General features: G+C 35.6%; 2 protein-coding genes across 2 annotated transcripts; one reads left to right on the top strand and one right to left on the bottom strand.

The window, feature by feature from the left end:
- Positions 1-20509: 20509 nt before the first annotated feature.
- On the top strand, positions 20510-29857 carry LOC145132171 (caffeoylshikimate esterase-like). Its single transcript, XM_079066867.1, has 8 exons — positions 20510-20653; positions 21204-21294; positions 22014-22046; positions 26402-26548; positions 26990-27120; positions 27706-27843; positions 27920-28018; positions 29317-29857. The coding sequence occupies exons 1-8, from the start codon at positions 20633-20635 to the stop codon at positions 29710-29712; spliced, it is 1056 nt and encodes a 351-aa protein (XP_078922993.1). The 5' UTR covers positions 20510-20632; the 3' UTR covers positions 29713-29857.
- Positions 29858-58636: 28779 nt separating this feature from the next.
- On the bottom strand, positions 58637-60046 carry LOC145128323 (Small nuclear ribonucleoprotein family protein). Its single transcript, XM_079063128.1, has 7 exons — positions 59973-60046; positions 59766-59810; positions 59608-59632; positions 59386-59460; positions 59196-59300; positions 59003-59122; positions 58637-58870 (listed from the first exon to the last, which is right to left on the bottom strand). Exons 2-6 carry the CDS (start codon positions 59768-59770, stop codon positions 59006-59008), a joined length of 327 nt encoding a protein of 108 aa, XP_078919254.1. The 5' UTR covers positions 59771-59810; positions 59973-60046; the 3' UTR covers positions 58637-58870; positions 59003-59005.
- Positions 60047-72089: the final 12043 nt, after the last annotated feature.

Raw genomic sequence — 72089 nt, 5'->3', positions numbered from 1 at the left:
TTGGATTTGAGGCAGGGGACCAATTCAGTGACGGATATCACTAAGATGTTTATAGAGAAAGATATGTTTCGCCCTGTGTTTGCTGCTTCTGAGCAAGCTCTGACGACCCGGTACTTGAGCATGCTCAAGACGGACATCTGTCAGTTTTTGTGTACTCGGCATTATGGTTCACTAGTGGAGTTGCAGGAGGCCGCTAGACGGTGGGGGTTGAGATAAAGCTCCAAACGAGGGAGCAGAGGCAGGCCCCGGCGCAGTCGTAGTCGCAGCCTGCGCCAAAGTGGTTCAAGGTCGCTGATGTTAGATCTGGGAGTCAGATGGGTCGTACTTGTGGGAAGTGCAACAAGGTTCATGATGGTGCCTGCCGATCTTCTTCTGTATGCCAAAAATGTGGCAGGCGGGGCCACATTACGAGGGATTGCCATCAGCAAACTCAGTACTCAGCACCAGGATTTGCTATCAATGCGACTAGGTTGTCCATGTGAAGGCCAACTGTCCCTTGCTTGCTGCTAGGCCGGCGCATGCTCCAGTACCGACTACTCTAAGGATCACGGATGGGAGCCAGGGTAGGGCAGAGTGCCTGAGGGCTCGATTTCATGCTTTTCAGCTAGCGACGGAGGAGGCCAGGGCGGCACCAAACGTCGTGACGGGTATGTTTCTATTTATTGCTCTGTTGATTATTTTCTGGTATGCTTATATTTATGATTCTGTTAGGTACCTTCCTAGTGAATTCTTTGCCTACTCTTGTGCTTTTTGACTCGGGTGTGAGTAAGCCTGTTGTATCCCAGACGTTCAGTAGGGAGTTTGTTATGCCCATTAGGGAGTTAGAGTGTCCATTTCGGATTTCTATCGCCAACGAACACAGGTTTTCTGCATCCAGTGTATATTAGGGTTGTGTCTTGGAGATCTACAGGATGCCTTACCTGATTAATTTGATCCCTATTCCCAAGAGGGAGGTATGCGTGATAGTGGGGATGGATTGGCTGAGTAGTTTTAGTGTCATGATAGATTGCATGGGCCAACGAGTAGTAGTTCGAACCCCAAGTGTAGGAGAACCGGTTATCTATGGAGAGGATACCACGAGTGGTTCAGGGTTTTGTTCTGCAGCCAGGGCTCGACAGTATATTCAGCATGTGTGTGCTAGTTATCTTGCTTATGTGCTTGATACTCGTGTAACATCCCAAAATTCAAGGCCAAAAATTTTGTTTTAATTAGGTTATTACATAAAACCATCAGTGTAAAAACATTCATAATAACGTCTTATGTCAAAACCAAAGTGTCAATAATCAAAGCATGTTATCATCAATTAATATCAGAGTGTAATCCAAAAGATCTCATGTGCGGAAAACATAGTGTGATGCGCTGCGACCAAGCCGGCTCCTTTCCTTTGAAACGAAATACCTGAAACCAAAACTGTAAACCATAAGCATGAAGCTTAGTGAGTTCCCCCATCATACCACATACCATACAACATACGTACTGCCGGGCAATTCTGGGGTACCCGACCTACCCATATCAAGCCCTTCTTGGGTGCTGACCTACCCATGTCAAGCCATTCTGGGGTGCTGACCTACCCATGTCAAGCCATTCTGGGGTGCTGACCAACCCTCTGGTCTATCTCAATCGGCAACGGGGACTATTTCACCCCCTACCACTACAACATGGTAATTATCGTGTACATACTACTAAGCACACATGGGTACTAGCTACCCCCCTCGGTATCTTTCAACTGGTATCCGAGGACTATTTCACCCCCTACTACTACTAACACATGACGTCATATCATGCTAACACATAAACATATCAGGTAGTAACAAACCTAGATGATTATCACAAAGACAATCATCTACCAAACAACTCTACTAGTGGGCCGGAATTGTGGCCTTAGACCCACTTCTACTGGAAGGTAACTCACCTCACACTGCTGATGTCACACCCCGCTAAAGCGGAAACGCAAGGTATGACAGCGACAAAGGTTTCATTGCAAAAGATAAAGATACATCACCATAGCAATATTTAAAAGTTTACAACCCATAGTTTAAACAAAACAAAGTACAAGTTTTTCCAAAATGACATTGTTCAAAACATAACTTCATAAAATAACTTCCACACGATGCAGTATGCTCTATGATGATGAATCTTTATATCCACTTACTAATTATTTCCTGAAAAAGCATGTAAAACGAGCGTCAACTATGAAAATAGTTGGTGAGTTCACAGGTTTATAAAATCAAGATTTGGTATAAGACTTTTCATAAATACAAGTACATTGCTTTAATGAGAACAAAGTTCATTGCTATAATGAGAAACAAAGTTGATTGCTAAAATTGATAAACGAGTTTATTGCCATAATAAATACAAGTTTATTGCTATAATGAGTAACGAGTTTATTGCATAATAAATAACAAGTTTATTGCTATAACGAGAAACGAGTTTGTATGTGTATGAGCAAACAATGAGTCTCAACCAAACCTATGACTGAAGCCCTATCAAGATCTATGCTTATCGTTCCATAGATGAATATGGTATCATGCACTCCAGCAATAGGGCGAGTGAGGAGTTGTCAATTCCTAATAGCGCTATCCATAATGACCATTGGCTCAAAGAGTTAATGGTTAGAGATAAGGGAAGGGCCTTAGTACGATAAGTTCTCATGTTCCGTGTTGCATAGACATACATAGAGAGACATAGCAATAAAATAGCAATCATGTTTGATACAAATCAATTTAAATACAACATTCAAATAATAGTTTTTCGGGACATGCTTTTCCACCCCAAAACATAAAAACTGAAAATAGGGGAGTGCGTGAATACTCACAATGTTTCGAGTAGGTACAAGTGGTGCCTCGGAATACACCAACGTCTTACTACCGGGATCCTACGACATCAAACACACACTAGTGAGTTTCCATGTCGAAATCTAATGCTAATATACTAAACTCTACATATAGAGAAATGCCAAATTTATGTTCTAATATCGGTTTTATATTAATTGGTTACGATTTTTCTGAAATGGTGAAATTCTATAAGTCATGTGATTAAGAAAATTTTGGATATTAATTTTCCAGATTTAGTAATATAATTTGAGGGTATTTCAACACATTTAAAGGTGTTTTAAATTCCTAAAAACGCAAAATATTATCAAATAGTTTCCAAAAATTGTCAAACCTTGTATTTTCATTCTAAATACAATAGAGGTTTTCCAGAAAATTTCCCTTGAATTTTTTATATGGTTAACTATTTTTCCAAGTTTTTAAGCCTTCATAACCAAATAAATTCACTAAAAATAGCATTCAAAGGATGAAAATTCTCAAACTTTTTATTTTACTGTTATTACACATTACTAAGCTAGGAAAAATATAAAAATGGATTTCCAAACTGTTTAATTATATTTTATGATTTTTGAGCATTTATTCTAATAAAAATTGGAATAAATAGAAAACAGTTTCCAAAATTACTCAAACTTTTTATTTAACTGTTATTATACATAACTAGGCTGGGAAAAATATAAAAGATATTTTTCAGTGGTTATTTCTATTTTTCCTTGTTTTATCCCCTTAAATAACCATTAATTGAAGAATAAATAACAAACAGTTAAAATAAATTACCAAAAATTTTTGTAACATCATTTACAGTGTAAGTAATCTGGGAAAAATAACAAAAGTGGTTTTCATAATGTATAATCCGGTTTTGGGTATTTATGTGTATTTAAGTGTATTTAAGTGTATTTAACCTTAAAAAATAGGAGAAAAATAGTATACAGTAGAGGAAAATCATCAAAATTTTTATGTATCCTCCTAATGTACAACATTATGTTCTGGTAAATTTTCATGAATTTTGGATAATCAGAACTATTTTTCCTATTTTTAGGCCATTATAACTACCAAAAATTGGGAAAAATAGAAAGGCATGATGAAAAATTCTGAAATTATTTTTCTGAGTCTCCCACCACAGGTAAGAGCTGCGAAAATTGTTAGATACAATTTTCACACTCTTTAAAGTGGTTTTGTGATTTATTGCACCCAAACAAAAAGAAAATCGAAAATCATACTAAACAGCAACATAAATCGATGAAATTTAATGAGAGGTCATTATTCACCATAGGGGTCATCCACGAATTTATTCCGGATTTATAGACCTCTGGAAGTATTTTATTTGATTTATGCCCTTGTTTTCTTGCAACAATTTTAATAAATCAAGGAAACGATAAAAACTCTTGGGATTTTCCAGATATTCATATTACCTTAATGGGAATCTGGAAAAATTTTGATTTGAACAGAAAAGAACTTTTAGATATTTTTCTAGACAAAATCATTTACATGCACTATTAACAATGTACTTTGATCATCAAGCTCTTTAGCTTGGTGTTCTTCACATGCATCACAGTTTGAAGACCATGCATGGACATATGTTTGTTATAGTGATGTTTTTAAAGGAAATACTTGAATGCATAAGGTGTATGAGCCTTTAAAACTTGTAAAAATCCGAACCTTAGTGTTTGACATAGGTTTTGGTCCTTGGATTTCACCATTAAACAACATGCATGTTGTTCTTGGGTGAAACCCTACCACCATCATCATCAAACACGACATTCATGAACATGTTCATGAATGTTCATAAAGAATGGTGTAGGAGGAGAAGTACAAGAAAACCCTTTAAAAACAAGAAGGAAAAGTAAGGAAAATGAAGGATTTTCGTGAATACCTTGAAGAACAACCTTAGAAGATGAAGATTTGAGTGTGGAGAGGTGTTCTTGGCTGATGATTTTCGTGGGTTTGGAGAGAGAGGAGGAGAGTTTGAGAGCTGAAAGGGTGGAGTGTGAGAGAGAGTGAAGAGAGAAGTGGAAGAGTGGGGATTGTGTTTTAATGATTGAAGTTTTGGGAAGAGAGAGGGCATGGGGGAGAGGATGCATGAATTTTATGAGTGAGAGAGGCTCCCTCTCTCCTAAAATTCAAATTATATAATTCTCCCTTTAATTTTTATAAAACCTAAATTTTTATAAAAATGTTTCTTTAAGCAATTTTTGATTTATTTAAAAATCTTGTTTTTAACTAATAAATTATGATTAATGTATGATAATTTAAATTTCTATTTCATTGATTATAATCTATAATTTGATTAATAAAAAATTTTATATTAGGAAGTTTATAGCAAATTTTATAAAGTTTTTAAGCTTTAAAGTTTATAAATTTGGATTTTTGGGCTCTTTAGAGTTTTTGGAACATTGTTTGATATTCACCATCATATTGGGATGAAATTAGAATATTTTAATTTATTTTTAGGGTTTTATACCCTTTTTCAATTGTAACAAAGTTTGAAGTTTTATTCTAATTCGGGTATTGGCATTTCCTATTGTAGTTAAACAACTTACTAGAATCGTAAGAGTCAAGTATATTAGTCCTAGATTTTAGTTGGATCCTAGTTCATGCAAGATTTTGACCTAATTTATACTAATAGGCCATGGCATGTTGTGCATGTCTGGTTTTTATAAAAAAGATGCATGAGTCCGAGAATGACCTGAATTGACAGTTGTCACAGCTGAAGTCCCGCAGACTCAACCCCACACTGCTGAAGTCCCGCAGACTCAACCCCAACTGCTGGATGACAGATTCTTGAACTGTCAATACCAAAACATCACCCAATTAATAATTGGGTTCCAACACATAACCATAAATACATACTTGGGGGTAAATAATACTTTACCCCTAACTTAGCTTTATTCAAGCCCAAGGCCCAATCCAAAGGCCCAAAAGTCAACTATGAATCAAAGCCCAACATATGGCCCAATTTTCCAAATTGGGCCCAAACCTTTACAAGGTCTTACCATAAGGCCCAACCATTTAGTCCAGTCCAACATTCAACATTCTAATGGCCTAATATCACATAATCATAAAGGCCCAAACTATAGCCCATCTATGGCCCAATTTTCCAAATTGGACCCAACTCCTCATATGGGCCTTACCTCAAAGCCCATTAATTATTCTAGTCCATTTGCTTGATCTTGGATGTCCCATTAATAACCCAAGTGAAATTACGGTTTCACATGAAATGACAATTAGGGTTAAGTGTTTCTCACTTAACCCATTAAGGACTTAATCCATTAAGTCCATCACTCTTCTAAATAAGTCATATGGTGCGATTGGGCTTAATACACAATTCCATTCCAATGGCCCAAATGTGGGTCCCGATAAGTCCAAGCCCATAAATCCAATATTAGGGTTTCCTAAACCCTAATTAGGGTTTCCAATCCCATCTTAGCCTAATAGGCCCAAAACCAAGTCCTTAAGCCTATTAGGGTTTTCCATAGGTCAATTAGGGTTTATTACACCCATTAGTCACATGTTTGGGCTTTTGGGTCCATTAGGGCTTCATTGGGCCCATTAGGGTTTTAGTCCTTTGTCCAAACATCCAACAAGCAATCCCAACACAACTAAGCACACCGCCACCCGACACGGCGCCTGGTGGAGGCAGGAGGCGGCATCCACCACCTCACGGTAGTGGTTTTCAATTTCTTTCCATTATTCCATTTTTACAATTTACAATGAAAATACCAAAATAAACGCGCACACACGCTACACTAAAATAAATACACACACGCAACCACCCTCGTGGTGGCCGGCGGTGGCACGTAGCGGCAGCCACCACCCTATGGTGGTGGTGATGCCTTTTCCGAGAATTCCAGCCATACACACACACTCACCAACTGCAACACGCCCATCTTCACATCTTTTGCTCGGAAAAGGAAACCAACCACCCGCCTGGCGGCATATGGCGGCGGCAGCAACAACTCTTGCGATAATAGCCACCACCTCACGGTGGTGGCGGCGGTTCTGTTCATTCCCAGCCAAGAAACACGCCCATAACACCAAAAACTTGCACATCCATCTCCGAATACGCACCAGCCCCGGCCACCCCTGCGGTGGCATGAAGCAAACGAACGGAAAATGACGGAATATTCATCGGGACCCTACAGTGTCGCAGCACCGGGCAGAAGCGGAGAAGGAGAGGAAGAATATGGCAAGGAGGTGGCAAATATCCGTCATCTGGAACCGCAGCAACGGGCCATGCTATCACAACCCTCCACTGCCCACGGCTGGATATCGGCGGTCGGTTGCCTTCGACGGAAACATGCAACGGCGGAGCAGCAGCGCTACAGCGGCGGCAAACGGAACAGCAGCAGCGACGATCCACAGCAGCCTCCTAACGGCCTTGCTTGCTTCCGACGTAGAGGTTGGCTCCGGCGACTTGGCTTCAGTGGTGGCGAAGAAGAAGGCAGACGCGGCGGCTGGAGATCTCTCGATGATGGCGGCTTGGTGGTCGGAGGAGCAAGGGTGGCCGGTGGTGGGAGGCATAAGGGGGAAGGGGGTGACGGCTATACATGGTCCTTAGGGTTAGGGTTTGCTTAAACCTTTATACCTGACTCCACTCAAGAGTTTGCCATAATGGCAATAACAGTCCCTTCATGCCCCTTTTTATTCAAATGTAATCCAATATTTACTCTTTCAACCCTGGCTTTGGAATTCTTCTTCAAATTAAATCCGATAATTACCATTTAAACCCTCAGCATCAAAATCCTTTACACCTTAGGTACAAAATTGACTATACACCCCCTAATATCTTTATTATGACATAATCAGCCCTTCCACCTCATTTCCTTTTAAATTAAATCTAAATAATTACCACGGAGCCCCCTGTCTTCATAGATAATTATAACTGAGTCTGGAACTTACACTTTTAATCCTCAACTTCTAAATTATGCCAATTAGCTCTTCGAGACCACCCTTTGATACATAATTATTTATTTTAGGCCTACGATTCATTCATTAATTTATTTATTTATTTATTAAATAAACGGGGTGTTACAACTCGGGTAGTGGAGCAGGTCTCGGTTTCAAATGTGCCATTTGTTAGGGAGTAAATCAATGTGCTCCCGGAGGAGTTGTCGGGTGTGCCTCCCGAGAGGCAGGTTGAGTTCAGGATTGACCTAGTGTTAGTTGCGGCTCTGATTGCCAAGGCATCATACCGCTTGGTACCACCCAAGATGCAGGAGTTGTCCTCTCAGCTTCAAGAGCTATTATACAAGCAGTTCATCAGACCGAGCAGTTCGTCATGGGGAGCGTCGATACTGTTCGTCAAGAAGAAGGATGGTTCACACCGGATGTGCATTGATTATCGGGAGTTGAACAAGTTAACGGTGAAGAACCGTTATCCCCTTCCACGTATTGATGACCTCTTTGATCAGTTGCAGGGTGCCTTTGGTTCTCCAAGATCGATTTGAGGTCCGGATATCATCACGTGAGAATGAGATAGGAGGACGTGGTGAAGACCGCGTTCCGGACTCGTTATGGGCATTACGAGTTCGTGGTGATGTCATTTGGGCTCACCAATGCACCTGCAGTGTTTATGGATTTGATGAATCGAGTGTGCATGCCGATGCTCGACTGATCTATTATTTTGTTTATTGATGATATCTTGGTGTATTCCAAGACCAGAGAGCAGCACGAGGAGCACCTTCGAGAGCTTCTGGGAGTATTGAGGCGGGAACGGTTGTATGCCAAGTTCTCGAAGTGTGAGTTTTGCTTACGAGAGGTCCAGTTCCTAGGACATCTCGTTAACCAAGATGGGATTTTTGTCAATCCGGCCAAAATCGAGGCTATGATGTAGTGGGAGGTTCTGAAATCTCCCTCGGAGATCAAGAGTTTCTTGGGTTTGGCGGGATACTACCGGAGATTTATTTAGGACTTCTCCAAGATCGCAGTATCCCTCACTCGTCAGACGAGGAAGGGAGTGGATTTACGATGGGGTCGTGAGCAGCAGGTTGATTTTGAGATGCTACCACGGAGGTTATGTGAGGCCCGGGTGTTGACCCTTCCAGAGGGTATCGATGATTTTGTGGTATTTGGTGATGCATCCATCACTGGGTTGGGGGGGTCCTTATGCAAAGGGGATGAGTGATTGCTTATGCTTTGCGGCAGCTGAAGCCGCATGAGGCGCGATATCCTACTCATGACCTGCATTTGGGGGAAGTGGTGTTTTCCCTCAATATTTAGAGGCATTATCTTTATGGGGTTCATTTTACTGTTTACACGGATCACAAGAGTTTGCGATATCATGTGGACCAGCCGAACGTGAACATGAGGCAGCGCAGGTGGCTGGACGTGGTCAAGGATTATGATTGCGAGATCTTTTACCATCCGGGTAAAGCGAATGTGGTAGTGGATGCCTTGAGTCGCAAGGCGGATGGATCTTCATTTGGAGAGATGTGTATGAGGATATCCGTCAATTCTCCGCTTTTGGGTTTGATCAGAGAGGCACATGTCGAGGGGGTTCAGAAGGATAACTAGAACTAGGAGAGGATCAGGTTCGAGATCGACAGGTTTTTCCCCGATAGTCGGGGGTTGTTGACCCAGTGCGATCAGGTTTGGGTTCCAGTTTCTGGTGGAATCAGGCAGATAATGTTAGAGGAGGCTCATAAGTCTTGCTTTTCTATACACCCAGGAGCCACCAAGATGTATTAGTATTTGAGATTGAGTTATTGGTGGTCGTGTATGAAGAAGTTGTTAGCTTGGTACATCGAGAGGTGCTTGACCTGTAGGATGGTAAAAGTCGAGCACCAGAGGCCACATGGCAAACTACAGCCTTTGGTGGATCCCATGTGTAAGTGGGAATAGATCACCATGGATTTAATCACTAAATTGCCAAAGACTGTCAAGGTTTTTGATGCTATATGGGTCATCGTGGATTGATTGACCAAGAGTGCTAACTTTTTGGACATCCGGGAGAGCTCTTCGGCCGAAAAGTTGGTTGATGTGTATGTTCGGGAGATTGTTGCTCGTCATGGGGTTCTGGTCTTCATTGTTTCAGACCGATATGTTTGGTTCACTTCCCGATTCTGGTAGAAGTTCCACGAGGCTACATTTCAGCACGACTTATCATCCGCGGACCGGCGGTCAGAGTGAGAGGACCATCCAGACTCTTGAGGATATGTTGCGAGCTTGTATCATAGATTTTGGTGGGAGTTGGGATTCCTACCTACCTCTTGCGGAGTTTGCCTACAACAACAGCTATCACTCTAGCATTGGTGCCTCGACTTTTGAGCTCTTATATGGTCGGAGATGTCGTAGCCAGGTATTTTGGGGAGATGTTGGTCATAGGGTCATGGGAAGGACCGAAGTAGTCCTTCAGACCATGGAGCTTATTCAGCAGATCAGGCAGAGACTGCAGACAGCTCAGAGTCGGCAGAAGAGTTATGTTGACCGGCGCCGATCAGAGTTGAAATTCCAGGTCGATGATATGGTATTACTGAAGGTCTCACCCTGGAAGGGTGTGATACGCTTCAGGAAGAAGGGGAAATTAGATCCCTGGTATATTGGATCATTTCGTGTGACAGCAAGGGTAGGCAGGGTAGCCTACCAATTGGATTTGTCGAGTGATCTCGGTTAGATCCACAACACTTTCCATGTCTCTCAGTTGCGGAAGTGTGTGTTGGACGGTGAGGCAGTGGTCCATTTGGATGATATTCAGGTCGATGAGCACCTGAATTATATTGAGAGGCCGGTGGCTATATTGGAGAGAAAGATGAAGGTCCTGCGCAACGAGGAGATACCTTTGGTAAAGGTTCAGTGGCAACATCTGAGAGGCTCCGAGTGGACCTGGGAGCTGGAGACTAAGATGCGGGAGCATTATCCTAAGTTATTCTCCACAGCCAACTTCGAGGACGAAGTCTAGCTCAATTGGGGGAAAATTGTAACATCTTGTTTTGAGGTACTTTCATTTTTGACCCTTATATTGAGATTTATTGCATTATGGTCCTTATTATGTAAGACTTGTAGATGGGAGGGGCTATTATGGCCACTTCTGAAGATGTGGGGCGGAGCCACGTATGCTGGGCGTACATTTGTGTGTGCTAGGTGTACGAGGTGGAGTACCAAACCCTAATATTTAGGGTTTGGAACCTATTTATTCATCATTATTTCTCAAACTTGGTTCCCCTCATCAGCCTCCATCCTCTCAAAACATTTTTGCAACCCTAATCTACCTTGTGAGCATTTTTGAGCTTGAGTGTCTGTGTTTTGTGCATTTGAAGAAGAATGAAGGAAGTAGAGATCATCTTGGAGGAGTGAAGCACCTTAGATCCAGAAACACACCATTATTTGGCATCTCTTAGATGTATAAAGTTCTAAACTTGGTGAAGTTTTACTTAGATCTTATTTTGGGCTTGATTTTAGGTTTTTTTGTCCCAAATGTGGTGATTCTTGAGCATAGCATGTTTTTGACCCAATAAGTCATCCTTTCAAACCATGGTAGGGGTCTTAAGTCATAAAAATGGGGTCTTGAGGGTTAGTTTCGCTCCATGCATGATATAGAGGGTCTTAATGCATTAAGATATTGACTTTTTGTGTTTTAAGCACTTAATGGACATGCAAAGTCATAAAGTTGGAAACTTTATGACTGTTGAGGTTATTTTGGCCCTGGATCTGTAATTGGAAGCATTAAGTCGAAGAAATAATGGGTGAATAGGTTAAGAAGTGGGCAGTTGCGTACGCTAGGTGTACCGCATTATATGTTGCGCGTACGCAGATATGGCTCCGATTCCTCAGACGCTTGTACGCCTCGCGTACCTCCGAAGTATGCCCCGCATTAGAGGACTGAGTTGTGTTGACTCGTTGAGCTTGACCAAGTTTGACCTAGGGGTATTTTGGGTATTTTGAATTGTGTTTGAGGGTTAGTTTTGCTCCATGCATGATATAGAAGGTCTTAATTCATTAAGATGTTGATTTTTTGTGTTTTAAGAACTTAATGGACATGCAAAGTCATAAAGTTGCAAACTTTATGACTCTTCAGGTTATTTGGCCCTGGATATGTAATTCGAAGCATTAAGTCGAAGAAATAAGGGATGAATATTTAGAAGTGGGCAAATGTGTACGTTGGGCGTACCGTAGTGTTCGTTGCGTGTACACATATATGGCCCCGATGCCTCGGACGCTTGTACGCCCCTCATACGAGGACTGAGTCAACTCGGCTGTGTTTACTCGTTGACTTTGACCAAGTTTGACTTAGGGGTATTTTTGGTATTTTGAATTGTGTTTGAGAATTGGTCAATTGGATGGATAGGTGACAGTTAGAGCTGAGATTCGGAGTCGAGATCTCATCAGCTATTATCCAGACTGTGAGGTGAGTTTCCCTCACTGTACTTACGGGTCGAAGGCACCAAGGCCGACACATTGGGTTGATATCCTGTTATGAATTGATTTATGATATGCTAAGTATGGGATAGCCTGTAGGGTTATATGATAGTTACTGATATGCGTACACTGGTAGATCTGTAGGACTACATGTGATTTCTGACAACATGTTTATCTGTCTGTTGATCTTGTTTGTTATCTATTATATGTAGACATATTGTGTTGGGTTGAGATTGTACTACTTTGTGTTGTAACCAACAAACCCAGGAGCATTCCATGTATGAGTTGAGGGCCGGTTGGCATGCCAAACTCATACTGAGGGCTCGGGAGCATTCCATATATGAGTTGAGTGCCGGTTGGTATGCCATACTCGTACTGAGGGCCCGAGGGTGTTCCAATCCGATGATTGAGTAGACCCGTTGTATATTGGCATTCCAGTCCGATGACTGATTGGGCCATGGGTAATCTAGACCGATGGTTGTGGACCCGGGGGTATTCCAGTCCGATGACTGATTGGACCCAACATGCTTGTTCGTTTATGTTAGGTATTTTGTATGGTGGTACTTTAGGGGAACTCACTAAGCTTTGGCTTATAGTTTTAGTTATTGTTTCAGGTACTTCTGATAACCGTGGGAAGGCGAATGCATGACCGTACACATCCTCGTGTTTTATGGCTTTATGACTTTGGGATACTCTGATATTGATAAACACTTTGGAAACAATGATTTTGTAAGCATTTTATGATTATGGGTTGTTTTAAAAAGTTTAAAATTGTTGTGATTTTTGAGATGTTACACTTTTCCTCTTTTCCATCAGAAAGCGACTCCACCACCATTACCGACGAAGATCGACGGGCACCTGCGACAGCCCCCAGTCATTCGAGCACCACCGTCGCATCTCTATGAAACACTAATGCATACTCCATTGACGCCATCAACGACTACAACCTCTGAAGCCTGCAAAATTCCATTCATCGAAGCCCTGCTTCGGTATTTCTCATGTGAATCCCCATGCCTGCACAACTTCACTTCAAGGTTTGAGCTCTATTGGTCGATATCAGTCTTTATGATTTTTGGTGTATCATTATATCAATATTTTGCTTCTATATCAGTATTTGATTTACACATGAAAATGTAATTTGTGATTATATCATTATAATGTGTACCTATGATACCAAATGTAAAAGGGCTAGTTTTACCAATTACATATGCCATATACATAGAGTTAATTACATGTGGCATAACAACAAAAGAATCACCTATATTTTCCTGGTATGAATGTCATCATCTTTGGTTGTCATGGGTGACATTCCTTATGCACTCCAACTGTTTGTCTAAATGCTCCAAATAAAAAAAAACTAGGATTTTGGCTTATTAAGTTAGAATAATTCGGCTCTTACCCATACTCCTTCGGGTAACATATTTAAATTTGGTTTTATATATTTCATTTTACGGGATTATGCTTCTAGTGTTTTTTAATTTTGCTATCAAATGAACCTAACACAAAACACCTATTATAATGGAGCTTTTATTTAATTGTATGTTCATGCCATTAATTCCATGAACCTAACACAAAACCGATTGTCAAACATAATATAGTCATTTAATAACTTTGAATTCTCTAATTACTAACATCAATGCATTTACATATTATGTATTATTTTTATTAATAGATGGCATATTATCTTGTTTGTGAGTATAGATGCTTTTTTTAATCTCTTTCGTGAATTATATCTACCCATATTTTTTATTCTTTTTATATGACTTATTTCTCTACATCATCATCTTTATGGAACTTTCATTGTGTCATTAATAATCTAATAGATTATGCACTTTAGAAGTTCTGGGAATTGTAAATTGTAATTTATGGTTCGTTGGTTTATGTCGGATATCATTGAAGAAATTCGTGTTATGTCAATTTCATACTCCTTTTTCTCTTTATCTTGTTAGTTTTTTTTTATGTCCCTTAATGTTGATCATTTTTTATATTTAGATCATTGAAACAACGATAGATGTCGAAGAAAAACAGTGTACATATGCACCTTACAACATTCTGCTAGAATGGAATCTCGAATTCCAATTCTTTCATAATAGAATCTAGAATTTCAAGTCAACTTAAGCAGTGAATTACCAAACACACCACATAATGGAATCATGTAACCAATTTTGTCATAATAGAATTGGTCTCCAATCTTGTTATTGGTCTCCATTCTACCAGAATTTATTGTTTTATTCTATTTGAATGCACTAAATTTTTTAATATTTGAAAGTTCATTATGTTTTCCTTTATGGATTTAGGTCTTTATGAGACTGTCATTGATGTGGAAAAGTAAGAAAATATGGAGAACAAGAGTGTATTCTAGCAGAATGTATTATGCTAGTATGCATAAAGTGGTTCTTAGCAACAATATTCTTTCCGAATTGATTAGTGTTTTGAATTTTTTTTCCTTTTTAATCATTTTTAGTTTTAACCTTCAATAATAATTGTAATTTGTAACCATTATTAGTCATATATTTTTTAGAATGAATGTAATTGTTGTTTATAGTCTTGTTATGTGAGAATTAATGTAATTATTAATTCTTAAAGAATAAAATATGTTTCATATAAAATCTATTTTTTTAGAAAATCTTATTCTTGATAATATATGTTGTATAAATCTTTAAGCATGTTAATTATCAAAAATATGTTGAATGAAATTATGTAAAAATAAAATCGGTAATATCTTTGCTAGTTTATGGTTAACATTTGGTAATTCTGACAGAATAAATTCGGTTACTATTCAAAATTACATTGAAATTAAAATTAAATTAATTTAAAAATTCATATTTTTAAAATTAAAATAATTAATGATCCCTTAAAATTCGAAATTTTCCTTTTTTAAATATAATTAAATTGTCCAAAATACCCTTAAGATGAAATTTGTATGATTATATGATACATATTATTCCATTGTAATATCATCGACCTTCAAATCATAATCATTAATTATATTCATACATTGGTCCAGTATTGTCCTTATGGGCACACAATATATGTAAGGAAGGAAATAACCTAGCCTTTTATATATATATATATATATATATATATATATATATATATATATATATATATATATATATATATATATATATATATATATATATCAACATTTTGTTTTTCTAAGACAACATTTATGACTAAAAAGATGCAAGTAAACTTCTAGTTATAAAATTAACAATTATAAACATTTTAAAGTTGTCATAGAAAATTGTATGACATTTTCTTATAAAAGAGCATCATGCATGTTTTCCAAAAACTAATATTATATTAAATAATCTAATAATCTAACCTAGCTTGCAAAAATGACTCTGATACTAATTGTTGGGTTTTATGAAAAAAAAATAGTCTCTATTAAACTACGAGTTTAGCAACGGAAAGATTTTAAAATGTATAAACTTAAAACTATTTTAACCTACCAATGATCATTTTGCAAAGCACGGAAAGATTAAAACACAACCATAGGAAGAAAAGAGCTACAACCTTTGAAGACTTTGATTCCTTTCAGGAGGTTGGAAGTTGATGAAGAATGTAGATGTAGAACTCCACCTAAGTAGAAACACCAACAATAGCTCAACTTGACATGGATGCTAGTCCTAATTGTATTGAGCACTTCTTAATCCATTAAGAACTAATACCAAATTAGTCTTAAGGAGAAGCAACTGATAAGCACTCAAAGTATGCACCAAATTGCAAGACAAAGAGAAGGGAGAGGGAGAGAGAATGTGTGTGTGTGTGTGTGCGCGCCTCTAACTCTCGATTTTAAGAGAGAAAAAGAAGAACAAAAAAATCAACCAAATAAACTAATTATGCTCTCTTTATATACATACACATATATACTACTGTCAAAGCTAGTTAATAAAGAAGGCATGGTCTCTTCTTATAAGCATGACATGAAGGAAAAAGAACACCACACTCCATCTCCCACTCCCCTTGAAAGTCACGGCTAGGAAGAGGGAGAATGGGATGTTAGTGTTATTTTTACTCAATCTCTTAACTAGCACAAATCTAGTTACATTTGATTTCAACTAGAAGGTCCAAAATAAATGTACATGCCTTATAAATTCATAAAACGTGAATTATAACTAGTTTTGTTCTCTTTAATTATTATTTCCTAGAAACAAAAATTCCTTATATATAGGTAAAATATTATTTTCATAAAATAATAATTTTCCAATTAAAATACAAGAGATATAAATATTTATCACTGATCAAATTCTTATAAATAATATATTTGCATCAAATTGTTGTTAGTTTGACCCTTTAGGATCATATATTATCTACCAAATATCATCCTATAATGATTCTTGAGCATAAAGATCTTTCAGTGGTGTGGTGAGATGCAATCTTTGGGAACATAGAAGAGAAAGGCAGAGAAAGTCGAGATTCTGAAAACCCAAATTTGTTGCAATTAAAATTCTTATCAAGGTCATACCAGAAAGAGAAAGAGAAATGAGGAATGGGAAATGTATATCGTCGTCGGTGATGCACCAAATGGCGCTGGTAATCGACTTATTGTCGCCGGTAGTCAATCTCCGATGATGTTGTGGTGAAACAACAATAATGTGGTGTGGTGGTGATCGGACGACGATAATCTGGTATGTTGTGGTTGAAATCGTCGGAGAGGATGTAAGAAACTCAAAAACAGTGTAATCTGGAAAATGAAGGGGCTAAGCCACGATGTGGACGAAGGCCAATATCGGCAACTCTTTTTACGGCAACAAACGGGTAATAGCGGCAACTTCAAGTGGTAAATGGAGGGAAATAATTTTCGGTCATTTTTTAGAGCTTTAACGGCAACAATATCGTCGCTATTGATGTCGTTGCTACTGCTCGTGTACGATCCTCCACTTATACGTCATTGGATTGTACGAGGTGATCAATAGATGGAGTTAGTCGACGAAACATCATGTAGATTCAGTCTTTTAGAGTATTATCTGCGACAAAATCACCAGTATTGATGTCGGCGCTACTGCTTTTGTTCGATTCTCCACTTATACGTCATTGGATTGAACGAGGTGATCAACCGGGGGGGAGTTATTCGACGAAACATCACGTGGATTGGGTCTTTTAGCATTAGCGACGACGCTAATAGCAACAACAACCACTATTAGCAGTGACACCAAGTATTGTCGCCGCTAAAGAGTGGTTGTCGCTGCTATTAGTGTCGCCACTAATGCCCTGTTTTCTTGTAGATGCCTCCTCGTCATGTCAAGCTCAACAACCTGTTCAATATATGTTTTTTTTAATTCAAAATTTTAAATCTGAAATCACTTTTCAACCAAAATAAGTACAACTAACTTGATTCTTATCACTCACCTCCAATATTCATTTTATTTCTCTCAAGACTTTCAATACTCATCTTACCTTTCTTAGTTTTAGCTTTGCAAATTGTTTTTCTAAAACATTCAACTTAGTTCTTTGATTGTACGTTGAAGCACAATCGAAGATGTGTTTTTGGCCTGTTCATAGATCTTGTATCGGAGGATCTAAAGATCGACATTGCAGATCATCTTTTGGAACCCTCCTCTTAAATTTGTGATATCCATCTTCAATAAGGTAAAACTTAAATTCATGATAAAATCATTATTAATTTATGAGTCATCATCACAAGCAGGCCCGTCTCAGAGGGTAGACGATAGGGGCGACTATACAGGCCCATCTTTTAAACGGGCCCAAAAATTTTACAGACTTTATTAATATAATGTTAGACATGATCGATTTTGAAGATATTATTAGTGATTTTGCATCTCAAAAAACTTGAAGAAGTATTTTTCTTTAAATATATGAGTTTTTATAATCGAAAATATTATATTTAGAAGTTAGTATAAGAAACTTTTTTTAATTATTAAGTTAATATAAAAAGAGTTTATGAAATTTGTGTATTTTAAGGATCTTTTTTCCTCTTTCATCCTGGCCCAAAATATGTTTGGAACGACCCTGATCATAAGACCATACAAAACCAAAGATTCTAACAATACAACCATTACATACCAAACTTCTCATTTGTCTTCCATGACTAGTAGATAGTGATGCAAATTTAACCCGCTGATTCGGGTACCCAACCCTAACGAGGCGGGTATTACCCGTCTTGATGGGTAACATAGTAGGGACGGGTATTAACTTTCATACCCAAGGCGGGGACGGGGCGGGTATGGGTATGACATTATCTGTCCATCTAATACCCGAATATATATATATATATATATATATATATATATATATATATATATATATATATATATATATATATATATATATATATATATATATATATATATATATATATAGGGACGGTTCACTTAAGATTAAAAAAAAATAGAGATCTTGAGATTCAACATCAGCTCCATATTTCTCATTTGCCCTAATGCTTCAGCGTACCGGCAGCAACAGGGTATGCCTAATCATAAATTATTATATGGCAGAGAGGTATAATCATATAGGATTATACATGTTTATACGTATATGCCCAATCATAAATGATTATACATATATGTCTGATCACAGATTGAGTAATCATAAATTATTATAATAGTTGGTTACAGAAGAGGTGGTGGTGACACAGGTGGCGGTGGTATAAGCAACGGAGGTGACAGTGGTGGGGTCAGCTGGTGTCAGAAGTGGTGGTAGTGGTGGTGGCGGTGACGGTTATGGTGGTGGGGATGGTGGCGGAGGAGAAAGGAACGGGCAGCGCTGTATAATAATTTATGATTATAACAGGCCTGCCGCGCCGGTATGCCGGAGGGTTAGAGCGGCAGATGTGAAATACGTGGCTGATGTTGAATCTCAAGATCTCTATTTTATTTTTAATCTCAATGGAACTTTTATATATATATATATATATATATATATATATATATATATATATATATATATATAAAAAGAACTGTTACAAATAATGAAGAAACTAATAGATTTAAATATGAAGCGACGTAAAATAAACCAAATTTTATACCAGAATATTAGGTTTGATAACCCAAGAAAATGCAAAGTCTTAGAATTCTTTTTATAAAGATGGCTTATCTTCTTGTTTTTGTGTACAACCAATATGGGATGACTTTAGTCCTTCCTTTGTTACTTTTCCGAACGGTTTTTTTGCCACTAACATTTGATTTGAATTATATTATGTGTTTTGTGTGAAATATTAACTTTATATGTTATTGGAAATTATTTTTGAAAAAATTATATTTTCATGACACATATAACTCAATAAAAAACTATTAATCAGAATAATAAATTAGATCATCTATAAAAAAAACATTTTTATATCCGTTTGAAAAGTGAAAAAAAATTATGTATTGTAGATATTTTCTTATGAAGTGTTTTAAAGAAAATATATAAAGTTAGAATTGGAATCTTATAATAGATTGAAGTGTTGTAGAAGCTTTGTTATGAAATGTTTTTGTCTGCGTTTTAAAAGTTTTGTCAAAGAATACAAAAGTTTTTCGTTACACTTGTATATTGCAGCCTCAACTTTCATTCAACAATTTTTTGAGTCAAAACTCAAAACTTAAAAGGTATTAATACTAGTCCCATATTTGATGAGCAGATAAGTGGAATTAATGGAAACATGTATATAGAGGGAAGAGGACTTGCAAAGAGGCTTTGTATCTTAGTCTGACATTGCTTGTTTAACCAAATTGACCGGAGGTAGCTCATTATAAATTAAAGAAGACTTAAAGTTGATATTAAGTTTTCTATTGGCCTTTGCCGTTTGTGGATATTAAAACTTCTTGTAGTTTAAATATTTTTGGAAAATGTTTGTTAAGACTTAAGAGTGTTTTCATTTTTTTTAATAGAGAATAGGTATCCGATGGGTTCCCCGTATCCGACGGGAATTTTTGCACCTGAACCCGTTTGGGATTAGGCGGGGCGGAGGCGGGGATGAGTTTTGGGTATGGAGGTCTGGTCCGGGGATAGAGATAGTAGTAGAAGTTCCATCCATGAACTAGAGGTCTAGAATTCCACATCTTCAAAATGGACTCGTTATCTCGAATCTTGTTTCCAACATAGGCACTTAAGCTCCTTAATAGGATTTGATATTTTGAATCTACAAGACATAGGGCTGAAAGTGTCTTCTAGATCATACCTCAAGGTCTATTCTTATAGCTCACCGACTTACTCCAATTATGAAAACACAGGGTATGGGGCTCTCCTACACGATACCTCCCCTTTACCTCATCTCCAAAAATAAATAAAAGATAATAATATAAAATAAAGTCTCTCTCTCTTACGTGGCATTTGATCATAAAGATTTTCTAGAAGAATGCACTCATCCATAAAGAGGAGAATAGGGAACCATCCCCCGTCAAAACCTCGTTCAACAACACCCCCACCGCATACACACACACACATTTTTCAGAAGTCAGAAATTTTCATTTCTAAAATCTTATATCACTGAAGAAGAACCATCAATGGAAGTCGAGTACCAAGAGGTTTGCTTTCTTTTTCTCAATACACATTCATTTTGAATGCTTCTTTTTCCATTCACGTTAAATCATTTAGTAAAGGGTTTCTAAACTTAGCATAAAAATCCATCTTTACAAAAGGGTTCAACGAATTTGCCATTAAAAAATTAGTCTTAGTAATGGGTGTCTAGAACTTGGCATAAAAATCCATCCTTATAGTAATGGGCTTCATGAATCGGTGGACATAAAATCGAACTTTTTGAATAATCAGTTTTATATATTGGACATAAAAAATCCAACTTTTTGAATAATGGGTTTCGTAAATTGGTCATAAAAATCATTTTTTTTAATAATGCTTTTCATAAATTTAGCATTTTCCATAAATTTGCCAGAAGAAACTGAATGTTAGTAATGGTTGTCATATTTTGCCATAAAATTGACTATGTGAGATTTGTTTAGATGAAGTAATGATCACAAGTAGTTCGAGTGTTCATCACTTAGATTAATGGGTTTTACAAATTTTCAATAAGAAATGAATATTTAACTATGGATTTCATAAATCTGAGTGGAATTTCAGGAGTACATAAGGAATTCAAGAGGTGTGCAGCTCTTTACATGTAGATGGCTTCCACTCTCTTCCCCAAAAGCCCTGGTTTTCCTCTGCCATGGTTCTCTCTCTCTCTCTCTCTCTCTCTCTATATATATATATATATATATATATATATATATATATATATATATATATATTTCGGTCATTGAATTTTTCACCTTATTTTTTCTTTCATCATTATACCAGACTCCTTAATTTTATCTAGGAGAGGTCTTTTATAATTTAGAATAAATTTACAAAATGAAAATTACAATTATGTAATTGTTAAGGTTTAACCATTTCAACAATGAAACAAATGCAAGCAACATTAGGACACAATATTTAACATGGTTCACACAATCAGAATGATTATGAAAGATATTGATTGATGTTATTGAATTGCTTGTTACACTTAGGTTACACAAATACAAGGAACATATTTATATTAGTAAGTTGAACTAAATTGTCAACAAGACCAAACCCGGAAACACTTACAAATCTAGCCCATGAGTATTTTAATGTCGTATAGAAACTAGCCAAGTCTCCGCTACTGAATCAGTCTCTACAGCTTACAAGTAATTATAAAATTTGTTTTTACCGATTTCTTGGCACTATTATAGTCCAAAAAAATTATTTGTGTAGCATTTTATACTATGTAAGATAAAAAGTATAAAAAGAGTTATATTTTTATTATAATAATCTATATTCTTTGTGACAAAAAAACAGAACATGGTGTAATCTTTAGTTTGAGAATTTACGAAGATAAGATTAATGAAGCATTTAAGGTTGATTTTGCAGGTTATGGCATGGAATGTAGCGACTTCATGAAAGGTACTTGGATCTTCTTCATACAAGTTTACAAATATATTATAATTTTTTATTTTGGACTGTTTTTCTTAATGTATAACTTGTAAACTAAATTTCTTAATCATTTTTATCAAATATAAGAATTGAAATGAAACCGACTTCTGCACAACAAAGAAATATGAATTCTAAAACCATCACCATCAACCTACTCACCACGTGTCTCAAATTATTGATTTTTCTTCTATTTCCACTAATTTTTCACACATAATTTTAGACTTTTCTTGTCTATATAATTTTCAAATTAAGATCATTGACTTGTCAAAAAGTATCAGTGATAGTGTTAGCAATAAATCAATAATGTGTTATTTAATCAAATACATAACTTGATAAGATTCAAATTTTGTTTTAACGATAGTCTTTTATTTATAGTTAAATATCTTAAAAATGGTGACATATTTGGCAAATCATAAAATTTTAAAAAGTAGATCAATGATGATATTAAAATTAACATAGTTGGAGAAAATATCGGTGATTTCCTTATGAAAACAATTATTTGTGTGTTCTTTATAGAAAATGTCATAACTTTATTTGAGTATAATTTAATAAAATTATGAATAATAATAAAATGATTAGGATACTCTGTATTATTTATAGAAATTAATTGATGGTTTGATTATCAAAACAATGATTCGTATATTCTTTATAGAAAAGGTCTAACTCCATTTCAATATAATTTAATAAGAAACTTTAATAACAATTAAATGTTTAGGATACTTTATACTTACTTATTAAAAATAACTAATGATCTAATTATCAAAGTAATAATACATGTATTCTTTATAGAAAATAATATAACTTTCTGCTTGTATTATTTGAAGAGGTTTTGATTAATAATTAAATTGCTAAAGTTATTTCTAGCAAAAACGGTGAGTCTTTAGAAGACAATCGTTACTATAAGCAACTTTAGTTATTAATACATAATTTTTTTAAATGGTTATAGATTGGCGATTACGTTATAAATTTTTTTTTTTTTTGTTAATTGTTTTTTCCAAAAAATAAATAAAATGAAAATGAATCTTTACTAATATACCGTAATAATGACTCCGTTATAAAGAGAACCAACTACCAAACCAAGTACATCACGGAAATATGCCCTTGTCACATTTAAAATGAATAAATAGATAATATTTTTGTTAATGAAACACAATATTTGTTTGAACTTTGAACAATAAAAAATTTGAATTCATGCTTTTTATCAAGATTTTTTCATAGTTATTATAAATAATACTTGAATTTCATACTCTTTTATGCTCATTAAAAACCGGTAAACCCGTCATCTATCCATTTGGAGTTGGACCCATCAATTTAAAACTTGTCAAATCATTTTCTAAATATAACATCCTATTGTATTGTCCATTCTTTCTATGGGTCCGTTTATTATACCGTAGAATAATTGCCATTAACGGTTAGTTTCCACTAATAGAAGTATTATAATCACTTACCAAAAGTTAAATTTACACAGTAGGCCAACAATGTATAGTCTTTTATATAGTTATGGGTTTAATTCATTTTAATGGTTGTGTTGTATCATAATTTGATGGTTAACTAAATGTAACGACTTTCCTTAGCAGTTTTAAAGTAAATTTGAACTTAAAACAAACCAAGCTTAAATATAATTTTTTTATTATTATTTAAAGAATATACCATCTAATGTAAAATATGGAGTAAATTACAATTTTGGTCACTAAGTTTTACCAAAAATTACAAGTTGAATCCAAATTTTTAGATCTTCCTGATATTGTCCTTTAGGTTTGCATTTCATTGTGGATATGATCCCTGCACTCATGTAAAATGAGTTCAAAATTTTGAGTAAACTTAAAATTTTGAGTAAAACATGAGGACAGTGTTGATAACGAAATACAAACTTAAAAACGACATTGAGACATTTTCATTATATGGACTGAACTTGCAATCTGTGTAAAATATATGGACCAAATTTGCATTTTACCCTAAAAATTGGGTTAATGTACGCTGTTATTTAAATAATAATCATTTAACCTCCATATTTATGAAAGGAGAATAAATGAAGTTACGTATGGTTGGCTGGAGTAGGTGATCCAACAAGTAGTGTAACAGTGTAAGAGTAATTGGTAGAGGTTATTACTTATTAGAAAAAACGTCATGGGGTCCTATATTTATTATTACAATTGTAGTCATATAGTGTGGTTACCAAACACCTTTATTATATTTTCACCCACCACATTAACATTGTTGCTCACCATCTCGTCTACCTTTTGACCCTAGCAAAGGCCATGTCCGAATTCATATTTATTTTTATTTTTCTTTTTAAAATATCATGAACATGAACTATTGTGGTTTGTGAAAATGAACATATTTAGATGACTTTTGATAACATAAATCCAAATTGAAACCAATATACGTTGATACCATATGTTTATATGGTTTTGTATCGTTTGAGCAAATACCACATGTTTTGAATTGCACATTAATGTAAAGTATTGAATGTATGATGCTATATTATTATTTGAGTTTTTTCATTTATTTATAACAAGTTAGTTATGAAAAACAGATCAAATTAGTCGAAAGTTGTCTAATGTGCATTCAACATTCAAATACCTACAACATTCAAGTATACATATATTCAGTATAATTTTAGGTATTTATAAACTTCAGGAGCACTTACTTTTTTAAATAAATTATGATAACTTAATAAAAATTTGTGATACTCATTATTATACTAATTATTTATGAAAAAACTTAGGAAAAATATAAAAACGTTTTGATGGATTAACTGGCACAATCCTTTTTGTCTATCCGTCATACATAAATTTATATTGACTTGCTACTCAATCAACATGTGTTGAACTATTGTTTAAATGTGGCAATTTCATACCATTATTATTATAAAGAGAACATGGTATCTTTTATTTATCAATGTATATAATTAAAACAATTGTCATCACTTTACTATCACAATTTTATTTTATAGTGGAATGGGGACAAATACTTTACCATCACAGTTTTATTTTTGTGTGGAATGGAGACAAATGTTTTAATTATATAGGTAGAAAGAAAAAGGTAGGATGATATTAAATTTCTCTATTATAAAACATATTCGTTTACGTAAATGCTTACAAACTTCTATCTTGTTTTATTTTTTATATACTAGGCGATTGTCCCTGTGTTGCGTAAATATAATTAAAATATTGACATATATATGTTATTAAAATAAAATATCATTTTTACTAACTTTGAATTAATAATTCTTACAATAATTTGTTATAAAACATTCTAATTATTTTAAATAAGTGATAACATATATAAATATTAAAATCACATCATCTTAATATTTACGTGTTGTTCATTAAAAATAAAAATAAATGTATTTCTTGATTTATTCTTATTTTTAACAATTAATGGTTAATCTGTTTCAATTGGAATTTCGATGGATGTTTTATATTTAACATTGTATTAATCATTTACTATTTTTAAATATTTTTAAAACTATCTATTGATGTAGGTTAAATATTTAATATTATATTTAAACTTAAAAAAAAGAATAAAATAATAACTCATTTGAATATATATATATATATATATATATATATATATATATATATATATATATATATATATATATATATTAAAAGTAGTTTTATCAAAAAAAAATGTTAATTTTGCATTTTGATTTAGACATGTTATTCAAACTATTTAACTATTTAGAAAAGTAGGTTTTGAAATTTTTTTCTAAGTTTATTAAAGAATTTAATTTATGTTTTGAATTTAACATCATATTTAAATTAACAAATTAAATGTATTAGATTAATAATTATAAAGTGAGGGTTTCAAATTGATAAATTAAGTATATTAAATTTAACATCATATTTAATTAACAAATTAAGTATATTATTATTGAGATTAAAGAATTAATATTGAAATTAAAATAATAATGGATTTAATGTATTAATAAAAAAAAAGTTGAAAAAACTAATGTGGTGATAAAAAAAAATTGGTCTCTTTTATAATATATAATAGATGATAGATATACTGATAATATATAATAGATGCTAATATATATTTTCACAATATTTATGCTCTTTCATAATCATATTTAACCCATCAGTATTTATAAAATTCCAAAATCATTAAAAAAAATGTTATAATGGTCAACCAAGCTGAATTGACCTCGGTCATTTTCATGGGTACTTAAAGTTATGTATATTTATGGTGGCATGTTACTCATTTTGTCACTCTTATCTATTTATAGCATGACGTTATGGTGTAAACAAATTTGTACCCTTTTGCTAAACCTTTAAAGGAGTGATTTGATCGGATGGTTTTTTTTTTTTGGTTTGTAGGGTGTGGGACCAAGCTAGCAAGCTACGGGTATGCAGTATTTGGAATAGACTACCAAGGACACGGGAGGTCCATGGGTGCTCGCTGTTATATCAAGAAATTTGACCACATTGTCACTGATTGCTCCAATTACTTCAAAAGCATCTCTGGTACACATCACTAAATCCTCCAAAATGGAGTTTTCCCAAATTTTGAATCCCACAAATTTAAAAAAAACGTTAACATAAACAAAATTTAATGCACTACTAACGCTATGTTTGGCGTATTAGCTGATAACTGAACAGTTAGCTGTTAAATAAAAAGTTAGCCGCTAGCTGAAAAGTTAATTGATAAAAAACGACGTTTAGTAAAACTAGCTGAAAAGGTAGCTGAAATATATAAAATTACATAAAAGGACATTTAAGATTATTTGTTTCTATAATTAATTAAGAGGTGTATTTGGAAAATTTTAAAAAAAACTCCTAAAAAGCTAGTCTAAGTAGCTTTTCAGTAAGCTAGCTTATAAGCTACTTTTTGGCTTGCCAAACACGACAACATAAAAAAAAACTTGAAAGACAGCCTAACTTGATGCATGGGTCGAATCTACACAGGACAAGAAGACTACAAAAACAAGAAACAGTTCTTATATGGTGAGTCCATGGGTGGTGCGGTTGCCCTTCTTGTACACCGAAAGGACCCATCTTTCTGGCATGGAGCCATTTTGGTTGCACCCATGTGTAAGGTAACTTTTCATCTATTTACAATGTTTGTCCTATATGCATCATCTTTAAAAGACGGATTTCCTTTAACATAATATATTTTTTAAACTTATTTACATTGCAATACATTATATTTTTTTAATAATGTGTTCTCCATTCGTCTATGTAGAATGTGACAAAATAGATAGGATGGGCACATCTCGCAAGTTGCATCGCAACATGTCAAATGAATTTATGTCAAAATGGATAATTTTTAGTATGGGTCAAAAAGGGGCCCGGTCGATTTGGCCTTATGTTTTTGGATTTTAGGAATAGTTAGATGTATTGAATTGAGATATAACATATAATAATAGAAAATTGTCACATGCTTATAACATTTTAGAAGCATGCAACATATATATTTTTAATCATTTAATGTAACAACTATATTTTACATAAAATGGTAAATGTATAGTTTGTTAAACCAAGTCATTAGAAAAATAGTATATTGCATGGACTGATAAAATGGTAGAAGTATATTTCAGTTTTTTTTTTTTTTTTTTTTTGCAATAACACTATCAATGATAACAAAAGGTATATCATTGAAATAACTAATAACGTCATAATAGATATCTGAGAAGGTGAAGCCACACCCAATGGTGATAAGCATGCTAACAAGGGTAGAAGATGTGATACCAAGATGGAAGATTGTTCCTACAAAAGATGTCATTGATGCTGCATTTAAGGATCCTGTTAAGAGAGAAGAGGTATGGTTGTTTTCGTAAATCTGTAGTTGAACAAGGATAAATAAGTAAATTCACCATGACTGGAACATTTGTGCAGATACGTTCAAACAAGTTGATTTACCAAGAAAAACCGAGGCTTAAAACAGCTCTTGAAATGCTAAGGACAAGCATGGGTCTCGAAGACAGCTTAAACGAGGTTATTTTACGATATTACCCTTCTCCCAAGTCTTTTACTTTTTCTTTTCCAAAAATTTCTTTAGTACATAGACAGGTATCATGGTTTGTCGGCAGTAGCAAAGCCATGATATTATTATCTTTTTTTTTTTTTGTTTTTTGAAGAGCAACAATTTTATTAAAAGAAATTATCTATAAACTGATTACAATCTTGGTGCGACAAACATCATTTAATTATGATTTTATAATAAGTTTTGGTACAGCTTTGTTAATTACAATATTTAACGCGATGAAAGATTAAAAGTATTGCTAGCCCCACCATTGGCGCCATTACTGTGACAGGAAAAACATTGTTTTCCATAATTTATTTAATTGATTATTTTATACTAAAAGTGCTATACAATCTGTTAATTACGATAATTAACATATGTTAGCCCCCCACAGTGTTATTATCTCCAACCTAACACGAAATCTTACTTTACACCATATTTTATACCAATTTACTGGTTTAAGGAAATGCTATATAACACTTAAATTTGGTATCTTACTGTTTATTTACAATGTTAAACTTTCATGTGTACAATTTGGTCCTTTAAGTTTGAGTTTATATATTTCGAACAAGTTTATAGTTATAGAGTTATAATTTAAATGTAATATATGTTATTTTGAATATTATGTGCTATATTAATAAATGTAATAACTGGTGGTACCATAAATTGCTTTCATTTTGGTGTAAAAAAACGGTGTTATGGACTGGTTCGGAGATTTCTTAGGCTGTGTTTGGCGCATTAACTGAAAAGCTATGCTGTAGCTGAAAAACTAGTTGATAGCTAAAAGCTAGTTGATGTCTAAAAAGCTAGCTGCTAGCTGATAAGCTAGCCAATAAAAAAAGTGTTTGGTAAAAACTAACTGATAAGCTACTGAAAGATATAAAATTACATAAAAGGGCATTTTCCAAAATAAGTTTTTATAATTAATTAAGGGTATATTGTGGAAGTTTGTAAAAAAGCTCCCGAAAAGCTACTCCATTTAGCTTTTTAAAAGCTAGCTTAAAATCTAACTTATATGCTAGCTTTTTGGCTTATCAAACACGACAACCAAAAAAAACTCGAAAAATAAGCTGACTTTTCAGCTATGTGGCGCGTCAAACGCAGCCTTAGTTTCACAAGTTGAGGCCTAGTTTGTTGGGCCTCCATTGTTAGCAACAACTCAAACCCGAGTTAAATCGGGCTTTGAGTTGTTGATACATTTTGTGGGGCTTTAGATTCTAATAGTATTGGTTGATAGTTGATAGCTGATAGCTGATGGGCATGCATGCAGGTGACACTGCCGTTTTTTGTGCTGCATGGGGAAGCGGATACAGTGACGGATCCAGAAGTTAGTCGCGCTCTATACGAACAAGCGAGTAGCAAAGACAAGACCATTAAATTATACCCGGGAATGTGGCATGGATTGACCTCCGGTGAGCCTGATCACAACATCAATGTTGTTTTTGCCGACATCATTGCATGGCTGGATAAACGATCTGATGATGATATTGATCATGATTATATCAATGACAAGCAATTTCATGACATTGTGGTTGCTGATAATGTGAATGATGTCGTGGAAGTGGAAATTAGTGAAAGTAAACCAAGGCGGAGTAGGGGTCATGGTCATGGAAGCTATCTTTGTGGGTGGAAGGGACGTCGGATGCACCACCACTCTGCCATGTAGCCACCGTCCTTTGACTCAAATATATGGTTTTATTTGTCTTGAAGCATAACATTAGGTATATGAAAGACTTTTATGTTTTATAGACCCACCGAAGCTTTTTCGTATTGGTTCCAATTTAGAAAATATATTATATTCAAGGTCATAAGGTAATGTGTTTAATACAGATATACTCAAAATTATGGGTTCATTATCAGGTTTTGTAAAGATTTAATATATAGTATTAGATTTTATTAGAAAATTATCCTATTAATCTTTAACCAATAAAGCATTCTAAAACATTATAATTACTGAAATATACTTTATATAGAAAACATTCCACGCGTTTCATCTTCAAGAATGTCTCGTATACATAGACTGATACTCTGATAGACATGCATCAAGGATTGTCTGCAGTACCAAAATCTGCAACAAATTCTAAAGTGCATAAACATGCATCAAGGATTGTCTGCAGACTGCAATTCTGAACCAGAAAATTTACAAAAATTGACAAAATCTACAAAGTGACTATAATGTTTTTGGAATAAAAGTTATAGAATTTACGACTTTATACAAAAGAAAATGTGTAAAACCTCCAATCAGCTTCATTTACAAAAACTAGACTGTTAACGAACTAATACGTTAATCGGTTAATGTTCCATGAAATACTCCAACTCACCCAACTAGATCACTAACACGACTTTGTATGTATACCAAGTGAATGTTGCTTTGTTGCTTAAACGTGTATATGAATTCTTTTCACACCAAATGCTAATTGGTTGTGAAAATCGATTGCAAATACCAGTGTATTTTATTACGGTTGAAAATAGTAGAAATGTACTTTATTTGGTGTGAAATTTCAAAAAAAAAATAATGAAACTAGAACAGTTTTTGTAATTATCAATCGTTGCGGACAAGGCCGTCTCAAGACGATTTGAGACCCAGGCAAAATGAAAAATGACGCCTTCACGATAGATATAAAGATATAATTTATTTTTGTAAAGGTGTGGGGCACCTCCACAAAATTTTATTAGTTAAAAATTAATACTAATATAATTGCAGGCTATGTACTTCCCACCTATGGAAAGGAAAAATGTTTCCCAAAAGCTAAACAACTTAAAACAATTAATACAAAACAACAAAATAAAATGTTATAACATGCTTTGAACGAAGCGGTGAAACTAAGTATGGCAAAGGTGAGTCACTTAACCCACCTAATTTTTTTTATATAATATATTATATATAAATATAAATAGTGAACTACCTTAAACCACCTTAATATTTTTGGCAAAAAAAATTTACATATAATCAAGATTTTCCAAAGCCCATTTTTGATTTTTTTTTTCTTGTTACTTTTTTATCGGTTTATTTAAATAGTGAACCATGTGGTTTTATGTTTGACACTCGTCACTATTTTGAACCCATATTTCACAAACATATCAAAGAAAAACTAAATAAAAACTTACATTTACGAGCTTTTTTAGAAACAAAGTCATCATAAATAGTATCAAGGTCAATTTTGTCCAACATATCTTCTTAGATTCATAACATAGTCAAACCATTTAATCTTTCTTATGGCAGATTATCTCGAATAGTTTTTTAATAGCTTTAATTTTGAAAATAATTCTTTCTAATTTTATACTAGTTGGCACAGGTCCTTTAAAAAAACACACACTACTCATGTATGTATGTGAAGGTAAACTTGCAAAAGAATATGGAGAAGCTCCTTATTATATTCAATAAAACAAAAGTTACAGCTAATGCAAGGAAACTGCTATATATACTACACTAGCTATGCTATCTATCTAATTAATAAATCATAATCACATTTCAAAACTTACTCCTAAAGTAAAGCTAGATATGAGATAAAACCCCTCATGAATCGGTCTTGCTTTTGAACAAGTAAACCTTTTTTTATTTTCCATGTTTATTATTTGTGAATATGCTCCATCAGTCACCCATACCCGTAAGCTACATGATCATGACCCATTGACCCGTAAACAAAGCTATTGAACCGTGATCCACTGACCCGTACCTGTGACTCGATAAACAAACGATTAACCCAACAATCACCCCTTAATCGTTTATTCACACCTTTCACTCACAACAACGTTTAATCACCTTCTTTTCGAACCATATCGATTATTGACTTTTCCCGGACACCCGACCTTCACCTCGGTCACGTCCAAAGTCCTTCATACCCAGCTGTTGTTTGTCACCACACAGAATCCGTTTTCACCTAACACTTCTGTGAAACGAGAGCCTTATTCCACCGATCAAGAAAACAAAGCAACCCGCTTTTCCCGTCTTCTTTCACCTTCAAAATAAAACAAACCCAAAATCACCCGCTCTGATGGATCTTTTCTATTCGTTTTCTCCCGCAGCTCCGGTAACTCTCTCCATTTTCCGGTAACATACCCACAACCTACCGTTGGAAGCACCACATTGTCGGACAGCACAAAAACAAAAGGAAGCCATCAAAGAAACCCATCAACTGAACCACCTTCTGCGCCATTAACCAGTAACGAACATCAACACCTTCATAGCCTCTGTTTACCTTCGACCCACCGGCTGCTTCACCTGCAAACCTCGTCGACAATAGCTGCTAAGACCAGTTGTGATCAACCCACTACCGATGATCCATCATCCTCTTCACCAAAAACCCGATTTCCTGCTGCATATGCCCTGCGGCAAGGGCTACCCCTATTCGTGAAACCGACTCTCAAACCGGCCTTCTACCTCTTAACGAGCCTTAGGCTCTAATACCAATTGTTGGCACAGGTCCTTTAAAAAAATACACACAACACATGTATGTATGTGAACTTAAACTTGCAACAGAATATGGAGAAGCTTCTTATTATATTTAATAAAACAAAAGTTACAGCTAATGCAAGGAAACTGCTATATATACCACACTAGCTATGTTATCTATCTAATTAATAAATCATAATCATGTTTCAAAACTTACTCCTAAAGTAAATCTAGATATGGAATAAAATCCCTCGTGAATCAGTCTTGCTTTTGAACAAGTAAACCTTTATTATTTTCCATGTTTATTATTTGTGAATATGCTCCATCAGTTACCCGTACACGTAATGTAACATATACGTTCAGTTATCGTGTTTTGTTAGTTTAAAAATGAATATTATTAAATAATATATGGTTTTGAGCATTGAGTTTTAACAAGATAGTTTTATGAGAATTGAAGTAAAACTATGTTTAGAATCATTCAGAAGTATTGGAAGTCTTATGAGATTCCAATCAAAAGTCAAATATTAAAATTAACGAAAATGTAAGATTTAAGTTGGAAATAAGTAAAAATAATGTTATTGAAAGTTGTAGATTATCTCGTTAGAAACATTTAGGCGAAAACCTCACTGAAATCCGAGTTATAACAAAGAAATTATAACTTATTGAAGTTTCGCGACAGAACCGGCACGACGTCATATGACGTAAAAAGTGAGTTTATGATAAACTACTTTTTAACTTTAGTGATCTAAATGAAAGCCGTAGTATTCGTTAAACCGAGAATTATTTCATAAAAAGAACGTCCAAATCTAACTTCGTATGAGGAAGTTATGATTTTTCTAAGATTTGGCATAGCATTACACAGCCCGAAACTCGAAATAAAGTTCGATTGATTTTTTAGCCGACACAACCTAAACGAGAATCGAAGATCTCGTCAATAGTAGTACAACGGTAAAAAGACAGATGAAAACGGACGTCGGATGAAGTAGTTATGAATTTTTAACAGACATTTCCTGTCCCGGCCCATTAAAAATATTATATTAAAAATAAAATCAAAATTAGCCAACGGAGTCTAAACGAAAGTTGTAGAGCATAATTTCACCTACGCGTGGATATAAATAACATCAAAAACGGAACCCGTATGCAAAAGATATGAATTTTTGAAGTTTTAAATATAAAATTTGAGGCTTATTCGAAGTCGTACGCCCAACGTACGAGTTTACGCCCCGCGTGCTCGGACTAGGTTAGAAGTTGTCCACGTCGCCTCTTTCTTCAAACGGATGACGCGTATCTCGCATGCAGACACGTACGAAGCTCGGAGTCCGAACATGCACCACGTCTCACCTACGCGCAGCGTACGAAGGTACGCCCAACGTACCGAAGTTATGCCCCACGTAATGCGAAGCTTCAGCCCACTATAAAAGGAATGTGAGGGTCTCCGGGTTTATGTTACAAATTCTCATATTCTTTCACACTTTTACACCCCATATTCTCTCTCAAATTACCCTAACATCCCCCGAAGCCTAGAAAATCACCCCGACACCCGAAGTAAGTCCCGACGCACCGAAGACCCAAAAAAATAATCTTTTCAAGTTGAAACTCTTCCCGCACAAGACCCGGTTTTCAACTAAAATCTCCGGTTTCGTCAAAGAAAGTCCATTTTAGAGACGAAGTGCTGCCCAAATCAGCATTTTATCATTCGGTTATTTCACGGTGAGTTCAATATAGGGATAATTGTATGTTATGTGTTATATGTGCAATGTGCTTTCCCGTGTTATTATGATAATGGAGCTATACCTTTGACCATGAAGTGAATGACTAAGCATCACTTTGGAATTAGTATGAAGCCTTTGACCATGAAGTGAATGATTAAGCATCACTTTGGTATTGGCAGAAGGCTAGGTAAGGCTGAAAGCCTGTAAATTGCTAGCAAAATGTTAATTCAGAAATCGTTTATTTTCTATGCCACTTGAGCTGAAGTCTTATTGATGTATATCATGTTGAAATTGTTGTATTTCATTGATTGTAAATCTTTGAATCAAATTATTCGTTGATATGGAAAGTCTGTCATATGATACTCATCTGCCTTTGTTGTTCTTTGTTCTCATTTGCTTCTGTCATATTTATATATATATGGCATAACGTTATTTTGTAACTGTTATTGAACTCACTAAGCGTCACCGCTTACCCCTCTCAGTGTTTAATTATTGCAGGTGATAAGCATCCAGTATAGTTATGTACTGTTAGAAGATGTAGAATAGATAATATTATAGTTTTTGTATTTAGTGTATAAATTCCTGGGAAGTTATGTAATATATAAAACTTTGTAAAAACCTCGTTAGTCGGTTTGTATCCAGTCTTTTGTAATAAGACCATATATGTAAAATATGTTTATGAATATGTATGTAGCATGTTTGGTGTAATAATGTAAAGTATGAAATGGGTATTTCACGTAATCTACAGGATCATGACCCATTGACCCGTAAACAAAACTATTGAACCGTGATCTACTGGCCCGTACCTGTGACCCGATAAATAAATGATTGACCCAACAATACTAACATTTATAGTTTATAATAATCGATATACAATGAAAACATTTGGATTACAATCTTCCATTTCAATAAACTCTAAAATTTTAAAGGAAAACTACAAAAAAAAGTCTTTACATATTGGTTTTATAATCGATTTAGTCCTTATATATTCTTTTTAATTCAATTAGGTCCCAAAAACTGGTAATTGTATTCAATTTTACCCTTTTACCCGACCAACAGGTCATCCAACTTTCAAAATTTACACTTTTGGCCCAAATTTAAAATTTATTACAAATTTGATCCAAAATTTATACTTTTGGCCCAAATTTTAAATTTTATTACAAATTTGGTCCAAAATAAACTCTTTTGGCCTAGATTTCATAATTTTGTTATGAATTCAACCTAACTTTAATTTTTTCTACAACTTTTTTTCTCAAAATTTTGTTTCGAATATGTTTTTTCTTTAAAAAATCATATTTATAAAAAAAACATATTTTCACATAAAAAATCATATATTTTCTGTATAAAAACTTTTTAAAAAAAAACATTGTATATGAAATACCTATTTATAAAAACGGGTATTTATTAAGTGTGTATATATATATATATATATATATATATATATATATATATATATCCGTTTTTATATAAAAAAAATATATACAAGCACCTATTTTATAGTAAACGTGTATATATATATATATATATATATATATATATATATATATATATATATATATATATATATATATATATATATATATAAGTAACGACCCAATTTTCGAGTCCAAAAATTTCTTTTTGATTAACTGACTCATAAAAACATTCATAAGAAAATACTGTGAAAACACGTCATCTCATAAAACAAAGCATCATGTCTGAAAACCCAAGTCATAAAATAATACATATCAGAGTACAATCCCAGAAAGCTCCATGCGGAAATCATGTGTGTGTGTGTGATGCGATGCTACGCCGCCGGCTCCTTCCCCTTAGACGAAGAGGTACCTGAAACCAAAACCGAAACCGTAAGAACAAAGCTTAGTGAGTTCCCCCATCATACCACATACCATACAATATCTTCGGTATCTTTCAACCGGTAATCATCGTCGGTATCTTTCAACCGGTAATCATCATCGGTATCTTTCAACCGGTAATCATCATCGGTATCTTTCAACCGGTAACTGTCATCGGTATCTTTCAACCGGTAACTGGGGACTATTCCACCCCCTACCACTAGCATACAACAACAAGATATAAACATACAGTCAGGCATATCCGGGTACTGACCTACCCTTTGGTCCTAAGGACCGCTATCAGGGAAACCAATCCCTATCATACACGTAACATGTCATACAAATAAAACTCATGACCAAAGCATGTAACCAGACCAAGATAATTATCACAAAGACAATCATCTTCTAAATACTCCTCTTTGGTGGGCCGGCATTGTGGCCTTAGACCCACCCCTACTGGAAGGTAACTCGCCTCGTACGAGTAGCTGCTGATACTCCGGGCGGGAAACCTCTGTCTGCTGCTGCTCCGGAAATCCTCCGGCTACAATCCCCACAAAACACTCAGTCAGAAACTGATATCTACTCTTAGGGTAAAATGACCATTTTACCCCCAACCAAGTCCAAGACAAAGTCAACTTCCAGTTGAATCGACCCGCCGAGTTGGTCCGTCAACTCGTCGAGTCCCTTCCCTTTACTCGTCCTTATCCACGACTCGACTCGTCGAGTTTGGCAACGACTCGACGAGTTCCCCTTCCTTACGAACATCAATGAACCTTCATCCGACTCGACGAGTCGTATGAACACTCGTCGAGTTCACCTTCAACTGATGAACAAGTCCTGACCTCGACTCGCCGAGTTGTATGAACAACTCGTCGAGTTCATCTTCAAACATAAGGAGATTGCCTTGGACTCGCCGAGTCTGTTCTAGCACTCGTCGAGTCCCATGAACTCCAGGTCTAAAATTAAGTACAATGCGTTGGGTCACTCTTTCTGTCCTGCTACAACCCTTATAACATCCAACTGAGCCCTTTTGACCCTCAACAGATATGGGGCTCAAAGCCTTGGACTCGTCGAGTCCCAAGAACGGACTCGCCGAGTCGATAACGTCCACTACCAAAATCCTCGATTTCTGATGTACAACACTTGACCAAAAGATAGATCTAAGCTCCTTCAATCGTTCTAGCACGTAAAGTTACAAACTTTACGTGCATGCATGGGACTTTGAGCTCAAAAGGACATAAAATAAGCTCTTATGATGCATGGGGCCTTCCTTGAGTGCAAAAGCAACCCAAATCTGCCTTGTGACCCCTCCCAAGACTTAGATCCGAAGTCTTGACCCCCAACCATGTTTGCAATCATGGTTGGCTACCTCATATGGCTTAAAAAGCCATAAATCTTCCCCAAAAAGGGATCTAACAAACAAGCAAGCAAGGTACAGACTTTATACCTTTCAAAGACTGCAAATAATGAACCAAACTCGAATCCTTCAGTCTCCTCTTGATCCTTCTACGCTCTTCCTTCTTCCTTGAGGTCAAAACCCACAAAAATCACTCAAAAGCCTTAGATCTTGCACCAAAACACTTAGGGTTTGCTATGGAGGGTTTCTGGGAGCATAAAGGGGAGATGGAGGCTGTATAAGGTTGTTTAAATAGGGTACAAACCCTCAGATTAGGGTTTTGTCCAGTCAGAGCCTACTTGTCGAGTCCGGGACCCGACTCGACGAGTCCGGGACCCGACTCGACGAGTCCATCACTTAAATCCCGCGCCTTATCCCGCTTCTACTCGGTGAGTTGGGCCTTCAACTCGCCGAGTCCCAGGCCAAAAATGCAAAATCACTGAAATAAAATACATACCAAGAACCAGGTGCTACAAATCTCCCCCACTTATTTTAGACTTCGTCCTCGAAGTCTGCTGCTCGATCCTAGAACAGCTCTGGGTAATGCTCCATCATCTCATCCACCGGCTCCCCCGTCCATTTTGAGCCCTTCCGGTGTTGCCATTGCACCTTTACCAGCTCAACCCTCTTGTTCCTCAGATCCTTCGACTTCCGGTCGAGAATCGCTACAGGCCGCTCGATGTAATTCAGGCTGTCATCAACCTGAATATCCTCTAATGGTACCACTGCTGAGTCGTCCACCAAACATTTCCGTGGCTGGGAGACGTGAAAAGTGCTATGAATCTGACTGAGTTCGGCTGGCAGATCCAACCTATATGCCACCTTGCCCACCCGGGCTATAACCCTGAAGGGTCCAATATACATGGGACCCAACTTGCCCTGTTTCCTGAATCGGATGACGCCCTTCCATGGCGACACCTTCAGAAGAACCATATCCCCGACCTGAAACTCCAGGTCCGATCGGCGCTTGTCGGCATAACTTTTCTGCCGACTCTGAGCAGTCTGAAGTCTGCTCCGAACCTGCTGAATCCTCTCTGTCGTCTTGAGCACCACTTCGGTGCTTCCCATGACCCTCTGGACAACCTCGCCCCAACATATCGGGGTTCTGCACTTCCTCCCGTATAACATCTCGAAGGGAGGACGGTCGATACTCGCATGATAGCTATTATTATACGAGAACTCCGCCAACGGAAGGTAGGTATCCCAGCTACCTCCGAAGTCTAAAACACATGCCCGCAGCATATCCTCAAGTGTCTGGATGGTCCGCTCGCTCTGATCATCCGTCTGCGGGTGGAAGGCGGTGCTAAAATACAGACGAGTACCCAGCTCGTCATGAAACTTCTTCCAAAACTTGGAAGTGAACCGCATATCCCTGTCGAAAATCACTGAAACTGGCACCCCGTGCCGCGCCACCACCTCTCTGATATAGATGTCGGCCAGCTTCTCGGCCGAGATGCTCTCCTGAATCGGAATAAAATGAGCGCTCTTGGTCAATCGATCGACGATGACCCAAATCGAATCCACTCACCGCGCAGTCCTGGGAAGCTTTGTGATAAAATCCATCGTAATGTCTTCCCATTTCCACAGTGGGATATCCAACGGCTGCATCTTGCCGTGTGGCCTCTGGTACTCGACCTTGACCTTCCTGCAGGTCAAGCACCGCTCCACATACCATGCTACGTCCCGCTTCATGCAGGGCCACCAATAATCAGGACGAAGATCTCTATACATCTTCGTCGCTCCGGGATGGATAGAAAATCTGGATTTGTGTGCCTCCTCCATCAGGATCTGGCGCACGCCTCCATGATAAGGGACCCACACCCTACGGTGAAGAGTCAATAACCGTCGGCTATCATAGTCGAAGGAGGAAACCTGCCCCACATTCCGCTCGCTCTTCCGATGTTCCTCCTTCATGGCCTCCTGCTGGGCCTCCCGAATCTGTTCCAACAGCGGAGTCACCATTGTCATCCTAAGACAGATATCCCTGATCGGCGTTGCCTTGCGGCTAAGCGCGTCGGCCACCACATTGGCCTTCCCCGGGTGGTAGAGGATCTCACAGTCATAATCCTTTACCACATCAAGCCACCGACGCTGCCTCATATTCAGATTTGGCTGGTCCATGAGATACCTCAGGCTCTTGTGGTCCGTGTAAATCGTACAACGAACCCCATAGAGGTAATGACGCCAAATCTTGAGGGCGAACACAACAGCCCCCAGCTCCAAATCATGTGTCGGGTAGTTCGCCTCGTGAGGCTTCAGCTGCCTTGAAGCGTAAGCAATGACATGCCCTCTCTGCATCAATACTGCGCCCAAACCCGAGATGGACGCATCACAGTACACGACGAAATCCTCCATGCCCTCTGGCAGGGCTAAGATTGGCGCCTCACACAATCTCTGCCTCAATGTCTCGAATGCAGCCTGCTGCTCAGGCCCCCAACGAAAGACCACGGCCTTCCTCGTTAGCCTGGTCAGGGGTACGGCTATCTTGGAGAAATCCTGGATGAATCTCCGATAGTAGCCGGCTAATCCTAGGAAACTCCGAATCTCAGATGGAGACCTCGGAACCTCCCATCTCATCACGGCCTCTACTTTGGCCGGATCTACCGAAATCCCGTTCTGGTTGACAAGGTGCCCAAGAAACTGCACCTCGCGCAACCAGAACTCACACTTGGAGAACTTAGCATACAAGTTCTCCCTTCTCAAAGTCTCCAGAACCTCTCGCAGATGCTCCTCATGCTGCTCTCGCGTCTTGGAGTAAACCAAGATATCATCAATAAACACTATCACAGACCGGTCTAACATCGGTCTACACACGCGGTTCATGAGGTCCATGAATGTGGCAGGAGCATTGGTGAGCCCGAAAGGCATCACCACAAACTCATAGTGGCCATAGCGCGTCCGAAACGCAGTCTTCTGCACATCCTCCTCTATGACCCTCATTTGGTGATACCCTGAACGCAGATCAATCTTGGAGAACCAAGACGCTCCCTGTAGCTGGTCAAAGAGGTCATCAATCCTCGGGAGTGGGTAACGGTTCTTCACCGTTACCTTATTCAGCTCCCGATAATCTATACACATCCGATGCAACCCGTCCTTCTTCTTCACAAACAGAATCGGGGCTCTCCAGGGAGAACTACTCGGTCTAATGAATCCCTTGTCTAACAGCTCCTGCAGCTGTGTAGACAACTCCTGCATCTCAGGAGGAGCCAACTGATACGGTGCCTTGGCTATCGGAGCCGCACCAGGGACTAGGTCGATCCTGAACTCCACCTGTCGCTCTGGAGGTATTCCAGGCAACTCCTCGGGGAATACGTCCGCAAACTCTTGTACTACGGGCACATCGCCCACCGTCACCCTACCCGCCTCCCGGGTATCCATAACATAGGCGACATAACCTGCGTAACCCTGCTGGAGTTAGCGCCTAGCCCTCGCTGCCGAACGTAAAGTTGGTCCTTGTTGTGGCCCTTCGCCCTGAACCACCAGCTCTCCCCCACTAGGGGTCCTAATCCGTACTGACTGCTGCGTGCAGTCAATCACTGCCCCATTAGGGCTCAGCCAATCCATACCGATAATAACCTTGTTCCCCCGCAAAGGTATAGGAACCAGATCTACCAGATAACGCTCCTCAAACAGCCTCAAAACACAATCCCGGTAGACCTCTGACGCCCGTACCGACCGGTCGTCCGCAATCTCGACCTCTAAAGGGCAATCCAACATGCCCGAAGACTCTAGAAACTTCTTGCTAAGCGCAAGAGAGACAAATGATCGGGTGGCACCCGAATCAAACAACACCTGAACTGGGATGTCGTTCACATGGAACGATCCTAAGCAAGGCACATAATATATCAAAATCACAGCGACATAACATAACAGCATACAAATAAGAAATCATACCCGTCACCACATCGGGTGCAGCGCGTGCCTCCTCGGCTGTCAGCTGAAATGCTCGGCTCCGAACCACTGGAGCCTCCATCTTGGCCTTCCGGTCATCCACAACCTGTGCTGTCGCTGGAGTCGGCGCCACTGTCGGCGCCGCTGCTGCTGTCAATCTGGGGCAACTGGCCTTTTTATGGCCCTTCTGATTGCAATGAAAGCAAATCAGGTCTGATATCTGAATCGCAGGAGCTGGGGCAGTGCAATCTCTGCCAAAATGCCCAACCTTGCCATACTTATAGCAGCCTGAACCCGGCCTAGTGCGACAAGCTCCCTCGTGTGACCGACCGCATTTCCCACAGCGGTCCCTCCCTGACTGGCCTTTCGGCCTACCATCGGATCCCTTGGGCTTCTTCCCCGAAGCCCCCGTCGTCAGCCCCTCCGCTGCCTTCCTCTTCCGGATGTGCTCCAGATCAATCTCCCTCTCCCTAGCCCTGGCAATCATGGAATCCAGGGTAGGGCAAGCTGAGAAATTGACATGCTCCCGGATGTCAGCTCGTAACATATCATGGTAGCTGGTCCTCCTCATGTCCTCATCACCCGCATACTAGGGCACCAGCAATGCCCTCTCCCGGAACTTGGCGGTGATCTCCTCCACAGTCTACGTAGTCTGTCTCATGTCCAAGAACTCCCTGGCCAGCTGCTGAAGCTCCACAGCTGGCGCAAACTCCGCCCTGAACCGGGTCACAAAATCCGGCCATGTCATAGCCTCAATAGCCGAGGCTCCCAGAGAGTCACCAACCGACTCCTACCAATCTCTGGCCCTGTCTCTCAAGCATCCTGCTGCATACCTCACCTTCGACCCCTCGGGGCAGAAGCTAGTCAACTGTGCAGACTCAATGTCTGCAATCCATCGTCTGGCAGCAATGGGGTCCTTCGCCCCATGGAAATCCGGCGCACCGCTCCCTCGGAAGTCCTTGAAGGAGAATGTGCGCGATCCTGACTGGCTGGCCGCCATGTCACTCCTGAACGCCCTGAGGCGATCCTCCATCAACTCAATGATCCCTTCCTTGATCGACCCGAAGATAACCGGCGTCGCATCAAGGATACCCCTCGTGATCTCGGACGTGATGAACTCGCGTAACCCATCATCCACATGCTCGGATCCTGCGCCCGAGCCCGATCCTGACCCAGATCCTGAACCTCCTGCTCCATTCCGCGTGACCACCATTCTGAAAATAACATACGAATGTCAGGGTCACATATACTTTCGGAGGTCTCGCACACTTTCCAAGTTTCTAGGTTCCATCTAGGCCCTCCTTGATTCGAGTACGGGTCCTCTGCTTTTAGTAGTACGGGCCCATACTACCTTCCACATCTACCCGTACTTTCATCAAGGATTGCTTCGACTTCACCAAGTCCCTTTTACCGATACCCTTTCCACTGACCTCATCCTAGGCTTTCCTAGGTCACTCTCCGACCTACCCTCCGCCATCAGCTGCACTAGGAGTCCCCACCACTTCCCCCTAACTAACTTGCGGATACTGTTACATATCCGTTCCTTAGCTAGTTGAAGGTGGCCAGAACCCCCATAGCACAAAGCAAGTAGCATTCGTGCATTAGGTAACCAAATCAGGCATAACCTACACATGCCATCCTACTGCTGACTATTCCTAGCATACAGCTCATATAACAGGCATATAAGGCATCCTCCTAGATCTTTAGCCCTAACTAGCATGCAATTCTCAGAATCATATATCAGGCACACAAGGCATCCTCCTAGATCCTTAGTCCTATTCTAGCATGCAGTTTTCTGAATCAAAACCATATAGCATAACATATCAAGTATGGGTATCTTGGGGAAAACTTACTAGAACCCGGCCGGTCGCATGCATCACACACTTCGTCTTTCTTAAAATCCTTCCATTTAGATTTTAGAAAACCATTTTTCCTTGTAAAAACCTTTTAGACCCTCAGTTTGAGTCCAGACACCCCCGAGGGTGTGTCCGAATCCCTCAAACCAGGGCTCTGATACCAACTTGTAACAACCCAATTTTTGAGTCCAAAAATTTCTTTTTGATTAACTGACTCATAAAAACATTCATAAGAAAATACTGTGAAAACACGTCATCTCATAAAACAAAGCATCATGTCTGAAAACCCAAGTCATAAAATAATACATATCAGAGTACAATCCCAGAAAGCTCCATGCGGAAATCATGTGTGTGTGTGTGATGCGATGCTATGCCGCCGGCTCCTTCCCCTTAGACGAAGAGGTACCTGAAACCAAAACCGAAACCGTAAGCACAAAGCTTAGTGAGTTCCCCCATCATACCACATACCATACAATATCCTCGGTATCTTTCAACCGGTAATCATCGTCGGTATCTTTCAACCAGTAATCATCATCGGTATCTTTCAACCGGTAATCATCATCGGTATCTTTCAACCGGTAACTGTCATCGGTATCTTTCAACCGGTAACTGGGGACTATTCCACCCCTACCACTAGCATACAACAACAAGATATAAACATACAGTCAGGCATATCCGGGTACTGACCTACCCTTTGGTCCTAAGGACCGCTATCAGGGAAACCAATCCCTATCATACACGTAACATGTCATACAAATAAAACTCATGACCAAAGCATGTAACCAGACCAAGATAATTATCACAAAGACAATCATCTTCTAAATACTCCTCTTTGGTGGGCCGGCATTGTGGCCTTAGACCCACCCCTACTGGAAGGTAACTCACCTCGTACGAGTAGCTGCTGATACTCCGGGCGGGAAACCTCTGTCTGCTGCTGCTCCGGAAATCCTCCGGCTACAATCCCCACAAAACACTCAGTCAGAAACTGATATCTACTCTTAGGGTAAAATGACCATTTTACCCCCAACCAAGTCCAAGACAAAGTCAACTTCCAGTTGAATCGACCCGCCGAGTTGGTCCGTCAACTCGTCGAGTCCCTTCCCTTTACTCGTCCTTATCCACTACTCGACTCGTCGAGTTTGGCAACGACTCGACGAGTTCCCCTTCCTTACGAACATCAATCAACCTTCATCCGACTCGCCGAGTCGTATGAACACTCGTCGAGTTCACCTTCAACTGATGAACAAGTCCTGACCTCGACTCGCCGAGTTGTATGAACAACTCGTCGAGTTCATCTTCAAACATAAGGAGATTGCCTTGGACTCGCCGAGTATGTTCTAGCACTCGTCGAGTCCCATGAACTCCAGGTCTAAAATTAAGTCCAATGCGTTGGGTCACTCTTTCTGTCCTGCTACAACCCTTCTAACACCCAACTGAGCCCTTTTGACCCTCAACAGATATAGGACTCAAAGCCTTGGACTCGTCGAGTCCCAAGAACGGACTCGCCGAGTCGATAACGTCCACTACCAAAATCCTCGATTTCTGATGTACAACACTTGACCAAAAGATAGATCTAAGCTCCTTCAATCGTTCTAGCACGTAAAGTTACAAACTTTACGTGCATGCATGGGTCTGTGTCTATAGTATTTTTATAAAATACGTACAACACTTGACCAACACTTGAGCAGGTGCTACAATATATATATATATATATATATATATATATATATATATATATATATATATATATATATATATAGGTCTGTGTCTATAGTATTTTATAAAATACGTGTTTGTATACATTTTATATATAAAAGTTTTTTACTACAAATGCATTTATTATAAAATAGGCGTTTATGAAAAAAAAATTATATAAATATGATTTTACAAAAGAAATGTATACCAACACTTATTTGGGTGCATATAATATGTTTGTATACATTTTTTTTTTGTAAAAACATATATATATATATATATATATATATATATATATATATATATATATATATAAACACCTATTTTATAATAAATGCATTTTAATTCAAACACGTTTATATATAATATGTATACAAACACTAATTTTATAAAAATATATTCAAACACATTTGTTAAAAACACAAACACATTTTTATAAATTAAAAGAAAAAAAAAAGATACAGACACACACCAATTTGTGTGCATATATATATATTAGGGGTGTGCGCGGTGCGGTTTGGTGCGGTTTAAGTCCAAAACCGCAAACCGCACCGCATATGCGGTTTGAGTTTTTTTGAAACCGCAAACCGCACCGCAGAAGTTCAAAACCGCGTTATGCGGTGCGGTTTGATGTGGGCGGTTTAAGTGCGGTTTAAGTGCGGTTTTGCGGTTTGATGAGTTGCTACATTTTATAACTTTTGAAAAATCTAAAAAACCTTTTGATCTTTTGAGATATAAAACTAGAAGCTAGAAATGTTTTGCAAAAAACTCAAAAACAAGTTGCTTTCTGTAATATGTTTGTTAATTAATTCCAATTGTATGACTATATTCACTAATTTTAGGCTAATTAACATATCCATTTTTATGCATACCAACATTCTAACTGTTATGAACTTGTAATCAGACAATTATTACTATTTTATTAATCCTAGTGATGAAACAATGCACTTTCATTATATATATATATATATATATATATATATATATATATATATATATATATATATATATATATATATATATATATATATGCGGTGCGGTTTAAACCGCGACTTTGTAATTGAAAACCGCAAACCGCACCGCATAGTGCGGTTTAACGAAATAACAAACCGCAAACCGCACCGCAAACGTTCTAAACCGCATTATGCGGTGCGGTGTGTTGCGGTGCGAGCGGTTTATGCGGTTTGGTGCACGCCCCTAACATATATATATATATATATATATATATATATATATATATATATATATATATATATATATATATATATATATATATATACACACACACACACACACGTTTACTACGAAATGGCTGTTTCTATATATTTTTTTATAAATATATGTTTATATACAAATGTATTTATAATAAAATAGGTGTTTGTGTACATAATTTTATAAAAACGGATTTGTATATATATTTATGTACTGAATAAATACCTATTTTTATAAATAGATTTTTTTTATAAAAACGGATATGGGTATATTTATGTGAAATATACTTTTTTTGTATTAATATGAATTTATAAAGAAACAACATATTCGAAACAAAATTTTGAGAAAAAAAATTGTAAAAAAACTAAAATTATGATGAATTCATAACAAAATTCTAAAATCTGGGCCAAATCGATAAATTTTGGACAAACTTGTAATAAAATTTAAAATATAGGCCAAAAGTGTAAATTTTAGAGCAAATTTGTAATGAAATTTAAATCTATACCAAAAGTGTAATTTTTCAAAGTTAGATATCCTCTTGACCGGTAAACTTGGCAAATTGAATACAATTACCGGTTTGTGGGACTTAATTGAAATATATATATATATATATATATATATATATATATATATATATATATATAATAAAGGAAATCTTACTATTTATTAAAATAGCTTCAATATAATAATAATATTTTTTAAGACGTTCAAGTCTTTAAGCTTAAAGTACAACAAATCATGAATATAATAATATTAAATATTAAACTTAACTTCATTAAAAAAACAATTATACAAAAGATAATACAATACGTACAACCAGCAATGCAATACGAAAGTTTAACCTGACTCCTATTTCCTTTTTGTCCTAGCTTATCTTGACGTGATCGTAAACTATTGAGTTTTAACTAATCTCTTTAATCGTGCTGGACTACGTTGAATCCTTAAATATCTGCAAGTATATCTCCCTTTTGGCCGCCAACCGAGCCCTCTTCCCATGTATCTCGCTCCCTCCCACATCTATGCTATTTGAATCACTGAAAAAGGAAAAACACAAAGCTTTCTCTCCTCGTCTGTCACCGCCATCAAAGATAATCAATTGATTCCTAATATATCTGCAAAAAGTGCTGAACTTTTGATAGCTCTCGTATGAAAGGTTTATGAAAACCAAAGATGCCCCCCATTACTACCAATCTCTATCATTCTAGGGCTTTTCTTTTTTTGTATTCCCACCAGCCGTCGACTAGCTCCACCGCATCACATCCCTCTCTACATTCTCTGCCGCACCGTCATCAACTACACACCATCCTCCATGCTCTATCGTCACCGATTCACTACCATCCACCACAACACTATCGTAAGAAGACGTCAAGTACTTATCCGATTTGCATCTTTAGTTAATTAAGGTACTATATGTTTTTTCATTTGAACGAGGCGTTAAGATTCATAGGTTACTCTCTCTCTCTCGATTATTCTCTTTGATTTCTATTCCATTTTTGAAGGTCTACACATTCCATCTGCTCGATTTTGTTACCCTAAATTCAAGTTGGTGCCGCAGCCTTCTCCGTTATCTTCGTTCGATGAGTGTTGGGTTTCCCCAGATCCTCGAATTCCCGTCGTCGGCTCCAGCTTCTCTCCACCGGCGACGCCTTAGATCAAAGACTTCAGATATGCCAATTTATGCTATTTCTTGTGCCTGTTTATTTACAAGATTATTTTTTCCCTATTTAATTTGTTCTACATTTATGATGATGTTTGATTTCGGTGTCCGTGTGTTGAAGGAAGAGGCCATGTTTGGGAATTTTGCTGCCCTAATTTTACATAAATTGTTTTTTAATTAAGTTTTTGTTATCACAATGTCCCAAATCATTGATCTCTTTTTCATCTAAATACAATTGTATATTTTAATATGGGATGTGTTTTTCATCAGGTTAGCTATCGAATTCTTGTGCAAATCATAGCTGATTTAAGCAGAGATGGCTGTATTGATCAAGAGGCTAATTTATGGTGAACAAACTTAACCAACCTGTAGTTCTGAAGTACCTTCTGTACACTACGTGTTGTATCCCAACACGCGGACTGCCCTCATCTAATTGCTAATTTCATCAAAGATTCTTCAAGTCGTCTATGCAAACCAGGTGTGACCCTGTACCTTTTTTGCTCAATTTTCTCTTCTACACGGTATAAATAAATAGATTTTCGCTTCAGAACATAACTAATTGAATTTATTTAGGGGTTTAGGTTTTGATGCTACCCAATTGACTCAAAGGAGTCTTTTTTTTGTTAATGACATCTTAACCTGATATCTGATCAAAGAAATTGATCAAATCAGGTAGCTCATAACACTTAAATACCTTTTATATGATATTAAAAAAGTATTTATTTGTAAATGAGAAGTTACTCCACAAATTCAAACAAAAATACAGCACTTTTTATGATGCCAAATCAAGTACTACTCAAAGTAAAGGTTTCGTATGGAGTTCCTACACATTGTAATGTTCAATAAGAGAGTCAATTGCTAAAAATGAGAGTCAATTGCCTAGATATATATAATTTTTAATTGTTTTACTTTTTTTTAATACTTTCCAATCAGAATACAGTAAAGTTTCATTGTAGTCCAAAACCAATATGAACACATGTTGGTCTTATGGATGCAAATCTGGAAGAAATATATAAAGCTTCTTTTACTTTAAGAATGATAATCAGTTCTATATTTCAAAATTTTGGAGTAATAAGTCGGTGTTCCTGTTATAAATGTTCATATATGGTTATTGTTTGACTTTGACTTAGATTTTTAGTTATAACCCTTTTGTGTAACCAATTTTGAAGACCATTTTCAGGTTTGACTCTTTGGTTGCAAGAATAAGACAAAATGGAAGCCCATATCTTGCATTGCATTTAGAACCACCTCCAAAAACCCTGTTTACTTTTATTGGCTCGAACAAAATCATGGTTTTTTTAAAATAAGCTTTAAGTACTATTTGGTACGATGGAATTGGAGAATGAATCCAGTTTCTTTTGCCTTTGCCTAATGGAATGTAATGGACCTTTGGTAAAGGAATGTTATTCTTCCATTTTTTTAATTCTCAATCCTTTGTAGCGTATTTTTTTTCATCCTATCATGGAATGGAATGTAAATTGCAATATAACCAATTTTTATTTATGTATCTTTTTTTCCTCATATATTTTGTTGTGAGAAATCCTAAAAGCTAATGTGGAAATTGGAATTCAGAAAGTGACATATATCATGCACTCGCATTCTTACCCGTTGTTATGATTTGGTCTCGGGTAGATACATAGGGTCTATAGTCTTTTCACTATTGTTTAATTTAATCTTAGTGTTGATTTACGTTTTCATCAAATATACTTTTGACATGGTTTTTAATAAGGTTTTATAGAACACGAACTCATTCATTTGTATCGTTGGCTCTTTTTATTAAATTTGAATATAAATATTTTTGAAGGTCATTTCTAACATGGTTTATGATTGCAGCAAAATCTTGCTTTTCTTCCGTGCCTACACTTCATTTGAAGGTCATTTCTTACTTTTTCACTTTTTACTTTTTACTTTATATCGTTGGCTCTTTTTATGAAATTAGGATATCTCAAATTGGTGGTTTCTATGTAGGGTGGTAAAACATTATTTGCAACAGGTTCTTACGATGGAAAATCCAGAATATGGAGTAATGGTGGTAAAATTAAGACTACCTCACGGGGTCGGGTACTTTATTGGTTTTAAAAAATTAACATTTCTAATTTATGGGTGATGGTACAAGGACCAAAACCATAGTAACATGAAAGTGTAGGGACAATATTGAGGTAAAATGAAATTGTACTATTAGTTATGAAATTGTGACAAAATCGCTAACTAAAATCGTGTCCACTTTATGTTAATTCTTTACCCTTATGGAAGCTATTTTTCTTTTCTTTTTTATGTTGTGTAGTGGAAAAGAAAATAGCATTATATTTGCGTATTTGGCTATGATTGTAGCACAGATATTCACAGGGAAACTGGAATTATATATGCTTCTAATCTGGTGTTAACTAAAAGTACTTTTCGTCCTTTTTTTGTGATTTTTCTACATCTCAGATTTCCCAAAATGGTTGATTTGTGATTATGGGTTTTGATGTATTAACGATTTGGTGTAACAAAAATATACTCCTTTTTATTTCAATTTTAATATATATTCCAAGTTAGTGTGGATTAGATTGTTTTGGGAACATGCAGGGGAGAAAAAGAATCGGTTTGTTGTTTTGAAGTTTTTGTGTTATAATATGGAAAAAAAAGGCAATATGGTTATTTTGAATAATATCAAACCTGACATGTTTATTCAGGTCTATTCAGGTAGGGACGGTGAAAAGGAATTGATCCAATGTATTAAATATATGTGCAGTAAAATAGAAAAAAGTATTTCAGTTGATTGTTTCCTTCTGTTGTTGCATATGGATATTAGCGAGGGCATTTTCGTCCTTTGAACATACAAAGATATATATCCTCTCACATATCCACTACAAATTTCCTTTCATACATTACCTTAAAGTATAGAAAAACGTTTCCAAGAATGCATGCACCTATTTCATTCCCCTAGAATTTGTTGGATTTCATTTAATTTCTTCATATTTGATATATCTTTTTCATATAGAGAAAATATACTTATAAAAGTACAATGTCTTAATTGGTATTTTTTTCGAATTTTATTGCATATATATTGCTAAGAAACTCTTTAAAAACATATTTGTTTCCTTATTTTAGACCTTAAATAGACACACAAATGACACGCATATATTAAAAGAAGAATAGTCTAATTACAATCATAACCCAAAAAACAGTCTTTACTTAAGTTAGACAATAGCAGCGAAAATAAAGCAAGAAGTATCAATGTTTGAGTAGTGAACACCACAAAGAGGAATACTGTCAAAAAAAAAACCAAATTCAAGAATATTGTTGATTCAAAAAGGACAATCTGAAATTACTTTTCAAGCTTTGGTATTAATAGACATGTGTTGCCATCAACTTTGGAATTCAATCGAGGGACCTTGGTGGACGAATTCACATTATCATACTCATCAACATCAATGGTATCTCCAACGTTTCGTTTTTTTACCATTGTTGGGATGCACAACTGATCGTTTCAGTTGGGTAGCTGGGTGACTGGTGTAAAATAATGACAAAATCCCAAAAAATAGTAGTGAATGCTATCTTAAGTAGTACTAAGTAAAAATCCAGTCTTTTTCATATTTAAATTCGTAAAAATCCAGGCAGGGGTAGGGGTATATACGGTGAATCAAACATTCCAGTCAAAGTCCAATACGCCAAATAAACCTCGCCATGTTCTGTCCTACTGTGGGAAACAGGGGCGTACATATACACATTAAGAAGCAGAATTGAGAAGAAGAAACTTACCGAAAGGATTGAAGTCTGTGATTGAATATCCGATAAGTCAAATGTCGATGATGCAAAACCTTGGAATCAGGATGTTGTAAAGAAAGATTGATATCATATGTTTCAAGTATATATTGAGAATAATATGATCAAATCGCCGTATCAATCAAAATTAAATGTAATCGATATGATTGATATGGATACCATAATAACATGCTTTTAATCGGGTATCTAATGAATTTCAGTTAATGTATACAGATGTTATCAGCGATAAAAATTGAAACAAAACAGGGGCGTTATATGGAATCCATATTCCATTCCATATCCACATTCCATATTCCATATTTTCCATTTTCCATTTTCCATATTTCATATTCCATATCGAATTGTACGTGAAACAAAGAAGGGGTAAAACCGGTATTTTACATTGGCAGAATACTGATGTTTTGAAGTGACACGTGGACATATGGTTTTGTTTATTAGATAGGGATATATATATATATATATATATATATATATATATATATATATATATATATATATATACTATCTTATAAAAGAAATATAACTATTTCTAAATATAGATTCAATATAATAATATTATTTTTTTAAGACGTTCAACCATTAAGCCAACGGTACAAGTAACCATTAATAAAATAATATTAAATTTAAAATCATTCAAATCTTTATGCCGAATGTACAATCAAGCACTACATATCTTTCTTTATTAAATTTATTTTTAACAAGATTTTGATCCTAAACTATTTGATCTTTGATCGGGTCTTATTGAATCCCAGTATCTCGCATGATAAAATAACCTCTACTAGATTAAGTTTTAGATTCCCCATTTTTTCGCCCTTATTGGTACATCACCACTAACAGGTACTGCTACCATTTCTTATTTGTAATCATAGACACAATCGATAAACAATCGAGATTGTGGCTTTAGTCTTTGTTGGATTCAAGATATGATATCGAAACTATGGAAGAGTGATGGGGATTCGGTTCTCCACTTCTAGGTAACGCGCTTGAACTTGATTATCTATGTGTTTTAAATTAAACTGATGTTTTTGATGCTTCTTCTGGAATCGCAAACAGGTACATTTTTTTACTCCACAAACTCTTTAAACCCTTTCGCACTCCACTTGCGTGAGCCACTCCAGAAACACAACCCTGGTAGATCAAGTTCGAGCTTTTTTTTGCTTAATCATGGTAGGTCTAATCTAACCCTATCCTTGCCATCTCCAAATCGGTAGAATCATTCAATTCAAAGCAATACAGCAGGAAGACTCATTCCAGCAAAGATCTGAAAACCAAAAGCTCTCTACAGTTTACCTAAAAAACATGAAAACCCTATCCTTGCCACCGTTGCTCCTACACACATATCTGACTTTTTAGTGATCACAAATCTTCGAGTATCTCGCTTCCTCTCCTGCAGAAATAGAAGCAAGCACACTTATATCAGGTGTTTGAAATGCCCAAAAGCCACTCTTCGCTTTCTTTCCCCCTTCCCATATCTCTCTATCTCTCAAAAACCCCAATCTGTTCACCACTGTCGCTTCAAATCTATCTTTGTAGCACTCGCAAGTAGTTATGCCCTTATCCGGTGGTGTCGCTAACTCTTCTTCAAGTTCTTCTATTCATAACACTAAGGTACAGTTCTACATATATACTTATGTTTGGAGTTTTAAATTTGTGATTGATTAATGCTTAATTTCGAAGCAAACTCATCAGTTTTGAAGAATTCCTGAATGCTCAAATTTTTAGATACACTTGTGTTTCGAATTTTAGATTTGTGATTTATTAATGCTTAATTTCGAAGCAAGCCATCAGTTTTAAAGAATGACATCATGCTTTTAATGCTCTAATTTTTAGTTTTTTATGTATATGATATTTCTCTTTAATGATTTGATTCATCTGTTTTATTTCCCCTTAATTTAATTTGTATTATTTTTTTTGTGAATACATATCCAAAACTTATATGCTTTCTAACTGAATTTGTGTGTGCTTTTTTTTTATTTGCAGGTAGGTTGTAACAGATGAATGTTTAAGTGACTGCAAATAGGTTTTCCCATATTGGATTTAGTTTAATTATGCTGACATCTGTTATTTTTAACTGAATTGGGAAGCAGTAACAAGAATTACCCATTCGAGTGTTTCAAGATTGGGTTTAGTTTGACTATGCTCATGTCTAACGGGAATGAATTTTTTCAGGATATACAATAACCAAGAAAAAAAGATTATGAGACAGTTAGTCGACCATCATATGCATTGCTCACCGCCACTGCTAACCACCACCCACTCTCTTTCTCCTCAAATTTCATGTATTTTTGCAACTGTTGATTTAAAATGTTAAAGGAGTTTATAGGTAAACAGGTTTGAGATTTAGTGATTATGAAGCTAATGTAGTGTTTCTTTAGAGGTGTCCTCTTGCAGGTCTGACTCTTTGGGAAGCTTTACAACATGTTGAAGACCCAAACATTAACAAACCATCAGTCACATTAACTGATGTTGGGGTTTCTCAGCCAATTGTAGAAGAAGATGGTGGTTCTAATGTGTGAAATGGTGTTAGCACCGAAGAGTTGGCTTCATTTAGGTACATATTTTTGGAGTTTTAGTTTTTCACTTTTGTTTTTTGAGTTTTATTCTTTACTAGGCATTTAGATGTCATTTTTTTGAGGGTGTAAGTATATCTTTCTATATTATAACAGGTTGTGTGAGTTTAAAAATCTTGAAAAGTGTATTCTTAAACTTGTAGAGAGAGAAATGGGAGGATTTTTAGGAGATCCGGTTTTTTTACAAGAGTAATTTTAGAATATGTTGGAAGTAAGAACCTGTACCATAATTGTGGGCACAAGGGTCTTAATAAGAAAATATATAAAAAAGTGTCGATTGCCAAAGCAAAAAACTTGGTTTTTTTTTCCATGAACAACAAAACTCAAATGTTCAAATATTGTTTTGCAAAATTAAATATTTTAGATTTTAAATGGTCTTTGTTTGATTATGGATGATTTTGAAAGGAAGGGGCAATTTGCTCATAATATAGAATTCTTGGAATAACAGTCTTAAAAAATCAGTATTATCTTGAAAGTTTGTAGTTGTATGGACAAAGTTTGGATATTTCTTTTATATGTGTGATTATAGCATTCTAATGTATAGCTATTTTTTCAAACTTAATCTTTGTATAACTAGATTTCTTTATAGTAACCTTCATTAGATATGAGAAGCCTTTTAGACTTTCTGTCCACTTGGATGTCACTGCACGACTCTAATCTACTAACTAGGAGACTAACTTTTCCGTTCTAAAAAAACGTTTTTTAGACTTTATATTCCATTTTTTGTTCATTCAAAGTCAATTTAAACCTTACAGTTATTCATTTTTCAGGCAAAAAGTAGCTCCATAACCATTAATGGTCTATTGAACATCAAAGTTGAAGCCTGTACAAAAGTATGCTCTCATGCCATTGTAATAACCTTTTGGCGTTTTGCAACTTCTTCCATAACCATAAATTAAACCACTTTTTTGTATTTTATAGGAAAGAGGTGGTTAGCATATGCCAAATATAATAATCTTGATGTGTAAAATGTATGTATTGTATCTGATGTAATTATTTTTCTCTTTTCTAATTTCATTTTTGTCAAATAACGCATTGATTTGTATTGATATTATGATGATCAATCTAATTTACTATTTGCTTATAAAATTACTAAAAAACTTTTAAAAATGTATGACATGTGAATTTAGCTTCCTCTGATCTATACAATAGTTGTAATGTTTTTTGATTTTACGCTGACAATATGAATATATAACTGGAATTAAAAACAAAATATAAAATGGAGGATTAAAGTTGTACTTTATTGAAAATTAATAAGAGATAGGAGGTCCTTATGCTTTATAAAACTTGATAATAATTTGGAAATTATTTTATATAAGTCGAAAGGTAAACTGTCTGTGGTTAGAAACGAATTTCAATGTATAGAGTTTGTTAATAATACTTAATATGGCTCATTGTATGTTACAACAAAAAATGTGAATGACTTTCATTTTATTTGTCTTAACTTTTACTGTACTTAAATTACATTTTGTGTAATGCAAACAAACACAATAATTTGTTTGTAGTGAGAAAAAAAAACCTGATATCGTTTTCTTTGAGTGGTTACAATTTGTGACACCTTCTACAATTAAAAAAATTATCATTTGGTAGAGTAAATCATATTTGATATTTATTTAGATACTATAAGTAAAAACGTGTGAAGCAAGAATAACTCACACAATTTTTTTAATTGTACTCATTGTTTCTATTAATAATCAAATGATGATGAATTATCAAATATATATGGAATATGGAAAATAATATTGACTAATACAAAAATTTATTTTTTAATTATTAGATAAAAGATAGTCAAATATTTAGTTAGCCATGTGAAATAGTGATGAAATGCAAATGACATTTTAAATCTACATTAACTTATGTATATTTATAACAAATACTAATGATGACAATTATTGGTTTAAAATGACAAATGTAAATAATATAACTATTATTAATCGTAAATCGAAATTTCTAAGAAATAATTTGATATTAACTTTAGCGTTTAAACATAAACAATCTATTACAATATATTTAATTTTATTTTTTTGGTTAACCGTCTACAGCGCATTAACATCCACCCAAAAGGAAACAATACACAAAACCAAACTATATGATGCCCTCCAAATAGAACATTCAGAAACTATTCGGTGCAATGAAATTATTCATCGTCGCCGCATTGCGCGGGTAAACGACTAGTATATATATATATATATATATATATATATATATATATATATATATATATATATGAACTAAATCCATTATAAGACCAATATGAATTATTATTATTTTATTTTATTTATTTATTTATTTATTTTATTTTTTTGCAGTTTACTCAAATTTCAAACAACAAATATATATACAAGTTTGGTAAAGTAATTTGGACATTTCAACTACATCATTTTTATATTATTTTAATATAAAAGCAATTTTAGAATTTTACTTTTAGAAAAAAATTTAGAATTTTTTTGAAAAGTTTTGAATATAAAGAAACATCCAATACTATCGATTTAATATTTGTTTTCCTATAGCGATGTTTTACCAAAAGCTATTAATATAACAAAAAATGTGAAATTTGGCGATTAAAAGGTGTTATCAATTTAGAACTATGGGCTCATGTGATAGCACTGCCAACGTAAAATTAGAAATTAAAATAGCTTAGATTGAGATTTGATGATCCCGCGTCAATTGTTTTGACTTTTGAGCATTAGCGTCTTCGCCAAATGATCTACAACGATACTGGAAATTAATTTTCAAAATACAATTATATTAATACAAAATATATAACAGAAATAAAATTGGTACCCTACTTTTTACGAGGTCCGGAACGGAACGATCGTCCAACTTATACTTACACATTGGGTTGGGCCTGGTTGGGGATGAAAAACAATGGCCGTAAATACAATTTATAAGAAAATTGTAATGGTTTCATGAAAAAATGTCAGGTCAGCAACCACGTCATCAGTCAGATGGCATGCCATATTGGATAAAAATGCCACATCATCTTGTTAAGGGTTGTAGACCGTCACAATGCTGAAATTGAGACAAAATAAGAGTTTTAATTACCAAAATGTGACAAAAAATGACCACAATAGAGTAGAGACATTATTATAAATGCATTTAAAAAACACAAACAAAGTGGCACATTGTAAACCATTTAGATCATGGTAAAAGTTACAATAGTTGATCAAACTTTCGTATTTTATTTCCATTAAAAATGGATCTGGAATTTCATAAATATTGATAACGAATCAACAAAATTCCAATTTATAATTACACATTCTTATTGGATATTAAGTTTAATCTTATTGATACAACAGAAAATTACAAAATCTCATACCCACAATCAAAATATTATGAGTCGATACAACCGGGCCTGGTTCTGGTCCCAACAATTAAAGAACCATCAATTGTGGTTCCAAACATTGAGAGGATACTTTGTTTTATACTCGATCCTAATCACAACTACATGAACCAAATAAAATAAAAAATAAATAAATAATAAAAATATAAAAAATAAAAAAATAACACCAAATTTGATACCATAAACTTCATAGCCCACATGCTTAAAAACAAGTCGATTTGAGTTATGTTTCAAATGCACAAAATCGTAATCTTCAACACAAATGGATCAAACAAATTGAAAATAACCCAAAGTATATTTTAATGTGTACCCTCTTAAAAGTGCTTTATTTAATAAATAAATAAGAGGAACTTATATAGATAGTCTATATATTTTACAAACGGGTTTTTACCTTTATGTTATTGATGAGAATTATATATATATATATATATATATATATATATATATATATATATATATATATATATATATATATATATATATATATTTTCTGATGTTCTTGTTGAAATGTTGCTGGTTGATTTTCTGAAAGTCTTTCATTCTTTACTAGCACATGAAGTGTTCATTGAAAAGTTATCGTTTTCTTTGTTGCTTGTAACGGTGGTGTTTGCAATATCACCCTTGTACCGATTGCTAATTACAATGAAGTACTAAAAGTAAAATATATTCGATGGATGGCATGACATATTCTCTTTGTTTGATTAAAACAAGCTTAACTTAATACTTTGTTCACTTTTCTGCATAAGATGTAATCAGCAATGCAGATGAATATGTTAAATCAAGCTTGAATTAATACTTTGTTCACGTCTTTTACATTAATACAAGCCTAAAAATTCACTATTATATTGCTTTTAGATGTTTTTAGTACCATAAAATTAGATGTTTTCTTCATATATAACAGTTTCTTATTTTTTTAAAAGCTATATTCATATTGAATAGATTATAAAGAAAATAGTTGTATTGTTTTCTTATTAATGTCTTTGAATGTAATACTTTTCTTCCTCTTTAATACAAAGAATGCTTGGTTATGATTGTAAACTATGAGTGTGTAATAACATATTGATCCCAAGAACTGCTATGCTACTAAATACTAATTCGCTGATTTCTAAAATCTGTTTGCTGATTTGGTATACTTAATATTTATCCTGGAAAATAGTTCAAAAAAGTAAAATGGTAATTTGCATCATTCAGCACAATCAACAGATTTTTCAGAGCTTCTGTCTGATTCAGACCTCTATTGGATTTAAATCTTAATCAAACAGATCTTACCAAACAACCCCTTTACTCTTTTTGACTCGTTAAGAACTCAGCATCAGCCAGTCTTAATAATCCAAAACTTAAATCCATGACAAACTCAAACTAAAGTAGAGGGAAGTTAAGCAATCATCATTACAAAATCATACAAAAAAAAAACATCTTTTAACAGATACAACCATTGTCTATTACCATGACAAGTCAAAGTTTCAACTTTCAATCCAGAATCCCAAATCGACAAAATCCTGCAACCAATAAGACTTTTTGAGTTAACTGGATTCCATACCATTTTCAGCATAGACACACTCTCATGGCAAAACATCAAAAAGAAAACCAAAAGACCTGATTTGTCAAGGAAAAGCAATGAAGAATGATACCTTTTACTTAGGGTTTCTAAGAACAATGATAACAGAATCACCTCGGAGAAACATCTTGCTGATAAATCTGTCTTTGTTAACTGGAAGAGCTTTCTTCTTGCCTTTTCCTGTTTTTGGGACCTGATATACAAAAACTAAAAAAATCAGAAAATATACAAATTAGAAACAGATATTTTCTTATGGAATAACTAACCTCGGTCCACATCTCTCTAACATTTTCCAACACCATGTTGCAGTGTCGATCAAATGCCCTAACACGACCTAGAAGCTTCTTATTATTCCTGCAGTTGATAAGAACCTGGATGTGCAACACAAAACAGCAAAAACGTAAATCTCAACAAAAGGATGTTGTTAAGAAACTCAGCTCTTAACTATATGTTAACCTGTGTATTGTTTTTGACACTCATCATCAAGACAGAGAGGGGGCCAGTGTTGAACTCCTCTTCCTCGTTTTTTGTCTGCAACAAGTTATAAAAAGCAAGAATTGTATAGTCAGAAAGTAAAATTTCGTCGGGAAAAACTGAAAATTTCGAAATCAGATGCAGAATTTAGAAAAATGGATTCTAACTAAAATCAAACCATTAATTCAAACTAAAAGTACTTACTGGTGCATCTTCTTCCATTGGTCGACTGCGAAATCAACAAAAAGAAAGAGAACTGATTACTCCGAGGTTCGAACACTAAGGTTTAAAATGAAAGCGTAACTAAGAGCCTAGGGTTTGCTTAAAAGCCAGTACATATATGTAAGATATGATTAAATCACCTCATGTTTCGATGTAGAGAAGAGACTGAAGCAGCAAATTGTAATCTGAAAACAGGGGCGAAGTTAGGGTTTAGGGTTATCGATATATAAAACCCTAATGCAATAACTTGTTGTACGAATGGAAAGAGCTAAAAAAATTGCAACGAGCAAGGAACGGAGATGAAAATTATAGAATAAAATTCGAAAAAAAAAAGGCGGAAGAGCTACCTGTTTGGATGCCGGAACAGGTACGCCGGAAAGAGACTACAGAGAGTGAGAGACCGAAGTAGGAAACGGAGACTTCTGGCCTGTATGATATTTATATAAGAGAATTGGGCTTTTTTACGTTTGACTAAATTGCAATATGGTCCCTGTAGTTTAAACAATTGTCACTTTCGTCAAAAACGTTTTAGACTAACATCATTGGTCCAAAAAGTTTATTTTTTTGCGAGTTTATCCGGTTCCAATTTGAAAATGCTTAAAATGCCCTTCTTGCCCTTTTTATTTACTTTTTATTTATTTTACTATTTTCTAGATTAAAATAATAAGATTAAATAAATTTTACACAAATCATTTAACAACCCGGCCAAACCTCACCCCACTTTCAATCATGTATCTCTCCCTCTTCCTTTGCTGATGGATATTTGAACGGACGTATTCGCCACCTAATTTGCCGGTGATTTTCCCTTCTAGATCTTGAAACCCCTAATCACTGAAAACCCCAATCAAAGTGTGTGGTTTTGTCAAAGGTTTCTAGAGATGCTTCTGGCGACTGAGGACCCGGAGATCGACGACATTAGAGTTACAGATTAGACAAATATGGTCGTTGGAGAAGGGGCGAGATGAAGAAAACATTGTAACCCAGATCGACGACACTAGGGTTGCAAATTACTGACGGCGACAAAACCTTACTTCTTCAGGTGATGGCAGCTTTCAGATCAATGGGAGTTTTTGTAGGTGGCGACAACTTTTAGATTAGAGGGTTTTCTAGAAGGGTTTTCTTGATCGGAATTTAGTGGTGGCGGAGATGATGGGGGCTGAAGATGATAACCCTAATCGGAGTGTTCATGGGGTTTGAGAGAATTGTCAGAAAATTGAGAGTGTGTTTCTTATCTTTGCTAGAAAACTCGGGGTGTTCTTATCGGAATTTTTCCATGATGTGGTGGTGGTGTTGAACTGTGACGGTGGTGGCGACGACGAAGACGGTGGCTGACAGTGGTGATGACGGTGGTGGCGTCGACTGTAATGAATCAAATTTCCTAACATCTAAACTAAGGGATATATCAGAGTTTTATCTAACAAATGCGGAATTCTATACCAATTAAAACAATTTACATCCCATGATAAATCACGAGTTTACAATAAAAATCTATCTATTACAACGAACAACAAGGAAATACAATAAATAACAGTTTACTCTCTAATTCGTGTCCTTATGCTCTTGTTTTCTCTTCTGCTACCATGAATGCTGCTGCATGAACCTGCAAAACATAAAATCTTTACTACATCATAAAAACTGATGGGTTATGAGCACTACATCATTCCTATGGTGTACATGCAAACCCTAAAGCTTTGGATCTAGTTTGTCTAATGAACATGCAATAATCATCCAAAGCCATAAACCCTAGATCTAGCATGTGATAATCAAATAACATATGAATTAGGGTTTAGATATTACCTTGATTGTTATGTAGCAATAACAATCTCAATTCCTTCTTGTAATTGGCTTCTAAAAGCTTAGAGTCACAAATGTCACTCCTCTAATGGCTCACAAACACCAAGAGCAAGAGGATGAAGAAGGAGAAGAGAAGAGGCACTCAAAAACGTCTAGAAACCCTAAGGAATTAGTTCTCCACGTTTTTGGTGCCCTAGGGGTGCTTAAATAGTGAGGCTATTAGGGTTATCTAACAAGGAAACCCTAATTTGACTGCTTAGGCCCTAAGCAACCCATGGACTCCTCCTTTAGAGGCCTTGGACGATTTCTAATGGGTTTCCCCATAGATTTCGTCCACCCCTCTAATAAGAAGTCCATTAGCCCAATATTCAACTATCACACAATTGATAGTTCTAGTCCCCTAAATTTAATTAATCTCTTTTAGCCACATAATTAATTCTCAATTAATTATTGACTAATATTAATTAAACAATATGATTTCTCCTTTAATATATTATTCTCATAATATATTAATAAATCATAAGTAATCCTCTCTCTCCATAATTCATCCTATCATGTTGCTTTGGTGATGGCAACCCAAAAGGACCATGCTCGCAATCGGGTCAAGTACATACCAAAATAGTTATGGGCTTAGACACTAATCCAACAGTCTCCCACTTGGATAAATCTAATAACTATTCTGCGTATGACTTCAGATCCTGATCAGCAATCGTAGCTTTCAAAAGCCGTTGTTAACTCTGATCTTATCAGATACGCGTCCTTTAGATAAGGGATCATATATTACTCCATTCTAGATATCGTATAGACGTGAGACATGGATTGAAATCATTCTCTCAGTCTATGTGTCGTTTCCCGATTTCCGATTTATGACAACTGACTAATTGAACAAATCAAATCAGTCCTGGCCCGGCCGAGCACTTTCCTTTGTCATCACTAAATCATCGAGGGGCCTACAGATATCGCTTTTATCCCACTTTGGGTAAAAGGAAAGGATAAACTTCGACTCAATGCTCGCTTGTACTTACTCACCGAATCACACACGATAATATGTTTTATAACACTAAGTTACTGGTGCGTTTACATATTATCAATGTGCAACCGATTTGCAATATACAACTCACACATCTCGGTTTCAAGAATATAAGATATTATCGTCACACCAATCGCTCGTGATAAAATCCATGAAGCGATCCAAGTGAGCATGGGTTTAATCCAATGCTCAAATCATATTCATAAGCACTCATGAACGTTGTAGCAAACTTTTGCTAGGTCTAATACACTTTAGACAATCTACACACCAATTCATGACAATCTTCTTTCATACCTACTCCCAAAGTATGAGTGACTGTGGAACGTTCAAATAATTCGATTATTCTCAAATAACTCAATTATTTAGGAAGTCAAAACATGCAAATTGAAACACAAGAATAATACTAATCTTATATGGCCCCAAACTTTTGAGTATAAATAAAACACTTTTATTTAATCACCATATTGATTACTCATTATTTGTTGTTTCGAGTAATCAACTTCTTACTTGAATTATAACGACAATTGTCCCATGCTCTTAGCATGCACACTATGTTTACTTATGGTCCTTACTCTGTGAAATAGTATAATTGAATAACATTTTCAATCACACTCATTTTACAGTTCCCAATCCTTACCACAAGTGTGAGAATACCAAATTCTTGCCACTTATAGAATATGTTAGATTCTAACACTGTATGCAACAGTCCTTCCGTAATATCATGGCACAAAAGTCACCAAGACTCGGCCAATGAAATTACAAAATGCTCTATTGGAGATTGTTACAAGACAATTCCATAGACATGAAGTCTCACATTCAAAGTACATTCCTTTGAACATCCTTCTTGCATAAAAGTTTTCTAATCTAGACATAGATCCTTAACGTCCAACTCCCAATAAGGAAACATTTCCATATTTTCCATATGACAACTCATTATTAATAGAATCATATCTAATAATAATGTCAATATGTTCCTTCCATTACTATACTTCCAACTGTTCACAAGCGACCAATCCTTGGCGAACCTTAGATTATCCTTGACAGTTGTTTAACTAATTCAGTCAAATCTGATTCTAGTCCTTTTTCCCTCTTAATGCCCTAGGCATTTGGAAATTTTTAGAACGGTCGAATATTACAACGACATGATACTTTACCAATCTTTTGCTATAATATTTCTATTTCTATGTTCTCATGATTCGAACTATGAAGAGGGATGCCGTAATCATAATCGAGTGTGAGAACGCAACAATTATTTCCATATATAGAATTCTCTTACGTTGAATCCTTTCAACATAACATTCATATATCTTTTTGACTAAATTTTATCAAAATTTATCGATCTAAACCTTTAGATATAAACGAAGTATAATATTCTCTCCCTTAATTATAGCAAAACAACTATTCAACCTATGCAACTTTGCAAAGTGAAACTTTTGTTTTCTATAATTAATATTGCTAACTTGCAATAATAATCATGCTCCCACTAACATGATGATTATATCCATACTAGCATAACTTTTATGCTCCCACTAGCTTTGACACGTATTCAGGAAACAGTTGGACTTCTAAAAGACAATACTTATTGACTTTCCAAAGTTCATATTTCCAAATACGATGTGCTTTGACAAGCTTTTATCTACGCATATCAAACTCATACACCGTACTTTAGACAGCTCACATGTGTGTCTAAACAATTCTAGAACTTATAGCAATAAGTCTCGATTGTTCAAACTAATTGCCAAATCTCACAATTCAAACTATGAAAAGGGATGTCGTAATCATAATCGAATTTGAGAATGCAATTTACATAATCGCTATCTCCTTAAAATCTCTATTAGTGAAAGCGTTTCCTCACAATCATTTTCATGAAGGAGAGAAACCTTATGACACTTAGATTTTATGGTGCATGTGTTCCTATCCATGCAAATTTGTCATAAGCATAATCGTAAGAAAATGCTTGTGACAAATTCAACCTCTTATGGACATAACTTATTCATTCTTAATTTCTTGCCATCAAGGGTCCCACCATTGCTTCCAAGTTATTTAGCAGCTCACCTATGCCAGTCAATGCAGTTTCATTGATCAAGGTGTTTGCCCTTATACATTCAATTGAGAACTCGTAGAACTCATATGCATAATCACTCAACTGGATTGGTACAGAAATAAAATTTTGTCAACACGATAGGTTACAATCCTCAAGTCGTGTGCTAGTGTTTAATAGGTTTACTTCTTGATTTGTTCTTGAAACTTTTCAAGATCTTTAGACTCCCACTGACCTCTTGACATATAAGATTCTCTTGTCAAGAAACATTTCTTGACAAACAAATACTCAAGAGTTAGTGTGTGTCTTTATCAAGACAAACCTACACACAATTTGGTATTATTTGGTCTTTGTCTTATCCAAGACATCACAACTTACCAATTTCAAATGTGCAAGAACAAGAAAACATTTTCCTACTTCACATTTGATGAGTGTGTTAAATTTCTTAAGATGATGTCACTCAAATTACAGTTTTGGATTACGACTCTAAAACTTGATTTTGGAATGAAGTATGATTCATCTTATTGACTTAACCCATTTTGACAATTCTCGACTCCTCTTCTTAGCCATACTAGTGCACTAAGGTGTCCTTAGAGGATGAATTGTAATATGGTTCTTAAGACGATCATAAACATGATACAAAAGTACTCTCCCTTCTTCTTAGATTGGAGAAACTTTTATCTTTCTTGCCTAATTGATTCTTCTTATTCGTTCTGCCATTCATTGAAACTTTTCAATGATTCAGAATCATACTTAATCTTTTAAGTATAATCATATTTACTAATCTTTTAGCAAATCATAACGAACATTTTATCGTTCTTTGTGGTGGATTTGACTAGTGCACAACATTGTGTACCAAAACTCATTATCCTTCACTTGACTCACATACTTATGTGAACAAGGAATTAGTCTCAATTTTCCAAATACGAAAGTTCTCATTCGTCACACAATACCAGTCGCATGATTCCAAGTTTCTGTCCAATTGAAACTTGGGCGATGAGAATTTTTCCTCATTTGGTAAATTTCTGACATTACCACAAATAACATAACTAAAAATCAAATCCATTCACAATATTGCTAACAATAGAACCATTCAAACACCAATTTTCATAAAATCCATCGCAAGGAAACATAAATAAGATAAATCAAAATTTATTTTATTGCGGAAAAATATTGTCCTTACAAGGCGATTACAAATGAAAACTATGCAAATATTACTTAGCAATTTATCCTAACTCTAAAGTAGTAGCTTAAATATATGATCCTTAAATCATGCGATCGAAATCCATTTCTTCGCGATCAGACTCAGCTTGCTCCTTCCTATAAGCTTCATTTCCTTTCTTCGATCATTCAAAACATCGAAATATAATCTTATCACATCATGTATTAAGAATCTCCAAATAGGAACTTAATGGAGTTAGATAGTGGATATTTACTGAAGCAGAGTCATACATCTTGACTATCCCATCTCTTAGATCTCTCAGGTAGTCAGGGCAACTTCGTAACTAATGCCCCTTCTTTTGGCAGTAGAAACACATGGATTCTTATGGAATGGTACACAGGACTATCTCAGACTCAACCTTTCTCTTGCGTAGAGAAAACTTTTCTAGACTTCCAATGTTACCATTGCCTATAGAGGGTTGGGATATTGATTTACCAGACAAATTTGCTGACCAGTGCACCAAATCATTTCTGATTCAGCAGCAATAAGCAAATAAATCAAATCAATAAGGGTCATGTCGTGGTCCATCATATAGTACTCTCTAACGAACTTACCATATGGTTTGGGAAGTGACTGAAGAACCAAGTCAACAGCCAACTTCCTTTAAACATCGATACCTAACAATCCCAATCTATCAATATGTAACCTTTTATCCAAGACATTAGCACAAATAGACTTTCCATTTTCATGTCTTTTGCCAATAGGGCTTGAGTGACATTGAACTTTTCAAGTCTTCGAACACGTGGGTCAGGGAGAATTATTGGAGGAGGTGGAGGAAATGAAGCATGATTTCCATTTCCACAATACAATCGTAGAACATCATCTTCACGTGGAAAACTTTTTCCAACGGATTTAGGAAGACCATAGTTGTCAGACTTTGACATCTATGAAACGGGAGAAAATTCAAGTTTAGTTGATTGAGTCCTTAATAAAACACCCAAATGAGATATTAAGGCTAGGACCCAACACAATATCCTACAAATTGGAAGAGGAATGACGTAATCCAACTCGCAGAACAGTTGAAGGTAGGTAAATGACGATTTACCAATTTCCACCATGAAAAACGAAAAGAAGGTTAAGTTTTAAATGAATTGAAACTCCTAGATCTTTTGAGATTCATTGAACTTTTCAATGTCATGTTTAATCTCGATTATGCCCTTCATTTGTGACTGGGATGCCGAGGATCACAAATAAGGTGTGAATAACCATGCGAATGTACGTGGTGCCCTCAATGTTACAGTCACCTAATCGACGTGCCGGTTAACCACACACGCTCCATCGATCTATGACAAACATCGAGTCACCCTTCGCCACCAATGCCAAACCCAACTTAGTGTGCCGGTTAACCACACACGCTCCACTAATTGTCTCGACAAGGGTACAAAGTGTAATTCCATGGAATTGCATTGATTTCACTTTTTCCTAAAGTAACTAAGATTTGAGAATTTAGTAAAAACATTTAGTTACTTTATTCATTATACTTTTAATGAGGAGAGGGTTTGCCCTATCCTACCCGTTCGGCTAACGACCCTCCACTAATCAAGAGTGTGGTGGGTAAGAGTGGATACCCATTCAATCGCCATTTTATAGGCATTTTCCTTAAACACCCCTTATAGACCAGCTTCGTGAATGAGGCCTACTAACGGTAAGACTAGCAGTTTAAGTTATACATATATAATATTAGACTTTTAATGTTATATATATGGTATAGGTTGTATTTTACACTTTTAAAATACTAGGTGGTTTAATTTTATAAATTACACTTTTAATTTAAATTAAATATAAACCATATTATAATGGATTTATTAACTTTCTTTTAATTATACCTTTAATTAACTTAATAAAACCATAAGGGTGTAATTTGAACTTTTTCAAAACTAGGGTTTTAGAATTTAAAATTTCAAAAAAAAAAACTAAACTTTTAATCAAAATTTAAATTCCAAAACTTGAGGGCAAGTTTTGAAACATTTCAAAATATTAAGGTTCAACTATTTAAATTTCAAAACAAAGACTTTTAAAGTTCAAATTTAAACTATAAAACCTAAAGGGTGAAAATTGAAACTTTTCCAAACTTTATCAAGAACATTCTAGATCAACAATTCAAATAAGACAATTAACAATTATTATGGTTATCTAATTTTGACTTAGTCCAATTACTTACAAGATAATTCACCAAATAACTAAAATAATTAAATATTATCTTATAAGGCAACAAATATTTGATTAATTGGTAATTATCTACTATTTTGGCAAGGATATTCACCTAAAATCAATAAAAATCGGATTTTACTTATTAAAAACGTTTATGGTAAGTATGCGAAGCCAAAACAGCAAGAAAATCGCGAAAAAACGCTGCCAGACCCTTTGACTCGTCGAGTCCAGGCCTGGACTCGTCGAGTACAGCAGACTCGGCGAGTTCACCAAGTGACTCGGCGAGTCAAGCAGTCAGAACCCCAAAAAAATTCGATTTTTTAAGCAATAAACGATCAAAATAGCATCAATTCATCAACAAACAGCCCTAGGCTCTGAAACCACTGATGGGTTATGAGTACTACATCATTCCTATGGTGTACATGCAAACCCTAAAGCTTTGGATCTAGTTTGTCTAATGAACATGCAATAATCATCCAAAGCCATAAACCCTAGATCTAGCATGTGATAATCAAATAACATATGAATTGGGGTTTAGATATTACCTTGATTGTTATGTAACAATAACAATCTCAATTCCTTCTTGTAATTGGCTTCTAAAAGCTTAGAGTCACAAATGTCACTCCTCTAATGGCTCACAAACACCAAGAGCAAGAGGATGAAGAAGGAGAAGAGAAGAGGCACTCAAAAACGTCTAGAAACCCTAAGGAATTAGTTCTCCATGTTTTTGGTGCCCTAGGGGTGCTTAAATAGTGAGGCTATTAGGGTTATCTAACAAGGAAACCCTAATTTGACTGCTTAGGCCCTAAGCAACCCATGGACTCCTCCTTTAGAGGCCTTGGACGATTTCTAATGGGTTTCCCCATAGATTTCGTCCACCCCTCTAATAAGAAGTCCATTAGCCCAATATTCAACTATCACACAATTGATAGTTCTAGTCCCCTAAATTTAATTAATCTCTTTTATCAACAAAATTAATTCTCAATTAATTATTGACTAATATTAATTAAACAATATGATTTCTCCTTTAATATATTATTCTCATAATATATTAATAAATCATAATTAATCCTCTCTCTCCATAATTCATCCTATCAAGTTGCTTTGGTGAAGGCAACCCAAAAGGACCATGCTCGCAATCGGGTCAAGTACATACCAAAATAGTTATGGGCTTAGACACTAATCCAACAAAAACATGTATGGTGAGTTATTTATTATCTTTATTCTTTCTCTTCTTATCATACTATGTGATCTAATCTCTTTTTTCCAATAGCATACACTACTATTCTTTCTTCTTTCATCTATTTCTTTTATTTTTCTTTTCTGATATTTCTTTCTTCTCTTTCACATCTCATATATCTCTTTCTTTGTTTCTCGTACTCTTATCTTTCCTTATCTTACTCTTTCTTAGCCTCTTCCCATGCTCATCTCATACTATATACATACTCTATCTATGTCTCTATCTCTATCTATTCTCTACTTTGTCTATTCTCTACTTTTTTCATCTCTACTCTATCTCTTCTCTACTACTTCTCTTCTTTATCCTTACTTTGTTCTCTGTTCTATCACTTCTCTACTATATCTCTTATCTACTTTTTCTTTTATCTACTCTTTCTCACTCTAATGCCTCAACATTTTGTTCTCATTTGGATCCAATGGCCACATCTCATTCCATACTCTAGGGAACAACTTCCCACTACCATCACCAGGCATGCTCATCCGATCTTACTCCCCTCTCTCATGATCCTCGTGGATCCTTAATCTCTTTTCTTCTCTTAAATCCCCTCATGGATTCAAGAGCATAAAATTCACGTTTTACCCTTTACCCAAAAATGCATCTATTCATGCATTCTTTCTCTTGAACTTACTCATCTAATCTCATCTTAGTGACTTAAACTTGTCTTGGCCATTTTCATGAAGTTACAACTTCATAATTTCATCTTTTTCCTCATAAATGACCATTTTGTCCTTTTGGTCAATATTTGACTAAAAGTCATCTTTCTCTAAATTTCAGGTTCTTACATCGATGATCATATCTTCCGACAAGTGCTGGTGGTGATAAATTATTTATGTGAAAATAGAAGAAGATAAGTATTATAGTGTGACAACCCGAAATTTTTTGCCTCGTAAGTCCAGCCATTCAATTCAACCGCGTGTCAGACTCGTTTCTGCTATCAGTTAGCATTGTTTAGAGTCTGCTTAAGGGTTCTAAGCTCAGTACATTCAAGCATTGGGTTTAGGGAAGTGTCCGCTAAAGTTCCTCGCGTTGAAATCGAGCCAAACACTCCATCAGAGGGAGTGTACGGCCGTACACCCATGTTGGCCGTACACCCCCTCCATAAGTATGATATCCCTTCATTTCTAAGTCATTTCTTCAGTTTCCAAGTCAAGAACTCGAGTTTTCTCTCAACTATCATCAAGCTTTTCACCCCGATCTTCAAGAATGTAAGCCTTTCTTCATTTTGATTAGTTGTTATCCTTCTTAACCTAGTAACACCCTTTGATTTCATCCATGGAAATCATCTTTTTGGGTGGATCTTCAAATCTTCATCCATTTCACCAAGACCACCAAAAACACACACTTGTTCTTGGTGGTTGTGAACCCTCTTCAAGCCTCCAGAACGTAAGTATTCCTTCCCTATGCTTAGTACATGTTAGGAACACTTGTTTAACACCCTAAAACCGACCAAAACTCAAGATCAAAAGGAGTGTACGTCCGTACACCCTTTTATGGTCGTACACCCCTCAAAACACCCCAAAAGGGCCTCCAAAGTGAGAATCTAGTTCCTATCCTTGTTGAGCAATAGTCCCACAAGCCTTCGCTTCTTAAAAATATTTTCCTTCGACGAAACCTAGTATTATTACCACTAGATTTTAGTCTAATATTTACCGTGACTAATTATTAGTATTATTATAATTATTATTATATAAGCGTTTAAACAATATTTTCCAACCACTATGTACAGACATGGGCCAGACATAAAACACCGAAGGGCAGGACCATTTTGGCATATAGCACTTCTGAAATCCAACAACCCTATGTGGCCGTTTAAATCAGATTCCCGGTACCGCGAGTAGTTAAAAAGATATTATAACGACACTTATATAAGTCATAATAATAGCCCAAATATTTATTATAAGTTCATAATAACAATACTAATTTTAACTATAAGCTATATTAAAATAGGGTAAGCATAACTTACTTACAAGGGGGTTTTAGCTAGGAGTCGGGCTCTGCAGGGGCAGAACTTCGTCGCTGAATCTTTCTTAGAAAGATTCGTGCAGCGCTTCAGCGCTCACCTTACTATACTAAAACTACAGAAAGAGAAGTCGAATCACGAGGGACCGAAATGCTCGGGGGATAAGAAGAGAAAGACTCTTGAATCAAGAGAATGGTGCAAGAAATATGAGAGCCCAAGGCTCTTATTTATAGTAATTGAATTTACAAAAACTACCCTCCATAATTACTTAATGACCTTATAGTTATATAAACAACTAAACACCCCTTCATAATACTATTTTAAATAGATTTAACGATATGTGTACTAAACTAATGTCGAAAGTACTCAACACTAGTCTTATAATGACCGCATCGTCGATACCTTTCTAATGATATATACATTTGTATATATATATATATATATATATATATATATATATATATATATATATATATATATATATATATGTATACGTATATATGATTTATACTTTATTTTAATACGTAAATATGCTATTATAATTTATAACTCGTTCATACGAACTCCGTTTTTGACGTTCTTTATATCCACACGTAGGCGGGATTGTACCCTACAACTTTCGTTTAGACTCCTTCGGCTAATTTTGACTTTATTTTTAAAGTTATATTTTTAACAGGCCGGGAGAGAAAAAGTCCGTTAAAAATTCATAACTTCTTCATATGACGTCCGTTTTCGTCTGTCTTTTTACCGTTGCGCTACTATTAACGAGATATTTGGTTCTCGTTTAGGTTATGTCGGCCAAAAATTGACCGATCTAAAATTCGAATTTCGGGCTGTGCACTGCTATGCCAAATCTTAGAAAAATCATAACTTCCTCATACGAAGTCAGATTTTGACGTTCTTTTTATGCACACTCTTGGTTTAAAGTATATACCAACTTTCATGTAGATATCTAAGTGTAACATCCGGATTTCCAGGCATGACAATTTGAGTATTTCTTTCTGATTTATGAGGAGGGACTCGACG

This window comes from Lactuca virosa, chromosome 8, assembly GCF_052849685.1.
Source record: "Lactuca virosa cultivar CGN04683 chromosome 8, Lactuca_virosa_CGN04683_v6, whole genome shotgun sequence".
Lineage (NCBI taxonomy): Eukaryota > Viridiplantae > Streptophyta > Magnoliopsida > Asterales > Asteraceae > Lactuca > Lactuca virosa.
Note: the sequence above shows the minus strand (reverse complement) of the source record. Positions and strands in the feature narration are given on the sequence as shown.

Excerpts from the sequence above, each read along its gene's own strand:
- LOC145128323 (XM_079063128.1), bottom strand. Across the intron at positions 59,461-59,607 it reads CAATGGAAGAAGATGCACCA|ACAAAAAACGAGGAAGAGGA; the intron begins GTAAGTACTTTT and ends AACTTGTTGCAG. Across the intron at positions 59,301-59,385 it reads GTGTCAAAAACAATACACAG|GTTCTTATCAACTGCAGGAA; the intron begins GTTAACATATAG and ends TTGCACATCCAG.
- LOC145132171 (XM_079066867.1), top strand. The coding sequence starts at position 20,633 with ATGGAAGTCGAGTACCAAGAG. Across the intron at positions 22,047-26,401 it reads ATGTAGCGACTTCATGAAAG|GGTGTGGGACCAAGCTAGCA; the intron begins GTACTTGGATCT and ends TTTGGTTTGTAG. Across the intron at positions 26,549-26,989 it reads TTACTTCAAAAGCATCTCTG|GACAAGAAGACTACAAAAAC; the intron begins GTACACATCACT and ends GAATCTACACAG.